The following is a 72,089-nucleotide window of genomic DNA, read 5'->3' on the forward strand; positions in this document are numbered from 1 at the left end:
GTACTGTGTATGTTTTGGAACGGATAAAATGCAGACCGATTTTGTCCACTGAAATAATAACATCAGTCAGACAAGTGACTATTTTTGGTAATTTCCAAATACATTATAAGACAGTGACAGTAACCAGGACAGTGAGTCACCAATCTCAGGTCTATTGTGGTCTCCAGGGTCTGTAAGGTCCACCTCTGAAAGAACAGTGAGTGTACCTGCTTTGTTAGGTACCATGAAGTAATGGTACTAATGTAAGGAATGATGTTCAAAGGGAGAATGTGGATGTGGACAGGGGTCTGGATCAGCACTGATGATGGTCTTATGTACTAAAACACTTGTTCCCTTCACCTTACAAGTGTTTTTCTTGCACTTTTTACCCTCAGCCACTCTGGCCACAGGGTATTGTCATCAGCTGGTTGTCCATCCGTCCGTCTGCCAGTCAGTCTGTGGACAGACAACAATGATAAGGTTTCACTTTCTCACAGCTTTATTGACACATATTCCACATACACACAGGTCCAGATTGAGGTCCATGAGTGTGAGTGTGTGAGTGTGTGTGTGTGTGTATGTGTGTGTGTGTGTATGTGTGCGTGTGTGTGTGTGTGTGTGTGTGTGTGTGTGTGTGTGTGTGTGTGTGGGTGGGTGGGTGGGGGGGTGGGGGGGTTCTGGCACCCCTCGCAAATTGTTTTCGGGGAGCAGCAAGTCAATGAAAAGGTGAGGGTGGCTAACTTTCACTTTCACACAGCTTTATTAACATGTACTCAACATACAAACAGGTCCGTTGCGTTACTTGTAGAATTATGTAGGTACTGAGGTCCAGATTGAGGGGGGGTGGGGGTGGGGGTGGGGGTGGGATTGTGTCCGGCACATCGTCTGTCTGTCCGTCCATCTGTCTGTATATGCAAAAACTTTGGCGTGGACTGAAGACCGAGGGTTTTCAAGTGCGCACATGTTATGTTTATATATACTTCATGGATTTTTGACACATGTGGGCAAGGAACCAAATATGGTAACTTCATTGACCTTAATTTCCTACATGACAAGAAAAAGTTTTGAAAATTTTGACAAAAGTAATAAAGTCTTGTTATGTCCTCCAATAACACACTATGACTGAAATTTAGAATTTCAGAGTATTTCTATGAGTGACCTATAAAGGATTAAATATGTGAAAATTTGCATTTTGAAGGTAAAAATAGCTTAACTCGCCAGTTCCTGTTTGACAGTCTTGAGTTGTCTGTCCCATTTCATGATAGTCATACTTTTAGTGTTGTGTTAGTACATATATACATAATAATATTTGCATTTTTTTTTTTTTTTTAATCAGAGTACAACACCCTAGTACAGTACAAGTACCTCCACTGTACTTAAATACAGTACATAGTAATATAGTAAAAGTGGAGTCCATGGCTGGTCCTTAGAAAATATGCTGACAAATCCAGTTTATCATTCCTTTACTGCTTGTGATAAGGGTTAACTCTGGAGATCCTTCACAAATAAGGGCTGACTTATTAAACATATTATGTAAAGAACAGTAATGTATTATACATAATGCAGTAACAATATGAGACTACAATACTGTATGACCTGGGGAGTTAATCTACACAACATCACGACAAGTTGCTTAGTCAATGAGAGATTTTCAGAATAAATTAACATAAGAATTTCCCCTGAGGACTTTTCTAATCAGAGTATACTATCGTTTTCTGTTCCTGCTTAATGAATCATACGAATTATAGTCATATTATAAATGGCAAGTCTTTGCAGGGCTATTAGTTTGTTTCTTTAGGGGTCTAATAGAAGACATGCTTCATTTAGGGCCCTGTAGTGTCCCGCAGCAACACAGAATGAATTGCATTATTTCCAACAGCTGCCATTTTCCAATGATCTTATCAGGAGTGCACTAACATAATGTGGCAGAGGAAGTTATTATTCCAGACCAGCCGTCTCACTCTCACTCCATAATAGCATTCATCTTTCTGAGCAGGTCTTTTACTTCCAGCTTTTCGTCCTCCTCGCACATTTGCTACACATTCTTTCTTAATTACAAAAGATGGATTCTGTCAGTAGATACATTCCTGGTCAAGATTTATATTCAGCAGGAGTTTGCCTTTAACTTTCATTTTAATGCTAATGCCTTGTGCTTTATTAACTCCCCGGTGTGTAAACCTTGTTTGGTGGAATGTGTGACTGCCTGAATGCAATAACACCTCATTCAATACGTTGATTAAATTTTGGTGCATCTAAAGAGGTGTCTGTAGAGATTTCTGTGGGTGGGACAAACTTTCCTTCATCCTATTACTGGCTCCAGGCGTATTTTTCGTTATTGCGGTAGTGGGTGTTTTTTCGTCGTCTTATTTTTTTGTTCTGATCCGTGAGTCGAGTACATCAGGTAGTCCCGAAGATCGAAAGAGTCGCTCCTCGAAAGCAGATATTCTGTACAGTAGTCCTAGTCATGCAGCACTTATCACTTCTTTGCCCTTCTCACTTGTTTGTCATCACAGGGCAGCAGACAGTTTCATGTTTCCATTTTCTAGACCATTACATTTAAAGAAAAAGTCCTATCGGGTAAAGACACACGACTATTTATTACTTTCTTAGAATGCATCGTAGCTTGAGAGTTACAGAACCGTATTCACACCTCTGCTGAAAACATATTGAAGCGAACTAAAAATGCTCCGAAATGTCAGCGCATGAAAAACCATGAGGCCAAATAAACCATTATGTACTTTCAGTGTATCTAATGCATTATCGGAGCTGTAGAAAAAAAAAACAAAACCCAAAGGTCACTGGGATTTTTAACTTATGAAAGAATATCCTTTAAGTGAAGTTTTAAAAAGAGGTTCATAAACCATTACGACACCTGAGATCTGAGTACATTTAGTCACTGTGGAGCAAGGTTCTAAAAGTTTTGGATTTTTCATTATAGTTTAGTTTCATTTAGTTCTGACTTTTTTTTTTCTAATTCACTTAGTTTTAATTAGTTTTTAGAGCAGGTTTGCTAGTTTTTATTAGTTTTTGTTATTTTCGAAATGCTTAGTTTTAGTTTTTTCCATACAGTATATTTGAATTGTGGGATCTGTGTGTGAAACGACGGCTTACATTGGTTCCCATCACAGATTTAAGGTCCGTGGCCATTATACGGACTTCTGTGAAAGACTGCTCTCACAGATAGGAGGAGGAGCCAGTGGTGATTTCTCATAGACTACAAGGGAAGCTTGGCTTCCCCTAAAATTATGAAAATTAAATAGTCAAATATGTACGGTTGTGTTGACATTTCATTGACTACAAATGTGTTAGAACACGTTCATCTCACAGATGACTTCGTTCAGAATCAGCTTTATCACAAATCAGTGGACTCGATGCTGTTCACTTCTCATACATTCCCGTTGCGCTGTTTTCTCATTCGATCTCTGCTCAGTGCATTTGCCCGTAGACGCTCAGCATCCATGCACTTCAGTGGGACTGAGTGGAACAGTTTTTTTCATTGCCTCAGAACTGGATGGTAATTGGATAAATGCCACAATGTTGTCCCGCCCCCTGACACTCAGCATCTCTGGGGGTGAATGGAGCTATGAGCGGAGCTCGGCCGGGCTGGACGCCGGGCTTTCACGTGCTGATTGGAGGATCAGTCGAAAGGCTGAATCCCGTTTGATTGACAGCTATTTTGAGATCTACTCCTTCACTGACACAATTCAGTTTAATACCATCGCACATTCTGCTGTAAAATTGAGAAAGAAACCACTACGAAATTACTTGTTCATTTCTTGCACTGTAAATAAAACACACTCACTGTACTTCCTTGTTTCAATTTTACATAATTTCAACGTTTTCTTGTTTACTTGGTACGATAAGGTCACTGACCATTTTCTTAAAAAGGAACGGAGGGCCGAATTTATGTTTAAATAACTTGACATTTTTTTGATGTAAGCCGACAATGAGCTTCCCCTCTCTGAGAGACGAGCAGCCACCACTGGGAGAAGCCTATGGTCGCCCAGAGGTGTGTGGCCCGGAAGCACGAGAGAGATGAAATCGATTTGACGATTTCCCTTTTTTAAAAAATCGTCCCATCCATCCATCCATCCATCCAGTCATAGACTTCTAGTCTAGTGTTTACCTCAGTGGTTCCCAACCTTTTTTGGTTCATGACCCCATTTTAACATCACACATTTCTGGTGACCCCAGACATTCAAAACGGAGGAATTTTTTTGGCAAAAATTTATTTGTTTTTGATCATGTAATAGTTTGCTATAGTATGCTGCAAATAAACGTTAATTTTAGATGACATTTAGTCTATATAATGTATATTATTATGGATGGAGGCAGAAAATCCAGGAGTAGATTACTGCACAAAGTGAGAATTTGATTTTCCTTGGTCAGGATATGTACAGTCAGTCCAGCTTGGATTTCCAAGGCTGACAATTAATACTGAACAAACAAGAACTCAAACTATGAATTATGAAAGAGCTGCAGCATCTGAAACCGACCACAACGAACATTTGAAAGATAAACAGTACCACAGTGCTTCAGTTTCAGCTTCACAGTTTGTCATGTCTTTATGGATTGTGATTGTCTCTCTCAACTCACGAACTATTTTTTATTGTTAAGTTTTTATTTTTATTTTTATCAATTACTGGAAATTTCAGGTGACCCCATTTGAATTCCAGGTGACCCCACGTGGGGTCCCGACCCCAAGGTTGAAAAACACTGGTTTACCTGATGGCCTTAGCAATTTCCACTTAAAAACCTGCAAATTCTCATATATCAAAACTGAACACCAGACATCTTCCCATCGAATAAGCATTCCTAAGGTCAGACATTCACATTCAACCCTATTGTGAAGAGAGCAATTTAACAATTTTCAGTAAAACACATAAAAATCCTCTGGTACATCATTATGTTGAGGTAAAGGGAGGAAAAGCTCCAAAGAGGAAATTCAACACAAATTCATGCACAAAGTAGGTCACAGTTGAATTCTGACTTTCACAAGCTGTGGTCAGAAATGACTAGTAGCCACATTTATTTTGTATGGTTAGCAGCGTAGTGTTCTTTTTAAACCGACATTAGCAGGACTCTGCACTCTTCCCATTAGTGACCTCTGGACGAGAGAACAACGTAGGTGAAAATGTGAACTGTGAAACGCAGCTACAGCTGAAAAGAACCAGAGGCATAAAAACTACAAGTTCTGGTGCAGTGTGTGACTCCTACTAGTTGGAGGTTACAGTTCATCTTTGATCTCCTCAGCAAATGAAGTATAATGTGCTTGGGTAACTCAATGCCTTCCTCTGGCAGTCCACATAAATTACCAGGACTCTGAACCAACCTCTTCCTTCTATGTGCTCTGTGTTCTCAGTATGTCAAAATGGGTAAAACTGGCTTTTTTATTCAATAATGCTGCAATTAGAGATAAACTGACCATCTGAACCCTTAGCAAATTACTTCCTAAAATTTGCGCTGTGAAAGTGAAGCTCGACATGAAACAAAAGTAACAATGTTCCATCCTGACTGTAATTATCTGGTAGTAATTCAGACAGTGTTTTTTTTTGATAGAATAGAGGGTTTGCACTGACACAAAGAGTTGGTAAATATGACCAAATAGAGCTTTAACGCACACATTGACTCTAATATGTCCACATGCACCATAAGAAGTGTCCATTTAGAGGGTGTGCTTCATTTAAAGGAGTGATATTTTGCTTTTTAAAATGGAATTATGGATTTTAAAATGGAAAATGGAAGAAGAAAAAAGATTTAAAAATTCCAAAAAAATTGAAATTTAACCAACTTTCCCCAAAATGTTATGACATCTATTGTGCATCACTAGCGATCTATAAACTCAATTTGGTATGAATTCACCCAATAGTTTTGCTGCTACAGATATTTGAAATTTCACCCATTATAAGTAAATGGGGAAAAAATAAAAATAAAAATTCATAAAAAATTTGACCTTTGACCTACTTTTCCCATAAAATAATCAGATCTATTGTGGGTCACTGGCAATCCATGAACCCAATTTAATATGAATTCAACCAATAGTTTTGCTGCTACAGACATTTGAAATTTCACCTATTATAAGTAAATGGGGGATTTTTTTTTTTTTTTTAATTCCTAAAAAATGTTTAACTTTGTCCTACTTTTCCCAAAATGTAATGACATTTATTCCACATCACTAGCAATCTATAAACTCAATTTGGTATGAATTCACCCAATAGTTTTGCTGCTACAGATATTTGAAATTTCACTCATTATAAGTAAATGGGAGAAGAAAAAAAGATTTTAAAAATTCCTAAAAAATTAGAACTTTGACCTACTTTTCCCATAATGTAATCAGATCTATTGTGGGTCACTGGCAATCTATAAACCCAATTTGATATGAATTCAACCAATAGTTTTGCTGCTACAGACATTTGAAATTTTGCCCATTGTAAGCAAATGGGAGAAGAAAAAAAGGTTTGAAAAATTCCTAAAAAATTGAAACTTTGTCCTACTTTTCCCAAAATGTAATGACATCTATTCTGCATCACTAGCGATCTATAAACCCAATTTGGTTTGAATTCACCCAATAGTTTTGCTGCTACAGATATTTGAAATTTCGCCCATTATAAGTAAATGGGGAAAAAAATATTTTAAAAATTCCTAAAAAAAAAATTAACTTCGACCTACTTTTCCAAAAATGTAATGAGATCTATTGTGGGTCACTGGCAATCTATAAACCCAATTTGGTATGAATTCACCCAATAGTTTTGGTACTACAGACATTTTTTTCCATTATAAGTGTAAATGGGAGAAGAAAAAAAGATTTTAAAAATTCCTAAAAAATTGAAACTTTGACCTACTTTTCCAACAATGTAATGAAAACTATTCTGTATAATCACTGGCAACCTATAAACCAAATTGGTATGAATTCACCCTATAGTTTTGCTGCTACAGACATTTGAAATTTCACCCATTATAAGGAAATGGGGAAAAAAAAAAAAGATTTCAAAAATTCCTAAAAAATTTGAACTTTGACCTACTTTTCTCATAATGTAATCAGATCTATTGTGGGTCACTGGCAATCCATAAACTCAATTTGATATGAATTCAACCAATAGTTTTGCTGCTAGAGTGTTAAACACACATATCAAAAAAAACATTTATATTTATGCATTTGGCAGATGCTTTTTTCCAAAGCGACTTACAGGGGAAAAAAAAAAAAAAGAAAAAATACAAGAATAGATTAAAAACATAAAACAGCTGTACAATAAAAACCCTGTCATACAGAAGAATAAAAAGCCAAATAATAGACTAAAATACAAGAATAAATTAAAAGAGACATAAAAGCAGCTGTACACTGAAAAACAGTGAAATAAAAATACCAAGTAAAAACAGAAAAGACATCCATCCATTATCTTCCGCTTATCCGGGGCCGGGTCGCGGGGGTAACAGTCTAACCAGGGATGCCCAGACTTCCCTCTCCCCAGACACCTCCTCCAGCTCTTCCAGGGGGACCCCGAGGCGTTCCCAGGCCAGCCGAGAGACATAGTCTCTCCAACGTGTCCTGGGTCTTCCCCGAGGTCTCCTCCCGGTGGGACATGCCCGGAACACCTCCCCAGGGAGGCGTCCAGGAGGCATCTGAAACAGATGCCTGAGCCACCTCAGCTGGCCCCTCTCGACGCGGAGGAGCAGCGGTTCTACTCCGAGCTCCTCCCTGGTGACTTAGCTCCTCACCCTATCCCTAAGGGTGCGCCGAGCCACCCTGCGGAGGAAACTCATTTCGACCGCTTGTATCCGGGATCTTGTCCTTTCGGTCATGACCCAAAGCTCATGACCACAGGTGAGGGAATAGACATGATAATACAAAACCGGACCAAGAACAGTTCCCCTTGCTTCCCTTTTGGGGGGCGGGGTAAAAAGCCTATTCATGTCTGCAGTAATTATCCAATGTAAAACCGCTACCTATGTACTCACTGTAGTTAACCCAGGATGACAGCATTCTATTGGCAGGTCAGTGAGGTGGATATTCTTATATGAGTTTTATTTGTCCCACCCTTATATTATACTACTGGTATCAAACAGTTTATACCCCATGATGAACTGGTGACATGTCCAGGGTGTACTCCGCCTTCGACCATAAGTAGCTGGGATAGGCTCCAGCGACCCTAGTGAGGATAAAGCGGGTTCAGAAAATGAATGAATGAATGAAAAATGAAAAAAAAAAAAAAAAGATTTCATCATGACTGGCTTTTAAGCTCAGTGAAAGACTTTAAAAATATGGACCAAAACATTAGTTAATAGGCCGAGTTAATCCATTATTCAAAAGTAACAGAGGAATGCCTTATTATAGACTGTTATCAAAGTGTTCCTTTGTGTTGTGTTTCCTACCCCTTGATGTTTACACAGAGAAACAATGCAGCACAACTTCTGTGCAAAACTTGGTCTCTGAGAACATCCATCCTGTCGTGTCAATCAAACTACTGAGCATTTCTACCAGAGACACACTGCCCTACACCCCCGCTACACTCACACACACACACACACACATTATTATACAACACAATGTAGAGGCATGTCACTGGCCTTAGATATGGAATAATAAACTTCACTTCTCCGTCTTGTTTGTGGATCAAAGCATCCACTTGTGGCAAGAATGCAAGGACATTGTCGCCTGATTACTTTAATAATACATGAGAAATCTAATGAACATATTCAGAAAGAGGCACGTCACCCATCTGCGGTGGCGGCGACGACGGCGGTGAGTGTTGATTAAAGTTTGCCTGTTTGGCATTTGAATAATGAACAAGCAAAGCGAAGAAATAGCAGCCATTAACCTTTCATCAAGTTTCCCTTATTCTAAACCTACAGCGTATCAGGACGTTACAAGTCCCGATTCTTATTTTCCACAACATTACCTTATGAGAAAAGATCCCGGCGTCCCCGTCAACAGATATATGATATAGGACTCTTAAGTTACGACCATTTAACTTGATACACACTAAAAAAAAAAAAAAAACTGTAAAAAAACGGTAATATTCCAGCAGCAGGGGGGCCGAAAAATATTGTAAAATAATGGAAAATAACCATCTCATAAAAATACGGTAATTTTCCGTAATTAAAACACAGTTTTTTGCCCTAATTTTACATGAGATTTTTTTTTTTTTTTTAATGTTAAATAAAGAATATTTACATGTATTAAAACAATCAAATTACTTATAAATATATATACAGGGTGGGGAAGCAAAATTTACAATGAACATTTAGTTGTTTTTTCTCAGCAGCCACTACGTCAGTTGTTTTGAAACCAAACATATATTGATGTCATAATCATACCTAACACTATTATCCATACCTTTTCAGAAACTTTTGCCCATATGAGTAATCAGGAAAGCAAACGTCAAAGAGTGTGTGATTTGCTGAATGCACTCGTCACACCAAAGGAGATTTCAAAAATAGTTGGAGTGTCCATAAAGACTGTTTATAATGGAAAGAAGAGAATGACTATGAGCAAAACTATTACGAGAAAGTCTGGAAGATACTATTAAAGAAGAATGGGAGAAGTTGTCACCCGAATATTTGAGGAACACTTGCACAAGTTTCAGGAAGCGTGTGAAGGCAGTTATTGAGAAAGAAGGAGGACACATAGAATAAAAACATTTTCTATTATGTCAATTTTCTTGTGGCAAATAAATTCTCATGACTTTCAATAAACTAACTGGTCATACACTGTCTTTCAATCCCTGCCTCAAAATATTGTAAATTTTGCTTCCCCACCCTGTATATATATAAATAATTTTCAATGAGACTAAGTTGTACAATCCACTGATAAAAACTGTATTTGGACAGTTTATCAGTACTTATACATGTTATACATTCACAAAAATACATTTATTCAACATTTTTGTTGTGAAACCTCCTGTAATTACACAAGATATTTGTCAGTTAACAAACAAGTCTTGTTAAACTTACAAAACAAATACTTCTTTTACGGTTATCAGTAATTTTATCTCCTTTTATTTTTATTTTTTTTTTGTTGCAGTATTAAACTTTAAATTAACAGTTTAATCTCATAAATAGAAAAGAAATATTTGTGAAATTATGACACATTTGCAAATGTATTTTAACTGTATTTTTCTGGAAAAAAAAAAAAAAAAGAACAAATTTCTTTTAAAAAATGGAAATTTTATGGTTATTCAGTTACAGTTTTTTCTTGTTATTTTACATTTGACATGTAAAATCACAGTCTATTTTTGTAATTTCATTGATATTTTCCTGTATCTTAAAAATACAGGAAAATCTGTAAAATAAACAGTGAAAATTCTGTTAAATTACAGACTTTTTTTTACAGTGCAGGTGCCCTTTCCTAACGACACTAGTCAATGTACTTTGTTGCGCAGAGATAAAGCCCTGTGAACATTTTCTGTCTCTGTTTCCTCATGTATACTTGTTGCTTTCATTTTATTCATTTCCTTTCCCTTGTATTGTGTTTGCTGCACTGACGGCTTTCACACCTGATCATTTTATCAACATGCTGCAGTGGGGGATCATTAAAAACAGACACTGTGAGGTTCCCATTCGCTCCAGTTAAGACATGAGGCCCGTGGGCCAAAACTGACCCACCGAAGGGTCTAATACGGGATGAATTTGTGAAATGCAAAAATTACACTGACGATATAAACAATCAAGAATAAGATAGATAGATAGATAGATAGATAGATAGATAGATAGATAGATAGATAGATAGATAGATAGATAGATAGATAGATAGATAGATAGATAGATAGATAGATAGATAGATAGATAGATAGATAGATAGATAGTAGTGATGGGATTTTTGTCTCTTTGAAGGGAGCCGTTCAATCAGGAGCCATTAGCCCACACATTTTATCTAACTATTCTTTCTTACGGTAAGATAATATTTACTGCCGCGCCAATTAAACACCTTTAAAATGTAATGTCAATCATCACATGTAGCCTATTTAGTCATTAAAACATTGGTGTTTCAAAATAATGCAAAAAACATAAAAGAGCCAGTCTTTTGAACGGCTCTTAATACATGACATGAGAGGTGACATTAGGCAAATGCGGGAATTTGACAAAAAACATCACAGTACATCATGTGGACTAGTCTGCAGCCTAAAAATGAAGAAGAAAATAAAATATTTTCTTATGAAATAACATTTTATTCTCCTCAAAACAAGAACAATAAATGTGTGTAAACATACAGAAAAAAATTGCACAAAACACAACAATGATTAATCATGATGATTAATGATTAAATACCTGAACTATAGTGCAATTCACAGAACAAGAACAATAAATGATGCTAAATTGACAGGCTATCGGACACTCCCTCATAAAAAAAAATTTAAAAAAATGAACGGCTCTTTACAAAGACTCGGTTCCCATCGTTCATTTCAAAGAGCCGTTCAAAAGATTCAATTCCTTCGTGAACGTCACATCACAGATAGACAGACAGACAGACAGACAGACAGACAGACAGACAGACAGACAGACAGACAGACAGACAGACAGACAGACAGACAGACAGACAGATAGATAGATAGATAGATAGATAGATAGATAGATAGATAGATAGATAGATAGATAGATAGATAGATAGATAGATAGATAGATGTGTCGTGTCTTTCCTTGTTCCTGGTGTCCTTCTCAGTCCCCATGTTTCTCTACCTTCTTGTATTTCTGTTCCTCTGTTCTTATGTTGATTTCAGTCCCTTTGTTCTTCATTTCTTCAGTCTCATCCTTCAGCTTTTTTGTCATCTAGTCTTTTATCTTTTGGTGTTGTCATTTTGTCTTCCCCCTCTTTCGTTTTCCTGTCTTTTTGTCTTCCCCACACTCCCATGTTTTCCATAACCCTGTCCCAGTCAGAGTCTGTAGCCCGTCTGTTTCCACGCCGTCCACCCAAAAGTCTTCACACCGTTTGCCCGGAGGTCTTAACACTGTCCGGAAGTTTCCAAGGCCAGGTCCCCTGTGCCCCGTTTCCAGATGCTCATGGGGACACTGGACCTATATGATTTGCGCTTTTTTTTTTTTTTGTAATTTCAGATCAGTTTTTTGTAATTTCAGATCAGTTTTTTGTACTTTGAAAGGGTGTCAAGTATTTAATGAACCTGTGAAAGGAAGGAAAAAAAATAATGAAAATGGTCACTTTTTACTACATGTTTCCTTAAGAGTTCCAGAATATGCTACTGTACTAATGCAGCAATAATGTTGAGGAGCTGCACCAAGACATGCTTGTTAACAGAGGGATTGAAAGAAATATCTGATATTTTTATAACTGCCAAGAGTCAAATATGGAAATATGGAATGCTTTATGGATATGGGAACCTGCCTCTGGCAAAAATATCTATACCTTACAGAAAAAACATAGGCTACGGAAATAACTACAAAATGTCTTTGGTGTCCTTTATTATAGCTGACAGTTTATAGTACAGGATCCCAAATGGGTTACAAACGATCAGAGTGAAATAGTTTAAATAACAATAATATGATAAATGAGTTCATTTTTAATTCCAACAGTAGAATAGTGTTCTGTAGAAGAGTTTGTAAATATTGACTTGTATGTGAAATGCAGAGGCCTAACAGAATATGATGCACCGGTGCAGAGTGAACGACCAGACAGTACAGAAAGGAGTTCAACATAATGAAAAACCAAAATAATTCTAAAATTTACAATTTAACAAACCTTCTGCATGCTTTTAAAATATATGAATCAAATTAAATATATCTTTGAGTTGCTAATCTTGCCAATGCTCATTTGTCATTGATTGATTTTTTCAGATATTTATTTTTCTTTGTTTCATAATTTCTTGAATATCAGTGAATTATCTGTTGAAGTTCTACCACAAACTAAAAACAAATAATCTCTTGGAATAACTCAGTTATGCTTTTCAGTTTGGTTGTTTACACAAATGAGTCAAGTTTTCTGTGTAAAACCATCCGTAGTGAAACAGAACAAAGTACGTAACACCAACATAACTACACCATAACATATCATGTCATATATTGAGTTTTTTTCAGTATTTCCACTGTATATACCTTTAAACTTCCTCTGTTACTCTGCTTCTTAGTCAGACATTGTACTTTTCAAAGTTACTGAGTAGTAGTAGTAGTAGTAGCAGTAGCAGTAGTAGTAATAGTAATAGTAGTAGTAGTAGTAGTAGTAGTAGTAGTAGTAGTAGTGCCAGTAGTGGCAGTAGCAGTAGTAGTAGTAATAGTAGTAGTAGCAGTAGTACCAGTAGTGGCAGTAGCAGTAGTAGTAGTAATAGTAGTAGCAGTAGTACCAGTAGTAGTAGTAGCAGTAGTACCAGTAGTGGCAGTAGTAGTAGTAATAGTAGTAGCAGTAGTACCAGTAGTAGTAGTAGCAGTAGTACCAGTAGTGGCAGTAGCAGTAGTAGTAGTTATAGTAGTAGCAGTAGTACCAGTAGTGGCAGTAGCAGTAGTAGTAGTAGTAGTAGCAGTAGTAGCAGTAGTGGCAGTAGCAGTAGTAGTAGTAGTAGCAGTAGTGGCAGTAGCAGTAGTAGTAGTAGTAGTAGTAGCAGTAGTACCAGTAATAGTAGTAGCAGTAGTACCAGTAGTGGCAGTAGCAGTAGTAGTAGCAGTAGTGGCAGTAGCAGTAGTGGCAGTAGTAGTAGTAGTAGTAGTAGTAGTAGTAGTAGTAGTAGTAGTAGTAGTAGCAGTAGTACCAGTAATAGTAGTAGCAGTAGTGGCAGTAGTAGTAGTAGTAGTAGTAGTAGTAGTAGTAGTAGTAGTAGTAGTAGCAGTAGTACCAGTAATAGTAGTAGCAGTAGTGGCAGTAGCAGTAGTAGTAGTAATAGTAGTAGCAGTAGTAGTAGTAATAGTAGTAGCAGTAGTACCAGTAGTAGCAGTAGTACCAGTAGTGGCAGTAGCAGTAGTAGTAGTAGTAGCAGTAGTAGCAGTAGTGGCAGTAGCAGTAGTAGTAGTAATAGTAGTAGCAGTAGTACCAGTAGTGGCAGTAGCAGTAGTAGTAGTAGTAGTAGTAGCAGTAGTACCAGTAGTGGCAGTAGCAGTAGTAGTAGTAGTAGCAGTAGTACCAGTAGTGGCAGTAGTAATAGTAATAGCAGTAACAGTAGTATTCAATTCAATTCAGCTTTATTTCTAGAGCACATTTCATGCACCAGGCAGACTCAATGTACTTCACAACAGGTAACATAAAAACATAAAAAACAAAACAAAACAAAAAAAAACCACAGGGCTTTACAGAGTTGGATATGAAACACAAACAGTCAAATAAACAGTAGACAAAGGGAATGGACTAATTTCCTGGGCATCCCCCGTCCTTAGCCCCTCCTTCTCGGCGAGGAAAAACTCCAAAACCCCAGTGGGAAAACAGAACCACAGTGAAGGACAGATCCACTCCCATGGACAGACAGGCTGGAGATGCACCAGGACTGATGGACGTCCGTTTGCAGATGTAGTTCCAGTCTGTAAAGGTGCAGTAGGGTGGGGGCACATGAGGGGGTCCATCTCAGATCCCGTCGTTATTGGGGACCAGGCGGCTACAACTGAAACAGTAGCCACTCCCCCAGAGAGGAGTGGGGAAAGGGGACAGGGGTGAATAATGATGAAGGTAATAACATTAGAAAATGAATAAACAAGATGAACAAATATGAACAGCTTGAAATGCTTTAAGACTGGGGTGTCAAACTCATTTTAGTTCAGGGGCCACATTCAGCTAAATTTGATCTGCCGTGGGCCGAACCAGTAAAATAATAACATAATAATATATAAATAATGTCAACTCCAAACTTTTCTCTATGTTTCAGAGCGAAAAAAGTACATTTACATTATGAAAAGGTTTACATCTACAAACTATCCTTTCAAACAACATGAATAACATGAACAACCTGAAAAAATAAGTGTAATTTTAACAATATTCTGCCTCAGTTTATCATTTACACACGTACGTTATAACTTACAGATCACAGTGGATCTACAAACACACAAAACATTTAATAACAGACAGAATATTGTTAAAATTGTACTTACTTCTCTTAAGACATTTCAGGTTGTTCATATTTGTTCAGGTTATTCACATTTTTTGCGAAATTATACTTTGTTTGAGTGTAAATACATTAAAATATTTACATTTACAAAGAGAAACATTTGGAGTTGTCATTATTTCTATGTTATTATGATAGTATTTTACTGGTCCTGCCCACTTGAGATTGAACTGGTCTGAATGTGGAACCTGAACTAAAAGGATTGTTAATATCTTAGTGTAATTTTTGCATTTCATAAATTCAACCCAAGGGCCAGACTGGACCCTTTGGTGGGCCGGATTTGGCCCCCGGGCCGCATGTTTGACACCGGTGCTTTAAGAGAAATAAATGCAATTTTACCAATATTCTGTTTTTTTTTCTTTCTTGCACTGTATACATTTTATTAGATCTTTTACAGCGTTTGCACCTTGTTACATCTTTTATATCGTTTTGTTTTGTATCTTTTATGTCATCATGTCTTTTTACAGCAGTAATGCCAGTACTCTTTTTTTTTCGCATCTTTTACAGCATTTGCATCTTGCAGTAGATTTTACATTGTTTGCTTCTTGTTACACCTTTTATAACATTTGTACCTTGTTACATCTTTTACAGTATTTGCATCTTGCATGTTTTATGTTTGTTTGTTTTGCATCTTTTGTCATTTGCGTCTTTTTACATCAGTAATGGCAATAATATTTGTATCTTACATTGTTTGCATCTTGTCGCATCTTTTACAGCATTTGCATCTTGCTGTATCTTTTTTTTTTTTTTATTTATCTTTTTATGAGCAATGTAACAGTACATACAAAGGAGCAGAATTACAGTGCATTCATTATACATTGCCTTTTATATCATTTTTCCCCATACCCAATCCAACCCCAAGGCCCTCCAAAAAGGGGCAACAGCAGAAACAAGAACATCATAACAGTCTCTGAACAGTAGAAAATCAAATAAGTACAAGCAGTATCAAATCTCTGGTGTACAAGAATATTAACTGAGCTAATGGAAATAGAAGAAAATAAAAAAAATAATAAATAATAATAATAATAATAAGTCATGGCTTGCAGATACCTGTGTTTACTTTTAAATATTAGACATTACCTAGATGTATCAAATGTGACAATAACTGGACAATTTTACCAATATCCTACCTGTTACTACATATTTTGTGTATTTATAGATCCACTGTGATCTACAAATGCACGTGTAAATGAGAAGCTGAGGCATCATATTGTTAAAATTGCATTTATATAAGTTCTTTAAATGTTTTTAGGTGATCCATGTTATTCAGATTTTTTAGGTGTCAACATTTTTATGATGTAATTTTTAATGTTATTATTCTGCCGGTCTGGCCTGTTTAAGATCATGTTGGGCTCAATATGGTCCCTGAACTAAACTGACTTTGACACCCCTAATAGGATAAGAATCTGTAGTTTAACATTGAAGTAAACACTGTTTGTGTCCTTCACAGCAATAAGGTGGCAAAACTAGGTGTCTGCTCGCCTTGCAGTGTCTCCAAACTTGATGCTTTCCTTTCAAAAAGAGGCATTTATGTTTTTGTTTTTTTCTAGCAAGAGTTTCACTTACCATTTCATGTGTAATTTTGCGAATGGACATATTTATTCTCCATTCCGGGATGTGGTCTGGTGGCTTGTTTACGATTTCTTTGCAGGAACTAAACCGAAAGTTTTTTTCTGTCATCTCTCCAAACATGTCGACTCTCTCCAGCCCAGTGTCATCCTTGAAGAGGAGTTTTAACGCAGCAAAAGTCTTTAAATAGCTGCAAGTGAAAGCCAAACCGCTTTAAAACATGAGTCAGTACAGCTTCTTAACTCTGCTCTCTTTTAAATAGTTTGTAAAATGATTTGTGATGACTTCAAAACAATACGCAGTGCTTATGTTAATGCTCCATGCACCCATCATTTTGTTGTGACACATCTTTTACCAGTAGTCATGCATTGGCAGATGGTGGCAGCTACTGTGAGTGCATAAAAGCATCTGGGAGTGAGCATTTGTCTTAATTATCCTGAGGAAAACATTAGTATTTATTAAGTCAGAGTGCTTTTACTGGATATATAAGGAAGATGTGTAGCAAGATGAGCAAACTATAATACAGCTTGCAGAAATGATGACAGTGACGCTTGCAATATACTGACAAGCAACACACCAAATCTTCAAGACTCATGACTTTATTTCATCCCAGTGCAGCCATGTGGAAATTTAAAAGATGTCTGGTTAAGCTGCCAAAACGATCTGTCTGGTTTTGTTTTAATGTTCAGCATATGGTCACAAAGAGAAAGTGGGGTAATCAACACCAAAAGGTGCAAACTTCTCCCAACAACTGCACATGCTACCATCTGTGGGATATTTCCTGAAGTGGCTTCAAAAAATGTTTTTTGTCTTTCCTTTTTTTTTTTTTTCTCTTGTTTTTATTTTTTAATACATAGGAAAAAAAGGCTGATTGTTAATAATGTGGCTTTACGTAGCTGTCAGATTTTCCTTTGTAAAAAATAAAATATGATATCAAAGAGAAGTATAGAAGATCAGATTGAGAGAATATGACTGAGTAAAGTTTTAGGAAGTAAAGTAGATATTTGTACAACTGAAAAATTAAAAATTAACCCTTTCATGCATAGTGGTCACTACAGTGGACAGTTATTCTACAGCTGTTCTCTTGTATATTCATGGGTTTGGTTGTTTTAGTTCCATATCAGCCAACACAGTGGACGCTCACGCATCATCCCATACACTGACATTCAGACCATTACTGTCACTGATGTAACTGATACTGTAACGACATAAACCTGATCTGCACTAACATGTTTGAGTGTAAACCACTTGTTTTTTGTTAGACACAAAGGGTTTTTTTTGCATGTTATCTCCATGAAGTGAGTAATAACTAGGACTAGAATATGTTAAAAACATCAGCATTGCAAGTGTTTTTATTTCATTGTTTTCATATTACTTTATTATGGAAAAGGATTAGGGCCACTAGACTTCAAACTCAGAATTCTGACTTTAATCTCAGAATTCTGACTTTAATCTCAGAATTCTGACTTTAATCTCAGAATTCTGACTTTTTTCTATAATAATAATAAAAATATATATATTGGACCTTATTTTAATTTAATGTATTTTTTTTCCAGTGCCCCTAATCCTTTTCTGTACTTTCTGATACTGGGATTCAGGGATGCACCGATATCGATACGAGTATCGGCATCGGCTCCGATACTCAGTGTATGTACTCGTACTCGTAAAAGTAATCCGATACAAATGCTCCGATACCACCTACGGCCGTGTGACATTCACAGTTCAGTGCAGCAGGCACGCGGAGGAGGAATAATGTGTGGGGAGTGTGAAGAGTGTGGAGATTTTCCTAAATAAATGACGGTGATAAAAGTAACGCTGACTGCAAGTAACGTTACAGACACAGACAGATACGGACGGAGCGTTCTGTCCGTCCTCTGCGTACATTCTATCCGTTTTCCAGGTGCTGGCGGATGCATAAACAGAATGAGAATACCAGCAGGTGTTACGGAGCGGTGCGGACCGCCGCCAACAGAAGTGAAAACGAAACTTATCACTCATTTCTATTTTCTCTACCTGCTGAAGCTGAGCTTTTAAACCTTACCAGTGAAAACGCTGCAATATTAGTATCATATTAGCGTTGACTCTGCCGTCTCCATGTTTGTTATTGCTGACTTTCCTCTTCTTCTTTTCAAAAAACTTTACTCTTCTTCGTGGTATTTGTCCAGTATGGTTAATTCAGAGCGGCACCCCCTGGTGGATTAATTGAGAAACACTCATTCCAACACATTAAATGTCAGTAGCAGCACTTTGTTCCAGTCAGACTAATGACAACGACAATAAAACACATTTACAAAAGGAACTAACAACTGGAATGGGATTATTAAGTACTCATATCGGTATTCGGTATCGGCAAGTACTCAAGTGTAAGTACTCGTACTCGATCTGGAAAAAAGTGGTATCAGTGCATCCCTACTGGGATTTAAACACACGTTTCTTTACTTCAAAAATTAAATGCATGGACATTTTTGTAACTCCGTGAAAAAAAAAAAAAAAAAAAAAAAAAAAAAAATCGATCGCATTGTTTGTTTTTTTTCATGTGTAAGGAGGAATAAAAATACTCAAGAAAAAAATCTTTACTAAGGTTCTCATAATTCATGCATGAAAGGGTTAAAGTGCAGATAATGTAAGGTTATGTTTTGCACTTCTACAAAACTCACATTTGATCCATAGACTGTAAATAAAAAGTCAATGGAGCCAATGTGACATCATCACCCGCTGGTTTTTACCCCTCACCCACTTCTGGCTGAAGGGGTATTGTAATTGTTTTGTCGTCTGTCTGTCCATTTGTCTGTCCATTAAACGACATAATGGCATTATGGGAAGAATGCTTTATAGTCAGTAAGTAAAGTTTATTTATGGAGCACTTTTCACAGATAAAAATCACCAAGTGCTGAACATAAAATGGGTGCAATAAAACAACATAAGAATAATTTCATAAAATAAATAAAAAGGATAAATCCATCAACTAAAAGCCTTCCTAAATAAAAACATTCTGAGTTGCTTTTTAAAAGAGTTCACAGAGTCGACCACACGGAGGGACAGGGGCAGGTCATTCCACAGTCTGGGGGCTACAGCCTGAAAGGACAGGTCTCCATGGGTTTTAAATTGAGTCTTTGGGACCTTCAGGAGGCTCTGGCACGAAAACCTAAGGGTGCACCCTGAGGAGCAGGGGCACAACAAGTCAGCAATATAATGGGGGGGTGGGGGGGGGGGGGGGGTGGGGGGGGGGGGGGGGGTGGGGGGTAATGACCATGCAGCGCCTGGAAAGTCAAGACTCAAATTTTAAAATCAATATGAAATTTGCCTGGAAGTCAAAGAGCTGACAAAACAAGGGTGATGTGGGCTGTTGTGGGCATACCTGTCAAACGTCTAGCAGCAGAATTTTGTACCATCTGAAGTCTGTTTAGAGTCGTCTGATTGAAACAAGTGAACACAGAATTGCCGGAGTCAATATGAGACCAGATGAAGGCGTGAATGATCATTTCAAGATCTGATTTTGACAATATTCTCCTTATATTAGAAATATTTCTCAAGTGATAAAAAGTGCAGGTGCAGATATCTGCTTCAAATTTATACTGTGGATGCAAAATAGGTGACCTTTACCTACTTTTTCAAGGTTAAATGATCTTGTGCAGTTATAATATCTGAGTACTTTCAAATATAAAGATGTATGAAATAAGTTTTACACAAAGACAATCTAATCGAAATTATAGGGCAGTAACTTTCAACAGAATCTTACACTATATTTGGACGAGGGGGATTAAAAGTGCAGAAAATTATGCTTAACCCAGGAGGGTGTGTTGCGTCTGTTATCATCTAGACGTTTTGAAGTCAGATTTGACCATATTTGATTAAATAAATAAATAAATAATAATAATACATTTTATTTGTATAGCGCTTTTCATAGAACTCAAAGACACTTTACATACAGCAGATAAAAGCAGAAACCAAACACATTAAAAACAGATAAAAGCAGGCGCAAATATTTACTTTATATATCTATATACATGTATATATTTCAGTGGTTTGTCCCACTTCAGGTCATATTGGGCTGAATGTGGCCCCTGAACTAAAATGAGTTTGACACCCTTCCTTTAAGTCACAGGTGTCAAACATGTGGCCCAGGGGCCAAATCTGGCCCACCAAAGGGTCCAGTCCGGCCTTTGGGATGAATTTCTGAAATGCAAAAATTACACTAAGATATTAACAAACCTTTTAGTTCAGGTTCTATGTTCAGACCAATTCAATCTAAAGTGGGCAGGACCAGTCAAATACTATCATAATAACATAGAAATAATGACAACTCCAAATTTTTCTCTTTCAAAATGTAAATATTTTCATGTATTTACACTAAAACAAAGTATAATTTTCGCAAAAAATGTGAATAACCTGAACAAATATGAACAACCTGAAATGTCTTAAGAGAAGTAAGTACAATTTTAACAATATTCTGTCTGTTATTAAATGTTTTGTGTGTTTGTAGATCCACTGTGATCTGTAAGTTATAATGTACGTGTGTAAATATAAACTGAGGCAGAATATTGTTAAAATTACACTTATTTTTCCAGTTTGTTCATGTTACTCACATTGTTTGAAAGGATAGTTTGGAGATGTAAACCTTTTCATAATGTAAATGTACTTTTTTCGCTCTGAAACAGAAAAGTTTGGAGTTGACATTATTTAGATATTATTATGCTATTATTTTACTGGTTCGGCCCACTTCATTTCAAATTTAGCTGAATGTGGCCCCTGAACTAAAATGAGTTTGACACCCCCGCTTTAAGTAATTACTCGTATTGTAGTCTTATTATTTTTCCTTGCCTTAACTTTCCAAACACTGTATTATGGAAATGTACTGCATGACTGCTGAACCACCATTATGGTATCTTCACATCAGTCAGGTTTGTCTTGTGTTAGACTGTTATTTGGTTTGTTAACGGTTTTTAAGGATGATGCCTTTCAAGGTTCAAAGATTTTTGTTTATTGTCACTAGATGGACTAGAAGCAGTAGAGTTGATAAAATGGGAAGCTGAGTGAAATACACAGATTAGGAAAAAATATAATGTCCCTCATATTGAAATCAAAACTAACAGGTAAGAATGCATTCATAGTAACCTTGTATGTGTCTTTAAAAGGGCTTTACATCATTACTGTATGACTTCATCACATTCACATGACTTGACAAGCACTGGGTCTTTATGGCTTAACCTTAGCTCGACAAAGCATAGGCTCCTCTGTATTGTGGAATTCCTTCTAGAAATAATCATAAGTCTTCAAGTTTTTGTATTGCCTCTGTTGTAAAACATTTGCAGGCATTCCAGATGCTACAACAGCTGGACAAGATTAAAGGATGACAAAGCAAAGTGGACCTGAATGAATCAGACTCTGCCTTTGTGTCAGTATAAACCCTGTAAAACAGAGCAGGTACATTTATTATATATATATATATTTTTTTTAAATTACAGTACTGCAAAACTGTTAAAATTTTGAAGATTTTACCCCAACTGACAGCCATTCCCTTACCTTAAAAATGAATACTTATTTTAATGAATTATTTTATTAACTCATCTTTCTATTTTTATCCTGTATTTGTAAGGTGGCCTTTATTTTTTTCTTGTCGACCCCTCCCCAAGCCATTATCAGAAACCCAGCTTTGACATTTTTTAAAAGTTTTATTATTTACTTTTATTTAACCAGGAAGTCCTACTGAGACTAGAAATCTCTTTTATAAGGGAGACCTGGCCAAGGTTGCAGCCATGCAAAGTCAGAAGTATATAAAACATATACATGATTCACAATGAACAATAAAACATAAGTAGTACACAAAGTGGATGGTCACGTCTTTCAGCCATGTCCCATCACTCATGTATTCCTCTGATGCCTGTAGTGGTCTGATGTGACACAGTGGTCATCTTATTGGACAAACATATTATGCTGTCTGCTGTGAAAGTTGCTGTCATTATGTTTTATGAAGACTCAAATATCTCTATGAATTCCCATTTCCATGCTTTATATCCCCAACCACAATAGTGAGATGAGTCTACATAATGAGTTCAAATTTGCATATGGACACTTTCAATTGCTATTGTTTCTACTCTATAAATTACAGTAGCTTATTTCTGACACTCTCATTTCATTCATACTTTTACCAGCAGAAGATCAATTATAACCACAGTGCATCTGATAGACATACTGTGCTTTTGTAACTCAACTGCTGAATAAGGTTACATAGTGGCTTAGCTATATCATAATTGCACGTTGCTGCATATGAGAGCTATATTTACCATATGTACGTGACACGCCTTCACCCACAGGAATCCCATTTATCTCTTTATACAGTGTAGATGACTCACATTCAATTTAACATTCACTTATATGGAGTGTACTGGAAAAAAAAAACCCATCAGACTATTATTGGCATATCCCTGAGGTGAAAGACAACCATGAGTGTCGGTTCAGTTACATGTTAAAAGAATACACATTATAGTAGCTAAACAATACTCTACTAACACATGATTATTATCATTATTATTATTATTGTTATTATTATTATTATTAGTAGTAGTAGTAGCAGTAGTAGTAGTAGTAGTATCTCTTATTATTATTATTATTAGGCAATGGCTACTGCCACAGTACTGTGGCACAAAATATCTATTCGTCTATTGCCACAGACCAATCAAATGTTAGTATTTGTACTAGAGCCAGTTAGGGATACTGTTGCATGAACTCATTCGCCTGTTTTTTTTTTTTTTTTACTCATTCACCTCTTGTTGCCACAGTACTGTGGTGATATATGGCGTATACTTCAGTGCATTCTTTTGTGCATTTTGTTATCACAGCACTGTGGCAATTGATGGAAGAAATGAAAAATTAGGGACAATATATAATATAGAATAGAGATTATTGTTCTAAATACTCTATATGTTGTTTTATGGTGTTCTTTGCTGTAGAAGCTGGAGAAGGTGGGCAGAGCTACATGCTAGATAGTTGTGTGCAGTGTGACTTATCAGTTCTGTGTCAGTTGAGTGCTGTGGTCCTGTGGAATTCTGTACAATGAAAGTTGTCCCAGGGGTTTATTTATATCAATTTCAGATTTACCTACCGGTGCCCCCCATTTTAAAATCTACTTAATAAAATAAATACTAATAATAAAAACTAACCAGGAATTGAACTCACATTATTTGTATAACAATCCAACACATTACCAAGTGAGCTCAGTGTCTGCTGTGTCACAGTATGACTTATTCATCATATCACCTTGGTACTTCTTGGGATGTACATGACGGTCTAGACATGATATAATGAGGGCGCTGACTGGCTCTCTGGTAATAGACAAACCGATATTTCATGCCACAGTACTGTGTCAATAGTCACTTCGTTATTAATATTATTGTTATTATTATTATAAATATAACCTAGTCATTTAATCCTCTTAAAATATATACTAAGGGGTAGCTACGGCCTAGATGGCTGCAGAGTCGCCTTGTGAAGGGTTGCCAGTTCGATTCCCCAGACTGGTGGTGAGTTGTTGGCTAATGTGCCCTTGAGCAAGGCACTTAACCCCCATTTGCTCCCCGGGTGCCTGATATGGTGATTCCACTGCTCCTCGTCTGCAGTGTGTGATGCATGCATGCATGATCTAGTGCTGGGTTAAAGGCAGAAGACCAGTTTTGGTGTGTGATGCATGTGCATGTTTATGTGTGTGAACCCACCTGACAAATAAATATTCTCAATTCTTAATAAGTGTAAACTTCACTGTTAGGCTAAAGTGGCTAAAGTGCAACAGAAGTGAGTCCAGGGCTGTACAGTATGACTGAACTTCTGAGTTGAAGTAACACATACAGTTGCTAATTCTGGCAGTAAATTGTGATGGTGAAAAGGTTAATTATCTTTAAAACCCTCATAGGACAAATGCAGTCTATGTATTTTACCCATACTAATAAACACAACACCTTGTATTAGCATTAGCAATTAGCACATTCGGAGCAGTGAGCTGTCATTGAATGTGGTCAGGGGTCAACTCCAGATTTTCATCAGTGTTTCCATCAAGGTAACTGACAGGAGAATTAATCTGTATATAACTTTTTTGAAGGTGGGGGAATGCAGTAGAAGTAGAAGTAAACTCATACATTCACATTACTGCACCTTAGTCACTTTCACATCTGTATGTATATAGTGTATATTTATATTTACTTCCATTTTCCTGTTTGTATATATGCAAATCTTGTATTTTTTTTCTGCTTTATTTGTATATTCTATTTATTGCTTTTATCTCTTCACACTTTCTTTTTGCTAGTTTTTTTAAGAGTGTTTTGGGTGCTTCTATGAAACTGGGTTCACTTTGGTACCTGCCACTTTACCAGCTTTTTAGACCCAATAATAAAAGAGAAATGTAGACCTATTTCCCCCCAGGATGTACCTAATGATGACCTCAGATAAATGCAAAAAATTATACTCTTGCTTTGAGCCATCCCAAAATTAATGAATTTTTAATCAAATATTGGGGCCAAAAACAGGACCAAAATTGGAACATGAAAAGCTCCCTAGGTGTCAGTGCGTTTGATCTGGGAAACATGGTTTGAAATGGTCTTATATAGCGTTATAAATTAAGACACTGTGTTAAATGTGAAAATCCTAGTGGTTTTTCTAATCCAGACATGTGGGTGTTTCATGAATCTAAGCCACATTCCAGGTTTCGTGTGTAACCCATCATGTCCACTGGTGTTACAGACGGAACCTGTCCAGTTAAACACATAAATTACAAGTGATTTTGCAACAGCAGTCATTTTTGTGAAACACTCTGCCTTGCATAATTAGCTCAATTCCCAAAATGTACCTGCGAGAGAAGAAAAAAATATTCGAAGAGAATAGTAGCGCATAATTTTCGTGTCCTTTTTACCGTGTTACATGCGGATTTTTGTTTAAAAATAATATAAAAATGTGCTTTCTCTTTAAAATAGTTTCTCTTTTATCTCAGTAAATATTTCTAAAATAGACCCAAAGTGCTTCCAAACTTGCTTCATAACATTAGTCTACATCTGGTTCAAATTTTTAGCCCCTCTGTCCTGTTTATAGGGACCAGTTTCATAGAAGCACCCTTTTGTATGCAGCTGAGCTATTGTGACCAAGTAATTTTCCCCTGTGGATCAATAAAGATTGTCTAAGTCTAAACTCAACTGAGATCGGCCCCACTTGGACTGGGTATCGAATGCAGAACCTTCTACTTGTTAGGCAGACATGCTAACCACCAACACAATAATAACTAGAAGCACTCAGAGATCGCAGACCCCCGCCAAGGCAGATTAGTGCCCCGGATTTGGATGAAAATTTCAGGAAATGTTGATACTGGCACAAGGAACAAATAATTAAATTTTGGTGGTGATCGGGGGTGGGGGGGCCACTGATCTGCCTTGGCGGAGGTCTGCCATGTCTTTTCAGAAAAGCACTCGTAGAGCACAGACCTCCGCCAAGGCAGATCAGTGCCTCCCCCCACCCCCAATCACCACCAAAATTTAATCATTTGTTCCTTGTGCCAGTATCAACATTTCCTGAAATTTTCATCCAAATCCGTCAATAAGTTTTTGAGTTATCTTGCACACAAACAGACAGACTGAAAAACCAACTCCGACAAAAACACAACCTTCTTGGCAGAGGTAATTAGAGGAGTTTTGATGGGTTTGTTGTGTTACTTTTGTCTCATTTGACCATAGAAGCCACAGAAGAAGGCAGACAAATGCAGAAAATCTCCAAAAAGTTTCTATGGTATAACATTATATTACTCAGTCAACTAAGGATCAACTAAGGCCTGATAGTTTAGAAGACATGAGCTTTTTGAGAAGGAAATATGGACAAAATAAAACAACGTCCTTCTACTCATTTTATCGCAAAAAAAAATAATAATGATAATAAAAATTCTGTGCTAGCTCCACTGACCGAGGAGAAGCCAGTCCAATTCATACAAAACAGGAAGGATTCATCTGTACAGTGTGCAAGCCAGACAGAACTGAACAGACTCATTGTTGCAAATATAAGCGTGTCTCTTGCCTTCAGAAGGGTAATTAACAAAATACCCATGATAAATGAGACGTTCAGCTACCATGCAGATCAATATTCTCCGTTAACCTGTACCACTAATTACTTTTCATCACAGTGATAATGTGTAGTAAATAAAATGTGACATCTGTCTTTTCCAATCCTGTGCCACAGTAACACTTACTAGTTAATAACAGTAATAAAATAATAAACATGTTCATTTGCATGCACAGTAATCCTAGTCTGCATAGTCAATGGGCCACGTAACACTGAAATAACACAGAATCCATAAAGTTCTTTAGCTGATGCCAAGGTTATTATCGTTAACGAAAACTAACGAAATGACGAAAACTAGAATTGACAAAACATTTTCATAAACTGAAATAAATATGAACTATAATTAAAAGAAAGAACGATAAGTAACTGGAACTGTATTGTGTGCTTACAAAACTAACTAAAACGTGGTGTGTGTATGTGTGTTTATGTTGTTTTGATTCATGTTTGTAATGTAAAACCTAAATACCAATAAAAATATTGTAAAAACAAATACAAATCATCAAATGCAAATCAAATGATATACAGCCTTACTTTTTTTTTTTTTTTTTTTTTAATAAATTAGAGTCCTTTTCAGATGCTTTTTAAATAATGATAAAGAAGATGTTGACTGAAGTTCAGGTCGTAGATTACTCCAAAGATGTGCTCCATGATATTTTAGAGAATACTGACTGACAGATGTTCGGCAGTACGGAAAATAAAATTAGCTTGAATATCGTGTAGGATAATTGTGAATAACAGAAGACAACATAAAGAAGTTCTGGAAAACTTTGGGAAGGACTTTGGGAGTGAATGTTTCTCTAAATATTTCTTAAGTGATTTATCACCATTTATTGTAATATTATCCTTTTTATTTTGGGACTTTTCAGTGACAATCCTGTATTTTTCAATATTCAGTTTACTGTTCATGTATATACGGTGGCCCAGAGGTGCAAGAGGCCAAAAAATTATCCACTAGATGAAAAAAATGATCTACTACAAGTAAAAAAAAAAAAAAGAGAACAGCCTAAAAAAATTATCTACTAGATGAAAAAAATTATCTACTACAAGAAAAAAAAGAGAACAGCCCAAAAAAATTATCCACTATAAGAAAAAAAAAGAGAACAGCCTAAAAAAATTATTCACTAGATGAAAAAAATTATCTACTACAAGAAAAAAAAGAGAACAGCCCAAAAAAATTATCCACTATAAGAAAAAAAAAGAGAACAGCCTAACAAAATTATCCACTAGATGAAAAAAAAATATCTACTACAAGAAAAAAAAGAGAACAGCCCAAAAAAATTATCCACTATAAGAAAAAAAAAGAGAACAGCCTAAAAAAATTATCCACTAGATGAAAAAAAATTATATACTACAAGAAAAAAAAGAGAACAGCCCCAAAAAATTATCCACTATAAGAAAAAAAAGAGAACAGCCTAAAAAAATGATCCACTACATGAAAAAAATTACCTACTAACAGAAAAAAAAGAGAACAGCCTAAAAAAATTATCCACTAGATGAAAAAAATTATCTACTACAAGAAAAAAAAAAAAGAGAACAGCCCCAAAAAAAGTATCCACTGTAAGAAAAAAAAGAGAGCAGCCTAAAAAAAAATTATCCACTAGATGAAAAAAAAAATCCCCTATAAGAAAAAAAAAGAGACCAGCCAAAAAAATTATTCACTAAAAGAAAAAAAAAGAGAACAGGCAAAAAAAAATTATCTACTAGCCCAAAAAATTATTCACTATAAGAAAAAAAAAAGAACAGGTGAAAAAAATTATCTACTATGAGAAAAAAAAGAGAGCAGCCCAAAAAAATATCCACTATAAGAAAAAAAAAAAACATCATCCACCTTTCAATTACGGGGGCGCTGTTTACCCGAAAGGTGCCTTGCTTAAAATTAAGGCCACCACAAAAATAAAAGGATAGGCTGAAAAATTTTAAGGCTTTCGGCTAATGTGGCTAATGCTAAGGAAGTACCCCACCGGAAGTGGAGGTCGTGCGCTAAAAAATAAAGTTATTTTAAAATATAGATATTTACATTAATATAGTTTGCAAAGCAGTTAAATGATTAAATACGGTTCCAGTGTCTGCTCAAGGTTAGGCATGGGCGTTAAATGGTTAAGGTTAGGGTTAGGGTTAGTTTTCAGTGGTAAATGGCCCTTGTGTGCACTGTGTGAAGGTTCGTTGCTAAGCTAATGCTAACGCGAAAAGTTGACGGCAACTTTGTGTTATTTTATTTTGAGAGGAGGAGAAGAGGAGCTTCCTGTGGAGCTTCACTATCATGGCATTGCCCATTTGTTTGCAGGTAGACCTCTCCTCCTCAACTCAAACGGAGTGTCTTCACTAACACTAGATCAAGAAGGACATTTTGTGGAGATAAAGATGTGTGCTGTGGTACCGCAGTGCCTCGGCACCTGGCAACGAGCTGAGCTGTGGTACCGAGCCATGGTACGCGGTGCCGTGCTGGGGTACCTGGCACCGAGCCGTGGTACCGCGGTGCCACGGCAAGTGGTTGGCACCGAGCCGTGGTACCGCGGTACGTCGCGGCACCAGCCGAGGTGCCACGGCACCTCGCGGAATCAACCGTGGTGCCACGGCACTAGGTGTCGGTGCCGCAATATGCACTCGCTGTCTCTCAACAAATGGGCGATGCCATGATAGTGGAGCTCCACAGGAAGCTCCTCTTCTCCTCCTCTCAAAATAAAATAATTTTAGAACTTCTTGTAACGAATATTCATAAAAAATGATATTGAATGTCAGGCAGTTGAACAATTCAACACCGTAATCACACAATTGTTTATTCGCACTGGTAGTTCACAAAGTTGCCGTCAACTTTTCGCGTTAGCATTAGCTTAGCAACGAACCTTCACACAGTGCACACAAGGGCCATTTACCACTGAAAACTAACCCCAACCATACCCTAACCCTAACCTTAACCATTTAACGCCCATGCCTAACCTTGAGCAGACACTGGAACCGTATTTAATCATTTAACTGCTTTGCAAACTATATTAATGTAAATATCTATATTTTAAAATAACTTTATTTTTTAGCGCACGACCTCCACTTCCGGTGGGGTACTTCCTTAGCATTAGCCACATTAGCCGAAAGCCTTAAAATTTTTCAGCCTATCCTTTTATTTTTTGTGGTGGCCTTAATTTTAAAGCAAGGCACCTTTCGGGAAAACAGCGCCCCCGTAATTGAAAAGGTGGATGATATTTTTTTTTTTCTTATAGTGGATATTTTTTTGGGCTGCTCTCTTTTTTTTCTCATAGTAGATAATTTTTTCACCTGTTCTTTTTTTTTCTTATAGTGAATAATTTTTTGGGCTAGTAGATACTTTTTTTTTGCCTGTTCTCTTTTTTTTCTTTTAGTGGATAATTTTTTTGGCTGGTCTCTTTTCTTTCTTATAGGGGATTTTTTTTTTCATCTAGTGGATAATTTTTTTAGGCTGTTCTCTTTTTTTTTCTTATAGTGGATAATTTTTTTGGGCTGTTCTCTTTTTTTTCTTATAGTGGATAATTTTTTTGGGCTGTTCTCTGTTTTTTCTTGCAGTAGATAATTTTTTTGTCTAGTGGATAATTTTTTTAGGCTGTTCTCCCCTTTTTTTTTCCTTATAGTGGATAATTTTTTTGGGCTGTTCTCTCTTTTTTTTTTGTAGTAGATAATTTTTTTCGTCTAGTGGATAATTTTTTGGCCTGTTGCACCTCTGGGCCACCATATGTATCAGATCAGAGTGAAGTTTAGGGTTATTACAGTAAAAACAGAGAAAACTGAAGAAAAAGTCACTTTTTCAGCAAAGATATCAATAACAATGTAAATACAAGTGTCTCCATCCACTGTCATTAATCCAACTCCATGGGTTTTACTGGTGAATCAATGTTGTAGAAGATCACGGTGTTTCCATGGTAACTACAGAGCCTCTGAACGTCCAAATGGGTCATATCTGATGACTATGAAAAGACAAACTGCATTGTACACCAATTATTTACATATATTGATAGAATTAGGGGATCGACAGGATGGTTTTGGTTAAAGGTAGATGTTTGGGTCTTTGTGGGTGAAATGGGGGTTTATTTTGGGTCCAAGATGAACCCACATTTTTTCTTCAGAAAGATTCATTTTTTGGGGAAAATAATATAATAAACATTAAGACAATGTTTTTTGTTTTTTTTGTCAGGCATGAGTTAATACAGAGATGGATGTGTGATCATATTTGGTAGCATGAGTGCAAAGGTGGAGATGACATTTATAGATGACATCATGAAATGCCTGTGGATATACCAAATTAAAGACTGACAAGACATGTAATATTTTCTCTGAAGAATAGCAAAGCATATCTCTACAAATGTCTATAACCCTGTTATTTTCCATGCTGAAGAGACTGTTCTCAAAAATAGAGGAGGTCATGCAAAGTTTTTAAACCAAAAAAGACTTGTAATGTTATATAAGAGCAATGGAATGGAATGAAGTTATGGTAGTTTTGCATTTGAAAGATATTACCCAGAGGTCATTTCTGTTGAAACTGTACCAAAGATGGTGCGTCTAAAACACAACTAGCTGTGCTGCATAATTAATTGCCAAGTGTTCGTGTATATGTCATCTATGGAACATTTTTACAACCCGTCTTGTGGCATTTTGATATTCAAGTTCAGATGTTGGGAATGCTCTTCTAACTGCGTATTCATTAACTTGTTCTTTATAAAAAACTGTAGATGAGTTTTACAGATATTAATTGTCAATGACGCACTGTTTGTCCACTGATCAGTAGCCCAACTGATGAACTGACAAAGAGCACCTAACTCACACATACAAAAACAAATAAAATAACTTCCTGTGGCTTTAACATTGCACAGGAGAGAACATTTTAACTGATGTTTCACGTGATAAAATTTGTTGCAATACTTTCATTGTACAATATATGGAACAAAGAGAGCATGTCACAGTGACAGCAGGTACTGGCTTTTATAAAATGGTTAAGTAGTCATTACTTGTACATGACAATGTGTCTGTAGATAGAACTTCAGATTCTCTGTACCGGTAACACTGGCATTTCATTAGTGAAAACAGGTCAAAAGAACATGATTCCCTCCGTATATTTTGGCTCAGAGTAGAAACTCTTTGTTCCCTTGGAAACATGCTGATTTTGGGTCTGTATTCCCCTCTGATTCGCTCACATGCCTTTGGCAATTTCTGATAACACTCTCATTGTTTGATAGCATAGAAACACACACACAAGAACACACACAAAAGCAAACACACATACGTAGGTACACTTGCACATACACACAAACATGTGCAGACACACACACAAAAGTCTGCTGTAGGAGGGGGACAAGTGTCAGCTGGAGGCATAGAAAGATAGGCCGCCCCCGCTACACAGTTAATCTTAATGAAAAATGAGTCTGCCTCCAGACTGGGTACTTTGGCTGACATCCATTGATGTTCTGTCCTCAATGTATTTTATATATATATATATATATATATATATATATATATATATATATATATATTCTATGTTGTATATACATTCTTGAGTTTTACAAGTGTGTGATATTGTGTCCATAGTACACATGTACACATGTTGCTGCATGAAGGTGAATGCAGTACGGTCAGAATAGTAATAGTAATGGAAATGCATTTCTGTATTGCTCTACCGATGAAGAAATGCATTCACTGTTTCATCGTTGAAGACTGAATGTAGTAAATATCCAGTACCAGGCAGTTCCTGCTTATCAGACAAATATTATTATTGAATGGAACACACCTTCCATCTTGCAGGAGCTCGCCACAGCAGCCATTTCCCACCACCACCACCTGACTTTCACTGCATATACTCAAGTTTTATTCTGTATATTCAGGTCTATATTCAAATTTCATTCCTATTGTGCATACACACAGAGAAAGCCAGAACCTAACCTGAACAATATCTCCTCTGTCATAACATCATGAAAGACCAGAAAAGGATCTGCAGGACTGAACCAAACAGCAGATCCTTCATTCTCCAATGACACCAGAATATATACCACTGTAGCCAATGACTGACACATTTAACACTTTCACTGCATTTAAGTTCACATTTGATCATTTCTACTGGTGTGGACCAGTCTCCCTGATAGGATCACACCAGATCTAGCAACAAGCTAGGAAGTGGACTTGAGGCAGGAGGCCTTCAGAGTATGATTGTGAAAAATTGTCATGACACTTGGTGGAAGAGTAAGACATGGGCCGAGGACAAAACCATGACATTTTGGGGCAGATACATAAAAAAGGGGTGATGGATGGAAAACTTATGTCACTGTAATAATAGTTGATTTAACCACGTCCTGACAGCATCTGAGAAAAAGGATAAAAAAAACATAATTAGTGGTTTGTTTGTGGTTTAATAATAGACATGAGTGGACAGTTGGCCTGGGCAGTGGACTGTGTTCTCACAGTTCACTTCTAGTTTTAAGTAAGTTACATGATTAATCAGTTGGAACAAGTGTAATTATTCCTGGCACCATAAAACATATTACTGGCAGTTCGTGGAAAATGAACATTTACACTATCTACAGCGTGGTACATTTTACAGGAAAACATGCCAATTTCGATTTCCCTTCAAATCATCTTTTAATTTTGATGGAGTGAGGCTTTTTTGAGCAGTGCTATAAATATTAATGTGGATTACAGTCTGTGGATTTTTTTTTTTGTGCTTTTTTTTTTTAAAGCAGCTGTTCTGTCTGTTGTTCTCAGATAAAGACAATATTTAATGAAGAAAAATATGTTGCATTATGAAGTCAAATTAAGTGAAAATAAACTGGCAACCACTGAACGAGATGTGTTTGGACTACAGGGTAAATACATGCACAGATAGAGGCAGAAGTCCAACCAGATGTGTTGAAGTTTGTTTTTCTGCACTGGTTTTTAATCATGTCTAATTCTTTGTAAATATCACAAAATTAGGAGGAAAGCATACAGTATCGCACAAAATATACATACAGAAAAAGACGTGTAAATAGCAGAGAGGACTAGACACAATTTATCCTCCTGAGACCCAGGAAAGTAAATGTTTTGGCTTTTTTACATTAATTAATTGTCTTGATTGGAAAAAGCTCAATGCAACAGTTTTTCAGATCCAATTTTTTATTTATTTTTAATGGAATGTCCTTTGCAGTGGACAGGATTTTTTTTTTTTGTAAGTAAAGCTGTGAAGCTCTTGTCCCCTACAGAGGACAAAAATACATTGCTGGGTCTCAGGAGGATATAATACCAAACCAGTACCTGGTTAATATCGAGTAAATACCTAACCCTGAACAAAAGTAAAAACTAAATATTTACCGACCAGTTAACGTGTATTTTTAAAAAATATACAAATGTGGCTTTTGTGGCCTATAACACACTGTGACACAGACATGTTTATAACTGTCCTATATCATCTATCCCACAGGTGTCAAACATCGAGCCCGGGGGCCAAATCCAGCCCGCCAAAGGGTCCAATCCTGCCCGTGGGATGATTTATTAAAATGCAAAATTTACACTGAAGATATTAACAATCCATGGTGTCAAAATCCTTTTCATTCAAGTTCCACATACAGACACATACAGTCCAATGAGATTTCAAGTGGGTCAGAACCAGTAAAATATTATCATAATAACCTATAAATAATAACAACCTTAAATTTTCTCTTTATTTGGTATAAAAAAGTATAATTACATGAAAATGTTTACAATGCCAAACTATACTTTTACAAAAAAAAAAAAATGTGAATAACCTGAACAAACAGAAATGTCTTAAGAAAAGTAAATGCAATTTTACCAATATTCTGCCTGTTACTAAATGTTTTCTGCGATCGTAATGCACATATGTAAATGATAAACTGATAAAACGAGGCATAATATTGTTAAAATTACACTTGTTTTTCTTAAGACAATTCAAATTGTTCATGTTAGTCAGATTTTTAAGGAAACTTTGCAGACGTAAACCTGATCATAATGGAATTTTACTTTTTTCACTGTGATCATGTTACTGGTTTGGCCCACTTGAGGTAAAATTGGGCTGAATGTGGACCCTGAACTAAAACGAGTTTGACACCCCTGAACTATCCTTTCATTTATTATTTAAATCATTTGGAAACAGAATAGTACTTGCTGTACTTATGCACATTCTCAATCGCCCCCAATCTGGCACTTGTGTGCCCCCATACCATCACAGATAGAACTGTACGCGATACATATACTGCAAGTTGGCTCTTAACGTCTGGATATGTTTTATTCTTATTTATTTATTTAATTATTTATGGGTCAAAACACGGTATTCGAAAGCTCTCTGACGGGACATTTTAGAGACAATATGACAGATTAGTGTTGCTAAATGATCCACATTTTAACTTTTAAATTCATTTTTGCTTTAGTTGGACCATAAGGGATTATCCAAAACAAGAAGCTACTTTATATTGAAATAAATGTTGGAATGGCAATCAATTACAGTTCTTTCTCTGATGGGAAATTACTGTGTTTTGACTGTTATTTATTTTAATTTTTAAACTTGGACTCATCCACTGTCTTTCCCTCCATCTGAGATAAGTTCAGTATTGATATAGTGCCTTCAGCTGTGCCTAATGCAGTTTCAGGTACTGTGGAAGATCAAGTGATGGCAGTTTTCCAAAGTTCTCTGGAGCCCCGTATTCATCACAGTAGTAGTGTAACATAGTTATAACAGCACTATTAAATCCTGATAAATTGGGAGGTAGCACCCCCTTGTGTTGCAGGATCTTTTGTTAAATAGAAGTTTATTGATTTGAATTATATTGTTATTTTTGTAATTATTTTGCTTATTCTTTTAATTTAAGTGTGTTACCTGACATTGTTTTAGTTGTAGTCCTGTGTTTTGCTGGTCCTCCGCCCTCTTCTTCGTTGGTTTATGTCCGGTCTTTTTCATTTACTTCCAGGGGTACCCCAATATAAAGTTGGGGTCCTCCCCTTCCTCTTCCCTTTTGAAATGTCTTGTTGCGGGAAGAGGTAGGCCATCTGTTTTAATCTATTGTCATCGTGCATTATTACGTGATTTTATGTTCTTTTTTTTTTAGCATTTAATTTTATCTATATTGTTGTCTGTGTGCTGTTCGAGTGGATGATGTGTCCGTACTGATGATTGTGTATGTTTGATGGGTGAATGGAGTGCATGTGTTGAGAGCATGCTAATCGGTGTCTTTTCATTATAGTTTGGGGCTGGACCGTAGTCGGACTGACTAGTTTGATTTCAATTTTGTCAGGAAATAAACGGAGTGTGAGCGTCCATTGCTCCTCCAATCTCCACGTCGTGTCCTGTGGGTCCATCTCGCATCACAACACAAAGAAACACAACGTAGAGAAATACTGCCGGTCACAGTAGGACAGTTCAAAGTTCATACACATTCAGTGGTTTCCAACCTTGTCCTTTACACACTGAGATTTCCTCAGATTTCTTGAGTCTTTTTCCACAGTAATATGTACCATAGTTGGTGGAAGACTGAAACTCTTTCTAATTTTATATTGAGAAATCGCTGTTGAGAAAAGTCATGAACCCCGTTGCACAGGTTAATTCTATGGCCAAATTAATATAGATATTTTTCCAAATAAACATTTATCTCTATGCTGGGGCCTCTTGTGTTCACACAAATGGTGTTTTAGGTCACTGAAAAGATAGATTTTTTTTGGTTTTTTTCTCTAAGATGGTGCTCAAAATTTATATGAATGTGTGGACAGGGAAAACAAAGAGAATAGAAAACAATGGCAACACCTCCATTTCATTCATGTCTGTTGGTATTTTGTGTAACAGGTGTATAAGTCAGTGTATTACCTGTAGTAAACTGTAGTCAGCACAGTCACATTTGGAGACATGGACACATGTAGCGGAATTGTGGTGAAATTTCTATACTATAATTTTTATGAATGAGGTGTATTTTAAGGATCGTTGAAACGTATTCTAGTCATAAGCAGCAGAAAATTTTATAGATACTTTCATAATGTAATTTGACCTTTTTCAGTTTTTACTGGTCCAGCCCACTTCAGATCATATTGAGCTAAATGTGGCCCCTGGACTTAAATAACTTTGAAGCCCCTGGTCTATAGACTATATGAACAGAAATCTATGAACTCCTTTATTTTCTTATTTATGATTACACTAAAATTAGATTTGAAGTGCTCGGACTTTCTTACGTGCTTTAATTATTTGCAAAACGACTAAATCTCAGGCATGTTTTCAGCTTCTGGCGGTTTTAATCGATTGTTTCTGCAACCCTGGAAAAGTAGATGCTTGTGAACCAATAAAACAAAAAAAAAAGCCCAACATTATTACCTCGTGGAATATTGGTACTCATAGAACAAGAACTGGGAGCAGAATTCTTTTAGAGACTTTATTGAAATGCTTTGAAGCAGAACAGAAGGAAAGAATGATGCATGCGAATTGAGTCTGCAGGCTCAAAGGGAAAACTATAGAAGAAGAGCAGTTACTGAGCTGCTGGAATTAATGGTAATTTGAAGTCTCATATTTTACATCCAAGGAGGTGATTTTAATGACTACACAACAAGTGATATATGTTGTTGATGACAATTAGCCCGTTTTTTTTTTTTTTTTAGTGTCAGCGTATACAGTATGTTAAGAGAAAATAATGATAAAAGGGTGATCCAACTCCACTCTAGGTAACTGCTAACAACTGTTCTCCAGATGTTTAGTCTGTGCACATCCTTAATTGGATGGTACCTGATTAAAATCACAGGCTTTATGGTGAGAAGATTTGACGCCAGCCTTTGTTGACGAGCCATTTGAAATTTTATCAGGCTTTTGTACAAAGATCCTCAGTCTATCAAAACACTCGTCGCGCTCTCTCATCACGTTATCAGAACCGCTCTGAATTACGCCACCTTTCAAGTCATCAAACAACCGTGTATGGGCCTTGAATTTCAGCCTATATTTCTTGCGTGTGTGTGTTTTTTTCTGTTGCGTGTGTGCGAGTGTGTAGTAAAAGTTGCAGGTCTGAAGCAATTATATGCCACAGACGAGTCTTTTGTTAAACCGCGACAAACCAATTTCCTGATTCTATGGCAGCCAAGTGACTCATCACTTTACTTATTCAGGCTCCTTAGCATACAAGTAACACATAGGGGTCTTTGAAATCCGCAATATTCCTTATCTAAATAAATCAATAACCGTCATCTGCACGCACCTCACGAGATCACTTGAATACTCACTTTATGCACCCGTCACTCTTTTCAAATTGCGGGTGATCAAAATACTGAGGCGAACCAGCTTTTATACTGCAAAGGACTGTTGTTAGGTGAAGTAAATTGAAAGGTTCCATTAAACAGAGGGCGCCTCATCAGGTCTGAATAATAATGACATTGGTGCCCATCTCATAATAAGTCTTGGCTTTATGTGGCAGACAGTTTGAGCGACCTGGGCTGAAATTGAATTTGGTTCATTTCCTTTGGCTGTCTAATTCTTTTGTGCTCTTCTCCTCTGCTTGGCATTGATTGTTACTCAAGATACTAGCTGCATCTAGACTGGCTTCCATCTGTAGGCGCAAACACACACACACACACACACCTGTACTTGCTGAAAGGCGTCGGAGGCATCAACTTCTACTGGCCTGCCTCCATAATTCCTAAAAAAAAAAAAAAAAAAAGACATTTCAATGGAAATGAGACGCTGGTAAAAGTGAAAGTTATGCACATGCAGGTCTGTCCAAGTTCTTGCCAGGTGCATGATGGGAATCAGTCGAGATTATGAATGTGAATACAGGGACAAAAGAGGCATCAAACAGTCATGGCAACAGAAGATCTCTATCTGATTAACCCATAAAGACCCAAACATCCACTGGCGACCAAGAACATCTACTGATCTAAACTGTTTAGAACCTATTGATCCACTAATCCTATCAATACATGTAAATAATTGATGTAAAATACAGTTTGTCGTTTTTTCATGGTTATCAGATATGACCCATTTGGACGTTCAGAGGCTCTGTAGTGAACGTGGAAACACCGTCATCTTCTACAACATTGATTCACCAGTAAAACCCATGGAGTTTAATCAATGACAGTGGACGGACACACTTGTTTTATCTTCAGTTAATGATATATTTTGCCGAAATAGTCATTGTTTTCTTCAGTTTTCTCTATTTTTGATGTAATAACCCTCAACTTTCCTCTGAGCTTTTATGAACATCTATATGATTGTAGTAAACGTAGAAACATGGAAACACCGTCATCTTCAACAACATTGATTCACCAGTAAAACCCCTGGAGTTGGATCAATGACAGCGGATGGAGACACTTGATTAGCACATTTCTGCTTCGAAGAGGCTTCATTAAAAGGACTACAGTTACAAAAAAGCAGAAAATAAAGTAATTCTGTGAAGCCTCTTTGGAATATAAGAGTCAAAACTATATGACAATAATACATTGCACAACGTTATTAACCCATAACGACACAAACATCCACTAATGACCAACATCATTTAAACTCTTTAATACCTGCTGATCCACTAATCCTATCAATACATTTGAATAATTGGTGTAAAATACAGTTTGTCGTCTTTTCATGGTCATCAGATATGACCCATTTGGACGTTCAGAGGCTCCGTAGTGAACGTGGAAATACTGTTATCTTCTGCAACACTGATTCACCAGTAAAACCCATGGAAATGGATCAATGACAATGGATGGAGACACTTGTTTTATGTTCAGTTAATGACAGATTTTGCCGAAAGTCACTTTGTTCAGTTTTCTCTGTTTTGATATAATAACCTTTAAATTTACTTAGTTTTTGTGAATATCAAAATTACATATAGGACATTAAATACAAGAAAGTACATGATTTACATTGAACAATACAAAATATTGAGAGTAATTTTACTGGACAAGTCACTTTTTCTTCAGTTTTCTCTATTTTTATGTAATAACCCTCAACTTTCCTCTGAGCTTTTACAAACATTTATTTGATCGTAGTAAACGTAGAAATATGGAAACACCGTCATCTTCTACAACATTGATTCACCACTAAAACCTGTGGAGTTTGGTAAATGACAGTGGATGGAGACACTTGTTTGCATGTTCAGTTATTGATATCTTTGTAGAAAAACTCATTTTTTATTCAGTTTTCTCTGTTTTGATATTATATCCTTTGAATTAATTCTGACTTCTCATGAACATCTGAATTAAATAAAGGAACATACATGATTTACAGTGAAAAATGCAAAATATAGAGGATAATATTATAATAAATGGTGATAAATCACTTAACAAAGGCTAAACCTAGAGAAAAATTCATTTGGGAACTGACACAAAAGTAGCACTGGGTCTTTATAGGTTAACAGTTTATTTAATTAAGTTAAAACAAAGAATAAACCACACCCACTAGTGTCTATTTAGTTTTTTTTTTTCCTTCAGCAAATTCTAATCCTTTCACTGGGCATATGGTGGAGTCAGAAACACTGTAGTTGTCATTGTTTCAATTTTGGACCCAAAGAGTATGTATTTTAGCTAATTAGTAAGTGTTGGGTTTAGTTCAGCCTCTGACCATCAGTCACGGCATTTTTTTGTCCAAGCTCTGGGCCCCTTTTAGTGCCAGTAATCCTTTCCCTTTTTATTCCAGACAGCTGCTTTGGCATTTGCCCCCAGATTAGCACTAATGTCAATAATGATCGCACTGTGCAGAAAAACATCCAAGATGGTCTGGCCAAGTCTTTAGTAGCACTTTGTTTAACATGTCTCAGAGGGTGGGAAAAATCCATAATTGGAGAGAACAATTGACCTGGATGTTCTAAGCTAGTGATTATACAGTAAAGTCTATGCAAGGTGGAGGGAAGCATTAGGATTTACAATTTCTACCACTTATATTAGTCCCAAAGGTTTTATGGATCCAGTTTGTCTAAATAGTTTTTGAGGTGCATCAATGCAAACTTTTACCCAAGAGTCATAATTTAAAGGTCCCGTATTATGCAAATCTCACTTTGTGACAGTTTTCTTATAGTAGTGTGTGTTGCAGTAGCCTTATGAGGTTGGAATTTGAAAACTGTCTGTTTCCTCCCTGCCTTGCTACACCACAGTTTGTCAAAATGCCTGCTCAAACGGCCGAGTTTGAGTTGGCTCCGTTTATGACGACATAAGCGGATTTAACTCCTCCCCCTGACTGTGCCCCCACCCTGGCAAAGCGAGCCCCGCCCTGGCAAAGTACCTCTTGGACAACAAACATGGCGAAGGCGAGACACGCAAGTTGTGGTGTTGTTGGCTGCACACACCAACACCATAGTTTATTTTTGCTCCCCACTTCCGAGCCTCTCCGTAAAAAGTGTCTGGATTCTATCTGTGATGGTCATGGACCAAACAACATTCCCAAACGCTTGTATGTGTGTGCCCGGCATTTCACGGACGAGTGTTTTTTTAACATGGGCCCATACAGCTGCGGCTTAGCACAAAGACTCCGAATCCAGAAGGACGCAGTACCAACGCTTCGTGACCCAAGTACAACTGTGGGAGATGTAAGTTCTTCTCATTTTTTTGTATCTTTACTGCATAACCCTACATTACGGATAAGCTGGTGGGTGTTGATGTGTACGTCTAACGTTAGCATGGCAGCTAACATAGCTCGGTTACTGCTGCTAACGTTTGCGTCCCCGTTAACATGCAAGAGCTGATAATATCCAGAGACATTCAACAGAACTCCTTTGAACACGGGCCTTTTGTGGTTGGCATCAGTACAGTTAGCATCAAGCTTGTTAGTAGCTGCCTGCATTAGTGGCGGCAGGCGTCTTTCCGTGTCAGGTCCACGAACCCGACACAACACCGCCGTTTTCCGTCGGGGCTCAATCACGCCTCAAGGCAAAGAAAGCCAGTGTTTGGAGAGACGTTCTGTCTGAGACATGTGTATTGTAGACGAGAGAGCCATGGCTTCAGTCAACATTAGCGCGTAGTACCGCTAGCGGAAGCCGCGTCCTCTCCCAGAGAGGGGAGGGGGAGTGGGCGTGGACAGATGCGTTCATTTGCATACCCGGAAGCAGGCCCAGAAACAGACTGTTCTGAGGAGGGCTGGTGAGAGGGACTTTTTCGACCGCTGAAACTCCGAACAAAGGATGATTTTGGGGCGAACAAACATAAATACTATGTTTTTGGGCTTCTGAGACCTATATGATGTAACTGAAAAATAGCATAATACGGGACCTTTAAGTCACACATACCCACACTTCTCTGAATATATGTTGTCGATGAGTCACTAAGCATAGTCATGTGACATCTTTTACATGACTAAACTTACATTTATCAAAAGGATTTCATTATATATAAATCTTAGGTCATGCTTTATACTGTATTTGTATTTTATGCTCTTTGCCTAATAATAATAACAGTTGTAGTAGTAGTAGTAGTATATGTGAGGTTTTAAGTTAATTGTAAATGTGAGAATTTCCTATTACAGTTCTTAAACTTTCAATTAGACTTCATCAAATCAATGTCCAAAATTTTATGCAGTAATAGAAGCCAAATCTTTGAAAACTCAACACATGTAGGCCACTAGCAATAGAAGGAGTAGTACTAGTTGTTGTCGTTGTTGTGATGAGTTGTTGAAGTAGAGGCTGTTTTATTAACAGTAGTTTTTGCAGTAATAGTTGTTGTTACATTTATGCATTTGGTGGATGCTTTTTTCCAAAGCGACGTACAGAGGAAAAACCAAAATAAAAGAATAAAATACAAGAAAATTTATAGACATAAAGCAGCTGTACAATTAAAAACAGTGCCGTTCAGGAGAATAAAAATGCAAAATGATAGACTAAAATACAAGAATAGATTAAAAAGACATAAAAACAGCTGTACAATTAAAAACAGTGACATAAAAATACCAAGTAAAACAACAGAATAAACATAATAATACATTTAAAATGGAATGTTTAAAGTGCTAGGACAGGAGGTGTTCTCTGAAGAGCAGGGTCTTCAAGAGCTTCTTGAAGATATGTAGGGATGCCCCTGTTCTGGCAGTGCTTGGTAGATCGTTCCACCAACGTGGAACAACTCATTGTTGTAATACTTGCAGGAAAACACAGCTTCTATAAACTAAAGTGATAGTATTTAGTGTGACCTCCCTTTGCATTTAACATGTCTTTAACCCTTTTTTTTTTTGGACAATATGAGATTTATCGCATTTATGTCCTGATGCTTTATACTAGGTTTCAATCAACATGTTGCAGTAGTAGTAGCAGTAGTAGTAGTAGTAGTAGTAGTAGTAGTGGTAGTAGTGGTGGTGGTAGTAGTGGTGGTAGTAGTAGTACCAGTAGTAGGAGTATATGCAATATTTAAGTTATTCATAAATGTCAAGATCTGCATTTAAACAGTTCTCAAACTTTGATATTGGGATATTAGACTATTTTACATTATTTCAAAAAGACTATCAAATGAGTGTCCAATATTATATGCAATGATAGAATCCAAATCCTTGAAAACTCAATCAATGTAGGCCACTGGTAACATTACAGTATTATTAGTAGCATTTTTTGCAGTAATACTTGTTTGTTGTAATACTTGTAGGGAAAAAAACAGCTTCTATAAACTAAAGTGGTGGTATTTAGTGTGACCTCCGTTTGTCTTTAACCCTTTTCTTCAGACAAAATGAGATTTATTGCATTAACTTCCTGATGCTTTATACTAGGTTTCATTCAACATGTTGCAGTAGTAGTAGTAGTAGCATATGTGATGTTTAAGTTAATCATAAATGTCAAGATCTGTAATTAAACAGTTCTCAAACTTTGATATTGGGATGTTGGACTATTTTACATTATTTCAATTAGATTTTATCAAATCAGTGTCCAATATTATATGCAACGATAGAATCCAAATCCTCAAAATCTCAATCAATTCACCAGTATTATTATTATTATTATCATTATTATAAGTAGTAGTAGTAGTAGTACAGAGGTGATTTCTCATAGACTGCAAGGGAAGCTCGGCTTCCCCTAAAATTACGAACATTAAATGGTTAAATATGTACGGTTGTGTTGACATTTCATTGACTACAAATGTGTTAGAACACGTTCATCTCACAGGCGAGTTCGTTCAGAATCAGCTTTATCACAAATCAATGGACTCGATGCTGTTCACTTCTCATACATTCCCGCTGCGCTGTTTTCTCATACAATCTATGGTCAGTGCATTTGCCCGTAGACACTCAGCGTCCATGCACTTCAATGGGACTGAGTGGAAAAGTTTTTTTCATTGCCTCAAAACTGGACAGTAATTGGATAAATGCCACGATGTTGTCCTGCCCCCGGACGCTCAGCATCTCTGGGGGTGAATGGAGCTGTGGGTGGAGCTTGGCTGGGCTGGACGCTGGGCTTCCACATACTGATTGGAGGATCAGTCGAAAGGCTGAATCCCATTTGATTGACAGCTATTTTCAGATCTACTCCTTCACTTGACACAGTTCAGTTTAATACTGTTGCACATTCTGCTGTGAAATCGAGAGAGAAACCACTACGAAATTACTTGTCCATTTCTTGCACTGTAAATAAAACACACTCATTGGACTTCCTTGTTTCAATTTAACATAATTTCAACGTTTTCTTGTTTAGTTGGTACGATAAAGTCACTGACCATTTTCTTAAAAGAAACGGAGGGCCGAATTTATGTTTAAATAACTTGACTTTTTTTTTTATTTTTTTTTTATGTAAGCCGACAATGAGCTTCCCCTCTCTGAAAGACAAGCAGCCACCACTGTAGCAGTAGTAGTAGTAGTAGTAGTAGTAGTAGTAGTAGCAGTAGTAGTAGTAGTAGTAGTAGTAGTAGCAGTAGTAGTAGTAGTAGTAGTAGTAGTGGTAGAGGTAGTTGTTGTCATTGTGGGTTGTTGTAGTAGTAGCTGTTATTGAATTAGTAGTAACATTTTTACTGTATACTGCTTTTTTTTTTTTTTTTTTTGCACTAATAGTTGTTTGTTGTTGTAGTACTTGTAGGAGTAGTACTAGTATTAACCCTAACCCTCCCTATAAATTGTCACAAACATTTCAATGTGAATTAATTCATCCTCTTGCATCAAATTCAAGGTCCAGATCCCATTATGTTAATGCCAGTAAATATAATTCCATTTCAAATGCATTTGATGCCATTTTTGTGGCAGAATCATAAGCCTTTCAGTATGAAACTTAATTACAAAATCAGTAAGTTGGCAGAAGATTTATTTTAATTCCAGCTTTGAAACCTTGAAAATGATCCTTCAATAAATGAATAAACGTTTGCTTAAAAACAGCCACACTAATATTTGTAATGAAAGCTTCCTACACTGCTTTTATTCCAAATTCTTATCATTTATTGATGTGGCAGGCGCTGAAAAGGAGAGGTGGCGAATTCACACATTAATTGGGTCATACCTGAAGTGCGCTGGAGGAATTTGTAGTGAAATCCCATACTCCTGAGAGTGTGTGCTAAGTTCAGATAAGCCTCCACTGCATGGATTCTCCATCTTATCTTGAGCCAGCAATAGGACTGTGAGATTGAATAATCTGGGGGAAGGTTGGAGAGCAATAGTTCAGGCATCCATAGGCTCTTAAATGCAATTTGACAATGCTTCCACACTCTAATATGTGTGGCAAGTTCCCCGAGTGTAAGTAGAGGAAGCCAAAAGGAGGAGGGGGAGGCTCCTTGACATTCGTACTAACAAGGATATAAAACAACTGCGAACTGTGCAGAGCAATGTCAAAGTCAATGTCACAGGCCCCGTTTGTCCATTTAACGCTTTAGTAGCTATGATATTCATGAGCCCTCAGCCCAAACATGTGGATTAGGGAAATAAATCTGTTCATTTTTAGCTAATTTGCATAAACGTTTAAAAAAGTGGCAACGAATGTCCTCTTTGAGATGGTACATGTTTGCTTAAGGCGAGAAAAATTAACATTTTCTACATTATTATTATGTTTGTTGTTGGACAGTGTTTATTTACTTGACTGACAGGCATGCAATATTCAGAGTCATTTACAGTCCAAAGATGTTACTCACTAATTTGTTTTTAATACCAGAAACATTGATAAAAACCTGTTGGGAGCCCAGTTATTGTAGTGTTGAAATTTTCATTAGTTTTTAGATTGACAAGCACACATCTATTTGTGTTTGATGATGAACACTTTTAGTTTGTGTTTACTTACTTGACTTAGTGTTATTTTCAGTTTTTTTGAGAATTATGGGTAAAACCTTGGTTTACAGAAGCGGAGAAGCACAGAATGACAAAAGAGATGACATGAAATGTGGACCATTAAAACTGAGGAAAATGAAAACAAAAGTGATTTTACCTGTAATTCTATTCGATTTTTTTCAGTTACACATACAGATACATATCAATTTTATCTATTCCCAGGGAGAAATTCATTTCTGATTGGCTCAAGAAAATAAAAGACATTTAAAAAAATAAAAATAAAATTCAATTTATATGAGGTTAGATTTCTTTAGGTCTTTATTTTCCATTAATTCTGATGATAAATAGAGAATAAATTCATTATCATTCATATCAAGATCATTGAAGTCTGTCAAGTAAATGCGTTTAAAAAAACCTATTCAGCTCTAACCCCATTTCTCTGAAAAGGACATTCCCAAAATTCCCCAAAAAGGTATACATGGAAGCATCTCTGTTGTGTTGTGCTCATGTTTTGTGCTTTTTGTGCAGTTTTTTTGCCAAATTCCTCATTTTCAGCATTTCAGCACCTCCTCTCTGGACAGCGACACTGCTTTGTTGAGCAGCAGTAGATAATACCTGTAATACCTAACATCACCATAACCTTCAAATTTAGACGTATATTAAAAAATTAATGAACTAAATAAAATAAAATGCATTTAAATCTTATTATTAATTTTCCAAAGCCACTCGGAGCTGCAGCAGAGGGATGAGAGAGCCAAAAGAGCCGCCCTATAGGATATATAACAATAGGGTTGACAGGATGAAACTAGGTACTACTACTATAGGTGTCCTCCAGTATTTTTCTTTTTATTGGCTGCATCTCAGACAACATGCTGAGCTTTTGTTGGTATAAGTTCACTATAAGGCAGGTGTGAAAATGGAGTGTTTTTGGGGGGCTGGAACAGATTAATGGCATTTCAATGCATTGCAATGGGGAAAACTGATTTGGTATATGGGCAAATTGAGTTACGAGCTTGGTCAGGGAACGAATTAAACTCGTAAGTCAAGGTACCACTGCATATGTAAATATATATGAGATTTATTGCATTATTATTATTATTTATTGCATTTCTTTGCTGATGTTTTAGACCAGGTTAATTCAACACATCAGATGTTTCTAATTGTTTGCACTGCCTCTTGTCATGGGGTCAAAGGTCACAATAAATAGTGACTTTAACCTTTCAAAATTTAGTTGTTTTTGTGTTACATTTTAATCCTGCAAAAACAGCCAAAGTAAATATGGCCCAGACTTTTGCACAGGTCTGTATTTTTTTTTTTACATTATATTTTAAATGTTGATGTGATTCAAGTGAAAATCGACTGTTCTTCATAATTGTCCTTTTTCAAGACCACTAGAGAATACAACCTGCCGGAAGAACGAAGAAAAAAAAAAAAAAAACAGCCCTGTTTACTGAAATGTAAAGATTAGAGAGTAAGAGGCTATGAAGTGTTGAGCGGAGGAGCAGAAATTGAACTTCGCTGCCATAGCACCAGTCAATCAGATAAATAACGGTATAATCGAGTTTTGCTCCTCACATGCATAATTCATCTTACATTTAACTTTATATGTTTTTTTTTTTCTCCCAGAGTGACTTTGCTGCTTAGGATGAATTGTTGTGGATTTAAGAACATGATAGGAATTAATTTTCCTTCTGTCAAAAATGCTACAGGTTTGAGCCCACAGGGATATTACGGCAGCCAGCGTTGGATTTCAGAGCACAGATCAGTCTTTCATCCTCCCTTTGAACCCAGATTGCATCTATACTTCACAAAGCAAAATGGATTATTCCTAACAAGGATCAAGGTTATAAATGTATTACTCTAAGAAGGAGCGTTTAATAACATTTAAGGAAATATACCGCAGTCCAAACACAATCAGTATTATTCTTCGGGGATGCTTTTTTGAATTCTAAAATAGCCTTTGGTTCAATAGCTGTAATGCAAAATGCACGTCATAGTTCATCCTAATCCTGTTTGTGACATAAGGTTGCATTTAGGGTTTGCCCTTTATTTATTTCCCTCACACCTCTGGTAATCAATGATTATTTCGAAGACACTACGATGACATTCTGTTTTTGTTTACATTTTACACAACATCCCACCTTTTTTGGAATGGAAAATTAAGTTTTTTTTAAATAATAGAAATAGGTACTAATGTAACTGGTGGTGTCGGACTCTGCGTTGTGTTTTTTAAGAACGAGACCCGCACGTATGACTTTGGAGGCAGTCTCCCTTTATTGTTTTGTCATTCCTGACAAAAGTGGAATAAACACAAAAACCTCCGGTCAGTGATCCTTGTAAAACATGCCCCTACACCAGTGGTTTCCAATCTTTTTTGGCTCGTGACCCCATTTTAACGTCACAAATTTCTGGTGACCCCAGACATTCAATTAAGCAATTTCTTTGCTAAAATTAGTTAGTTTTTGATCATGTAATAGTTTGCTATACTATGTTGCAAATAAACATTAATTTTAGATGACATTTAGGCTATATAAAGTATATTATTATGGATTTGAATAAACAGTACCACTGTGCTTCAGTTTCAGCTTCACAGTTTGTCATGTCTATTACGTATTGGGATTGTCTCTCTCAACTCACCATATATTTTTTATTAGCAAGTGTTTTTTTTTTTTTGTTTTTTAAAATTTTTATCAATTACTAGAAATTTCAGGCAACCCCACACGGGGTCCCGACCCCAAGGTTGAAAAACACTGCCCTACACAAACCAAATGAGACAGAAATGTGTTTCTGTACATCATAAGCACCTCAGAGTTTGAACAAGCCAGTTCATCTAAAAATTAAATTAGCAGAGGCTAAACCAAACATTTCCCCCGACTGCACACCTGCTTACCTCTCCAATAGAGATCCGGAACAAAAGGGAAGAGGTAAAGGCGCAAAAACTGTAGTTATAGCGGACAGTGTCACACTGTAAATTACTCGTTGGGGAACAGACTCAAATTAAAAGTTCCACATACTGACTCAGAGGCCCATAATGTCAGGTACTCAATATGGCGGCACACACAGTTGCAGCAGCTCAGTGTTCTCTCAGTTGGTGCTGTGTGTTTGTTTCTGTAATTATTTATTTATTATTGTGGTGTTTGCACATGTTGTTTTTATTATGCACTGATTGACACTTTTTTAATTTTGTTGTACATGTTACATTACAATGACAATAAAGACTATTCTATTCTATTCTATACTGTAAAAAAGTCTAATTTAACAGAATTTTCACTGTTTATTTTGCAGATTTTTCCTGTATTTGTAAGATACAGGAAAATATCAATGAAATAACAAAAATAGACTGTGATTTTACATGTCAAATGTAAAATAACATGAAAAAACCGTAACTGTGAATATCCATAAAATTTCCATTTTTTAAAAGAATTTTTTTCTTTTTTCACAGACAAATACAGTTAAAATACATTTGCAAATGTATCATAATTTCACAAATATTTGTTTTCTATTCATGAGATTAAACTGTTAATCTAAAGTTTAATACTGAAAAATAAATAAATAAAACAAGATAAAATTACTGACAATTAACCGTAAAAGAAGTATTTGTTCTTTAAGTTTAACCTGGCTTCTTTGTTAATTGACAAATACCTTGTGTAATTATTACAACAAAAATGCTGAATAAATGTATTTTTGTGAATGTATAACATGTATAAGCACTGATAAACTGTCCAAATACAGTTTTTAATCAGTGGATTGTACAACTTAGTCTCATTGAAAATTATTTATATAGATATATATTTACAGGTAATTTGATTGTTTTAATACATATAAATATTCTTTATTAAACATTAAAAAGTAAAAAAAAAAAAAAAAAAAAAAAAAAAAGCAAAATCTCATGTAAAGTTAGGGCAAAAAACTGTATTTTAATCATGGAAAATTACCGTATTTTTATGAGATGGTTATTATCTGTTATTTTACAATATTTTTTCGGCACCCCTGCTGCCAGAATATTACTTTTTTTTTTTACAGTGTATTCTATTCTATTAACCAAAACACATGAAAATAAAATTAACAGATTTTGTGTAATTATAACAACAAACGATACACAACAATACACACCCACACTGCTGCGAATTAATTGACCCTGTTACACTAACTCATTTTTCCTTCAGTGGACAGTTGTAGATCTGAAGTCAACAGTAAATCATGGAAACCAAGATGGTTCAAGAGCAGCCATCTTGGTTGCTAGGGAAATATACCGCAGTCCAAACACAATCAGTATTATTCTTCAGGGATGCTTTTTTGAATTCTAAAATAGCCTTTGGTTCAATAGCTGTAATGCAAAATGCACTTCATATTTCATCCTAATCCTATTTGTGACATAAGGTTGCATTTAGGGTTTGCCCTTTATTTATTTCCCTCACACCTCTGGTAATCAATGATTATTTCGAAGATGCTCCGATGCTGATGGATGACACATCACAACCAGTCTGATACCACTGATATATTGAACCAGTGGGAGGTGCAGGAGAGTCACCTGGGTGGAGAAAAATAGAGTGTTTTCTTGCGGCTCCACAGTCCTTGGCAGGTGCAGAGGCAGCTCACTCTCAACTCCACGGACCACCTGCTGCCAAATCTGATTTAGTGCAGGGAAATATTTTCTCCCTGAGACCCTGCCTTCAGTTTAGAAGGCCAGGCCACATGTTGTGAAACGAAGTAGGCCGCCAAACTAAACGGGTTGTCATTTGCCCACACTGCGTAGCTATTGATTTACTGCTCCGTGCTGCTGGTTTCCTGGAGGGGACTGCAAGCTAAAAAAAAAAATAAATAAAAAAAAAAAAATTCCTGCATGCTCCATCAAAAGAAAGGTTCCTGAGGCCAGACTTCCCATGAGGCTCGGCTGCCAGTGTCTGGTACCATCAGGGGTTGAATCGCGGATCGCTTAATACACAAGTGATGACATTCAATGAACATGTGTAATTACATATAAAGGCTCTGGGTTAACAGAAGGGATGTACGTTCACAATGGAAACGACTGTCAATTAGAATATTTATAGTGAATAAAAAATGATTCAGAAGCCCTAACTGTTGTTTCTGATACTATATTGAAAAACAATATTACAAATGTGCATCACCGACAATGAGGTCAACACACATCTCGCTTCATTACCAGAAATCAGATACATTAAATAGCAATATGATACTATAATATGGTCCGAACTGACACAATATGATTGAACACAAATTGATTTGATGCGATGTGATAAGATGCAGAAGGAATATGACGCTGCGCAAATCTACAGATAATAAAGAAACAAAAAAAAAAGGTTTTATTTTACAGCTGCTAAATGGATGTTCATTGATCCTGTGACTGACAATAAATATCTATTCTGTTCTATTCTATTATGTTCTATTCTATTCTATTCTATTCTATTCTAATCAATTGTGTTCTATTCTATTCTGTTCTATTCTATTTGATTATGTTCTATTCTAATCGATTATGTTCTATTTTATTCTGTTCTATTCTATTCTATTCTGTTCTATTCTAATCGATCCTGTTCTATTCTATTCTGTTCTATTCTATTCTAATCGGTTATGTTCTTTTCTATTCTATTCTAATCAGTTATGTTCCATTCTATTCTGTTCTATTTTAGCCGATTATGTTCTATTCTATTCTGTTCTATTCTAATTGATTATGTTCTATTCTATTCTGTTCTAATCTAATCTATTTGGTTCTATTCTGTTGTAATCTATTCTGTTCTATTCTAATCTGTTCTTTTTTTATTCTTATCTATTTGGTTCTATTCTTTTCTGATTCTAATTCTAATCTACTCTGTTCTATTCTAATCTATTTGTCTGAATTCTATTCTATTCCATTCTATTTATTTATCTCTTGTGCTGGTGCTCACTACCCCATTAATTCTTCTTCTTTTTGACTTTGCCCTTTCACAAACTTTTTCCACGAAAAACCCTCTGACAAGAATAAAAAATAAAACCAGGTCTGGGTCTCACCTTAGACCACTTCTTCTTTCCCCTTCTGTCCCCAGTTATACATTTATATCTCTCCTCAAATTTTCGGGCAGCCTAAAGCTTTTCTCATTCCTGTGAGAGCTGCTCTCCAACAGCAGTGCAGATGAGAAGGAGAAAGTAGAAAGAGGAGGGAGGAATCTGTGATTGTAAATTGCTGATTGGATTTCCAAATAATTGAAGGGATAGGGTCCACGATTAAAATCATCTTAACACTCAGTTATGGTGTAAAATGGATAATATGATGATCTGAGGTTAATGGCTACATGAACAACAGGAAATAAACATGGGTTTGAATAGTCAGGTTGATTAAAAAGGCTTTGAACATGTTTTCCAACAGGATAGGCTTCATCTATTATTATTATTATTATATCAGTTAACCATGTTTTCTACAGTACTGTCCTAAAAAAAAAAAAAAAAGAAAAAAGAAATTAACATCCTGTTTTAGTTTTGAAACTTAATTGCATCATAATGTAGACCAGTGGCGCATTTACCGACCAGCACCCTCGATGCCAACCCCCGTTCGAAAAATGTGTGTGGGGGGGTGCATTCTTTTCACTCCTGCTGGGATTTGACCCCCTGTTTCCCCACACAAAAGTCAGTTGTGTTACTTATCTATGCAGCCGCTTGAGCTGTTCAGCTGCTAATGTATGTATATATATTATATATGTGTATGCAAAATTTGTATGTCACTCAATAATTTATAAATGAACTACATATAAAACAAATCAGTGTTTTTCAACCTTGGGGTCAGGACCCCAAGTGGGGTCACCTGGAATTCAAATGGGGTCACCTGAAATTTCTAGTAGCTAATTGATAAAAATAAAAAAAATAAATAAAAACTAACCAATAAAAAATATATGATGAGTTGAGAGAGACAATCCCAATCCATAAAAGACATGACAAACTGTGAAGGTGAAACTGAAGCACTGTGGTACTTCCTCCCTTCACCTCAACATAATGATGTACTAGAGGATTTTGATGTGTTTTACTGAAAATTGTTAAATTGTGCCCTTCACAATAGGGCTGAATGTGAATGTCTGACTGTAGGGAGGTTTATTCGATGGGAAGATGTCTGGTTTTAAGCTATAATATATGAGAATTTGCGGGTTTTTTAAGTGGAAATCACTAAGGCCATCAGGTAAACCATTGTTTTTCAACCTTGAGGTTGGGACCCCACGTGGGGTCACCTAGAATTCAAATGGGGCCGCCTGAAATTTCCAGTAATTGATAAAAATGAAAATAAAAACTTACTAATTAAAAATATTTAGTGAGTTGAGAGAGACAATCCCAATCCACCAAAGACATGACAAACTGTGAGTCTGAAACTGAAGCACTGTAGTACTGTTGATCTTTCAAATGTTCATTGTGGTCGGTTTCAGATGCTGCAGCTCTTTCATAATTCATAGTTTGAGTTATTGTTTGTTCAATATTAATTGTCAGCCTTGTAAATACAAGCTGGACTGACTGTACATATCCTGACCAAGAAAATAAAATTGTCACTTTGTGCAGGAATCTACACCTGGCTTTTCTGCCTCCATCCATAATAATATACATTACATAGACTAAATGTTGTCTAAAATTAACATTTATTTGCAACATAGTACAGCAAACTAATACATGATCAAACACAAATTAATTTTAGCAAAAAAAAAAGAAAAAGTTTCTGTTTTGAAAGTCTGGGGTCACTAGAAATTTGTAATGTTAAAATGGGGTCACGAGCCAAAAAAGGTTGGAAACCACTGATATAGATTCTATAAATCTGCTGGTATTTATGTTTTAATAGAATATTTACTACAAGTGTTATCAAATAGTTTAAATATAGGGCGACCGTGGTTCAGGAGGTAGAGTGGGTTGTCCAATAACTGAAAGGTTCAGGGTTCAAATCCCCCCTCATATGCTGTTGTGTTCTTGGGCAAGACACTTCACCCTCCTTGCCTCCAGTGCTGCTACTCACACTGGTGTATGAATGCGTATGACTGTTTGGCAGTGGTAGGAGGGACCATAGGCGACTGGCAGCCACACTTCTGTCAGTTTGTCCCAGGGCAGCTGTGGATACATATGTAGTTTACCACCACCAGAGGGAGAATGTGTGAATGAATAATGGATCCTCCGTACGTGCTTTGAGTATGCGTTCATAGAAAAGTGCTATATAAATCTAATTTAATATTAAATTGTTGCGCCCCTTTGCTCTTCAGGCTTTGACAGGGGTAGCTAACCTGGGTCCTTGTTAAACATGTGATCTCTTACAATATTAGTGTTTATTTAAACTATGGTTTTATTTTATTTTCTGTACTATTTTTAGGGAAATGTAACTTAATATTCCTTTTTAAAGCATTTACCCAATAAATGAACTGTTTTATAAACACTGTAAGCACTTTAACCACACTGTATACACTTTAAATCTTCCACCTACAATGCAAAAACACACACACAATTTATATAAAAATTCAACTATTTACTGTGATTAATATTCAATTAACAAACAAAAAAAATCATAGCTTTCACATCCAAATGTCTTTTTAGCTTATGTATGCTGTTGTCATCATGCAGCGTCTGTCGTCGTCGTCGTCTGTCGTCCGTTACAAAAATTTCAATCGTCTTCTTCTCCAAAACTACAATTCCGATTGACTTCAAACTTGGTATACAGCTTCTTTATGATGATGTCAACAAGAGTTAGTGAAATTATTTGGATCCGGATCTGATTCTGGATTTGATGTGACTTTGAAAAAATTCCCCATTATAAGAGATAGGAAGTGGATCGATGCAATAACTCAGTAAATATTAATGATATCCAGTGTAAATTTCTACAGTCCAGCCCTGATGGGGAGATGACCAAAACATAATGGCCACATGCTGATCAGGACTTTCTTCTGGATCCAGGAACTTACGAAAAATTTAACATGGGCTCTTATGGGGAAAAAATTTCAATTGTCTTTCTCTCCAAAACTACAGTTCTGATTGACTTCAAACTTGGTATACAGCTTCTTTATGATGATGTCAACACAAGGTATTGAAATTACTTCGATCCAGATCTGATTCTGGTTTTGGTGTGACTTTGAAAATTTTTCCCATTGTAAGTGATAGGAAGTGGATTGATCCAATAAATCAGTAAGTATCAATGATATCAAATCGGAATTTACATTTTTTACAGATCTGATTGGAATATAACCAAAACATGAGCTATTTCTGTAATATAATAAATACACATAACTGGGTGATAATAAATGGCATCTGGATACATTTTCCAAAGCTTTTAATTTGGCCGGTAAGCTACAGGGCCATTGGTCATGTGTTGTTTTATTTTTTTTTCAAAAACCAGCAATAATAACTTAAATAAGACACTCAAATGTTCACAGTTGCAGGCCTGTGTGTTGCTCGGGTACGCTGCAGCCTAAAACCAAATGGCCTCTTCACCTCACAGGGCAATACATTTTTTTTTTTTTTTTTTTTTAAAAAGGTACCTGTATCACAAGCTCCGGAGAAACGTTAATCCGTACGGTCCAGGGAAAAAGGAAATCCAGAATCCGGTAAACAGCAATCCTCCACTCCGTGGCAATCGTCCGTGATGTCCGTCTCCTCCAGTGCTGCTGTGGGCTCAGTCTGTCCTCTGGGTCTCCATGCTATCCGCAGTTAGCTGTTAGCTGTTGGCTCACCTGCTAGCTCAGTCCGTCCACAGCTAGCCACATGCAGCTAACTAACCGAGTTCGCCGTCTATGTTTTTTTAACGTAGGACTTCTAGCCCAAGTACTGTTAAAACACAGCCTCTCACCATTAAAGTCACTTTTAGTGATCTGTCCGACCACTTTCATGAACTAAAACTGGTGTTCTTTTCTTATTGAATACACTGTCCGGATCATCCCATGTTCTCACTCACGCACGCGCCCGTCCTCTTCACCAGGTGTCTCTCTCCTCTCCTTCCTGCTACTTCTGACTTTATTTTGATAATTATTTTATTTATTTTATTCAATTGTATTTTATTTTATTTTGTGATGTTCTTTATTAATATTGCTCTCTTAAGTTTGAAAATGTTGCTCAGTCTGGAGAAAATAAGAATTTTTGTATGAAAATGGTGGAAATGTTTAACCAGAGTTTGATTAATAAAGTTGTAAAAAAAAAAAAAAAAAAAAAAAAATCCTCTCCTTCCTACTTCCTGTTTCCTGTTACCCTTGACCCCGAACTACATTCTCCAAGCCTATACTACACATAACGTAAAATATACATTTTCATTACTTTTTAACAAAACATAAAACATTTGCACAACTTTTCCCTATTATTAATATTATTATTTTTAACTATTTTAACAAACACTTTGCATTTAACATCCTGTAAACAATACAATGCATGGACTCACAACAAATTACATACCTTTTCACAAAGACATGAGCTTTTTAATACTACCACACTGAAACTGTTTTAATTTTTAACCCTATGTATTCCACTTATGAACTTATGGTATTTATGCTATTTATTATTTTAACTTTTTAACACACACCCATCACCTTATTTCCATCGGGCTACAAAATGATAATAAATACATATACATGTTAATGCAATACCTATCATGTTGTTTATCATTTTGAATTATTTGGAATGCAACAGAATTCAATGCCATAACTGAGGACAACCTTATTAAAGGGGTGATATTTGCTTTTTTAAATGGAATTATGCATTTTAAAACATTCCCCTGTGGTCTCCATAAACTGTAAATGCTATGCCTGGGTCTGAATTCTTCATTAATTCAACTCCACAGGTCCATCTTCAACCCTCTTTCTGAGTAATTTTTAACTCCTTGACACACAAAAAGGACTCAAATGCACGACTCACAAAAACTGAAGGTTTTAACAAAAATTATTTTAATAATGAAAAAAGTGATTAACAAAAGGCGCTCTCAAGGAGGATATATCAAACTAAAAACAATCTCTACAATGAACAAAAAACACTTTCAGAAAAACTTGAAACAAAAACATGGAATACACCTGGTTAGCCGCTCAACGTGAACACCATGATGGAATCAGACGAAGTGGCACAAGATAAAAGGAGACAGGACTATTTCTACATGAGGCAGGGGAACACAGGTGACAACAATCAGGGGTGGGGCTAACAATCACGCTGGTGGGAAAACACACAAAGGCAGGGTCTGAAGCAAGAGCGAACAGATGTGTACAAAATAAAACAGGAAGTGCAAGACAGGACAAAATGTGAAATTCTAACTTATCATAAAGTGACTAATCAAACAAAGAAAAAACACTGAAAACCAAAGACGAGACATGAAACACTAAACATTAATAAGATTAACAAATCTGACGAGACATGACAGGAATGACACCAGAAAGGTCGTTCTGAGTGCTGGTCCTTTAAAGGTGGGGTGTGAGATGTTTTCCTGGAGCATTTTTTACTATATTGCTTAAAATCCCCTTCGCACCCCGATTACAACTAATTAATTAAATGCTCTAACACAAAAATAAAAAAAATCCAGTCACCTGTGGAACGGACAGGACTGAAAAAACACCATCCAATCATTTTGAGCGCCCACTCAAAATGATTGATGTCTATCAAACTCAGCTGCCATTTGTCCCTCCCCCCTATATGTGTACCCCTCTCCGTGCATGAATCGTGCGTTCTCAGAGGTTTGGAGCACTTGTACAGGAAGCGAACCCAGAGCCACAGCTTGGCTATATTAGTTATATTAGGATGGAAAGTTCATTGGCAAACTGTTCTCTATCGTATGAGAATATCTCTCCACTACATATAGAATATATGTTATGGGATTTACTGACATCCCCGCAGCTGACGTGAAAACTTCTTTAAGACACACCACACCCACCGTGGCTTCCCCTGCGCCCTATAAATAGACCCAGCTGCGCAGGGAACAGCTGATTCTCTGATTTTCACTGCAGATCAGACAACGTGAGTGCGAAAAAGAGGGAGACGAACGGTGACTTTTTGTGCGATCCACATACCTTCGGGTAGAGAGCTGGTCTGTGTTAGACTCCTCTCAAGGTGAAAAGTTGCCTTTTTTTGCTCCTTGTATTTCTTTGGAGAAGTTGAGCTGAGGGTACTGAGCGTACAGCTGGTCTGAGGAAGCGACAAAGTCGCGGGTACAGCCAGCGTCCTCTCTCATATCTCCTCCTTTTTTCTTTTAGCGTGGGGAAGTTGTCCATTAGGAGGATTGTGCCGTATAGGTACAGCTGGCCGGAGATGCGACAAGTCGCGGGCACGGCCAGCATTTTCCTCCTTTCTTGCCTTTTAAAAAAAAAAAAAAAAAAGTCGCTTCCTTGTATATTGTGTGTTGTGTCGGCAGTGGCACAACAGCGTCCAAAAGAAATAGCTTCTCTCCCCATAAAGCCCCATTCCGTGAGTCTATTCTTGAAAAAAGGGGAAGACTCACGAGGAAACAAACTTGAAGCTAACACACTTAGCAAACAAAACGCCATAAACTTTTCCGGGTCACGTGACGGTGACGTCACCGCAATGACGAGCCGGGAAAGTCCATTGTGCATGGGCTGTGGGGGGAGGATCCCCATAGACGATCCCCATGACATATGTGTTTATTGCTTGGGAGAGGAGCATGCATTGGCAGCAAGGGAGGATCCTGCTGCATGTATGAGTTGCTTTTGCATGTCAGCAAGGCAAAGGGAAGCACGTTGCCGGTTGTTTCATAGACAAGGCACAATACGGGAGACCCCTACTATAGGCCTACAGGCTGCCAAGCGGTTCAAGCCTATGGCTGTAGAAACTGGACAGGCTGGTATGGGCCCCAGTGCCGGCCCCCTGACTGTGTATACAGTGGGGGGGGTGCGGTCTGTGTCCAGGTCTGGCCCAGCCGGGGTGGTACATTCTCCCCCAGGGCCCTCAGATGAGGAACGCCCCGCATCCCCATTTATAGATGTGGAGGGGGATGATGACGATGTTAACCTGTTTCCTTCAGAAGAGGAAGATAGGTTCGCTGCGGACCAGCAAGAGGAGGGGGAGCTCGATGAGAAGCGGTCTCCCCTCCTTCAAGGTCTTATTAGTAGAGCAGCAGCGGCTCTGGGGGTGGAAATGCCACCTATACAAGGGCTGGGCCCATCACGTTTTGATGATGATAAAGGGGGGTCTCAACCTTCAACGCGCTTCTTGGTGCCCCTCCTCTCAGACTTTGAGGAGGTGGTCAGGAAGCAGTTTAGAACCCCACGGGCAATGGGTCACTGGTCCGGGCTCTGTAGGGCCATGACTGCAGTTCACACTCCAGAGAGGATCGGCTGTGGGCCGCTACCCTCTGTGGATGCACCATTGGCGGCTCTGGTAGCTCCCTCACAGTCGGTTCTGGGGAAAGGGAAGAGCCAGAGCAAGAACTGCAAGGTGATGGACAGTTTGCTGGAAAAGATGCATGGGGCTATGGCAGTCCAGACAAAACTGGCCAACACGGCGGCCATATTGTCCCTGTATCAGCGGCACTTAGCCCAGCAGCTTTCAGAGGAGTCTGGGGGGCAGCTCATAGAGGAACTCCAACAGGTCTCCTCACTTCTCCCCAAGCTTCTGAGAGAGCAAGGGGAGGCTGCTGGCAAGGCCATGTCAGGTTTCTGGCAAGCACGCCGCCATCTGTGGTTGTCGCAGTCCCAGTTGCAGCCTGACGACAGGGCTTGTCTACTCAGGCTGCCTGTAGAACCGACAGCTATGTTTGGGCCACAGGCGACGGTAATGATCCAGCAGGCGCAGGAGGCTCGTCGTGCGGCTCGAGAAATGTCAAATGCCATGAGGCAGGCCACGGGCTGGCAAGAGGTGCGTCGGCCACAGCAGGTGCACCGACAACAGCATCAAGCTAGTCAGGCCCAGTCGGATCTGAGGATCCAGCTGGAGGCAGGGCGACGCAGCAGGAGAGGACAAAGAGGGCGTGGGGGCAAAGCTCCCCAGGGCCCCAAGTCTCGGTCCTGACGCCATTTTTCCCACTTTCCGCCCAAACCCTCAGGGGCCTCAGGTGGCATGGGAGTCCCTGGGGGTGGACCCCTGGGTTGTTTCAACAATGACTCGGGGGTATCGTCTTCAGTTTTTGAGCGCCCCCCCTGTGACTTCAGTACCTGCTTTTACCATCGTGGCAGATCACCAATACAGAGAGATCTTGCGCTCAGAGGTGTCCAGTCTCCTGGCCAAGAGGGCCATCAGAGAAGTGGGGCACGAAGACAGGCGGATGGGGTTCTATTCGCGTTATTTTCTGACCCCAAAACGCGACGGGACACTCCGGCCCATTTTGGACCTCAGGGGCCTGAACAAGTTTCTACGGCCCCTGAAGTGCAAGATGTTGTCCATACCGCGGGTGAAGCAAGCAGTCCTTGTGGGAGACTGGTTCGCAACAGTCGACCTCAAGGACGCGTATTTCCAAATTCCAATATGGGAGGGCCACAGAAGATTCCTCAGGTTTGCCTTCGACGGCAAAATCTTCGAATTCTGTGTCCTCCCCTTTGGGATATCGCTGGCTCCCCGCACATTTACCAGATGCATGGATGCGACCCTAGGCCCTCTGCGGCGGCAGGGTCTCAGAATACTGAATTACCTGGACGATTGGCTTATATGCGCTCAGACAGAGGAGCAATGTCATTGCCATGTCCAGATGTTGTTGATGCACATCCAGTATCTGGGTCTGCGCATCAACGACAAAAAGTGCAATCTGCAGCCATCTCAGGCCACCCAGTTCCTCGGTATGTGGCTGGATACCAGGACTGGGTTGGTGGCATTGACTCCGGCCAGACAGGATTCCCTCAGGGAATGTCTGGAGCTCTTTTACCTGGGGGCCAGGGTCACTTGGAAGCTGTGTCTTCGCCTGTTAGGCCTCATGGCCGCTGCTGTTCAGGTGGTGCCACTAGCTCTCCTGCACATGCGGCCAGTACAGAGGTGCCTATACGGCTTGGGGCTCTGCCCTCAGAGGCATCGACGGGCGTCGGTGCTTGTTACCGGGAGGTTGTGCACAGCTCTCAGGTGGTGGAAGGTCTCAGAGAACTTGGCGAGAGGCAGCAGGCTGGGTCCTGTGCTGCGGCGTCAGGTGATCTCGGTGGATGCATCCCTCGAAGGTTGGGGTGCTGTCCACGAAGGCAGAGGGACCAGTGGACGTTGGGGAGCCCTGTGGCAGGGCCGCCATATCAACGCCTTGGAGCTGAGGGCAATCCACCTGGCCCTGGTGCATTTCCTCCCAGTATTACAGGGCTGCCACGTGCTTGTAAGAACCGACAGCACCACGGCAGCTGCGTACATCAACAGACAGGGAGGCACAGGCTCTCTGCGCCTGAGCAGGATAGCGCACAGACTGTGGACGTGGGCATACAAGCAGTTCCTGTCACTCAGGGCAATGCATGTGCCTGGTGTGGTAAATGTGGCGGCGGACCTCCTTTCCAGGAGGGGACCGCATCCAGGGAACTGGAGGCTCCATCCAGCAGTGGTGGAGGAGATCTGGCACCACTTTGGAAGAGCGGTGGCCGACCTGTTTGCCTCGAAGGAGAATGCTCACTGCCCACTGTATTACTCCATCGAGAGAGACTCGCCTCCCCTGGGCTGCAATGCCATGGCGCACCAGTGGCCTCAGGGGCTGCTCTATGCTTTTCCCCCGTTCAGCCTCCTGCCGAACCTGCTGCAGAGGATCAGTCAGGAGGAAGTTCAGGTGGTTCTGGTGGCACCGGATTGGCCACACATGACATGGTTCTCATGGGTGACACCGCTGTTGCACGGGACACCATGGAAGCTCCCGGTTCGCCGGGACTTGCTGAGCCAGGCGCAGGGGACGCTGTTCCACCCGTTTCCACAGGGGCTGGATCTATGGGCCTGGCCACTGAGAGGGCCGGCTTATTAGAAATGGGGCTATCTGGTTCAGTGGTTCATACCCTGCAGAATGCTCGGGCTCCATCGACTAGGGCAGCATACTCCTATCGGTGGGAGCTGTTTGTGTCATGGTGCAAGGCCAACCAGGCCGACGCAATGTCATGTTCGGCTCCGGAGGTACTCAAATACCTGCAAGGTCTCCTTGAGTCAGGTAAATCTAGCTCCACCCTGAGGGGTGTAGTAGCAGCCATAAAAGCCTCTCGTGTTGGTGCGGCTAAGCTTACAGCACAGGATGCTAGCCTCGTAGCACAATTCCTCAAGGGGGCACAGAGGCTGGCGCCACGCCATAGGCCGACCATCCCGACATGGGACCTGAGCAGGGTCCTGTCAGCTTTGGGACAGGTGCCCTTTGAGCCCCTGGGAACTGTGAGCCTTCAGTGGCTGTCACTCAAGCTGGCTTTCCTCCTTGCAATTACATCTGCTAAGAGGATAGGGGAACTGCATGCTCTCTCTGTGCAGGAGAGTTGCTGCCGCTTCCTTCCTGAGGATGCAGGGGTTATCCTCCGTCCGAACCCGGCATTCTTACCTAAGGTGCTCACTGATTTTCACATAAATCAATCAGTGGAACTGCGAGCCCTTAGGCCTTCCCAGGGGGCAGGCGGGGGTCCACAATGGTCAGCGCTGTGCCCGGTTAGGGCACTCAAGATTTACATTCAACGGACAGCTGCATTCAGGAAGACCGATCAGCTGTTCGTCTGTTTCCAGCCTCAGCGTCGGGGGGAGCCGGTGTCTAAGGCTAGGCTTTCTCACTGGGTGGTGGAGGCTATCCACCGAGCATACAGTGAGACAGGTGAGCCGGCGCCGGAGGGAGTGAAAGCGCACTCTACACGAGGCGTATCCACCTCCTGGGCCTTGTGGCGGGGAGCTGCCCTCTCGGACGTATGTGCAGCAGCCACATGGGCTACGCCACATGCTTTTGCCAGATTTTATAGTTTGAATGTGGCCACCCGTACCTCCTTTGGGGAGCGTGTGCTGGGGGCCATGTCAACCTAAACACTGATTCACTGTGCCCCTGGCCAGTAGACCTCGGGCCTGGCCAGGGTGATGTCAAGATCCAAGTCAGTGGCCTTGCAGAGTGTGGGCCATCTGAGTGACCTCTTCCTTGTACCCAGCCCTTGCGTCTGACAGGGTTGGGTATGCAAGGATCACGTACAGCTGGTGGTGGGCACATAGCGTCTTGCGGTGTCGCCACCTTATAGGCGTACGTATTGTATATAGTTCTGTGGTGATTTTGTACACACTGTAAATAATGTGCACTCGGGGTGGTGACGTCTCATTCGATACTACCTCATGGGGTTGCTATTGGAGCGGTGTCTGCTCTGTCTCCTTGGGACCCTCACGGGGTGTCTTACAGAGCCCATAACATATATTCTATATGTAGTGGAGAGATATTCTCATACGATAGAGAACGTTGGGTTACAGTGTAACCCTGGTTCTCTGAGAATAGAGAATATCTCTCCACATCGAGGCCGCTCGGGACCCGTTCAAATCAGAGTGAATCAGCTGTTCCCTGCGCAGCTGGGTCTATTTATAGGGCGCAGGGGAAGCCACGGTGGGCGTGGTGTGTCTTAAAGAAGTTTTCACGTCAGCTGCGGGGATGTCAGTAAATCCCATAACATATATTCTATATGTAGTGGAGAGATATTCTCTATTCTCAGAGAACCAGGGTTACACTGTAACCCAACGTTTTGTCACTGACATAAATCAGTAGGAAATGTAACGTTAGTCACATAGGTATGAACTGGGGCTGTTCTGTAAGAGCGGGGGGGTTGGAGGAGACTGAATAAGGTATGCATGGATACGCGAGCCGGAGCCTCAGCCTGAGCTGGAGCCTGAGCCGGCGAATTGTTGCTGTGCAGCGCTCATGAACCCTCGGGAACAAGCATTGCGCGTTCCAGTACTCTGGAGGCGTGGCTTCGGAGGGACGTCTGTGGAAAGGGGTTTGGACTTTTGAATTGAGTATTTTCAAAATGTAGCTTGCTCGAACCATTTTGCTAAGATCTTGGACCCTACCTTTAAATGCAAATGAGCCACTTCCTGCCCCACCCCCTCCAGGTTGTTGGCTGTACTCGTGTGTCCTGTTTAACCAACAACTGAACATTTTAGGTAATCGTCTTGAAGTTTGGACATATTTTCAATTTTTACTACAACCGCTGCTGCTGATAGACAACTATGGCATACTTGGAGAAATATTCATCAGAAGTCTTGACCTTATATGTGCAAATGTTGTAATGTAATTACTTATAAAATGTAAAAAATTACACAGGAATTAAAACAGGTTGTACAAATCCACTCGATTTTTGCCAAAATGAATATAAAGTTAGCTTTGCAGCACCTGGAGGGTTCAGATTCAAACTTTTTGAACAATTAGGGTCCAAAAACACAAATAATTGTACCAAAGACTAATAAAAGTAGGTTTAGCTAAATATGACTCCTTTAAATCAACTCTTTGCTTTAGATCCAAAAGTGGCCACATCAGTGAGGTTCCATTGTATTCATTTTATTAGTGAATGTTCATCAAAAAATACAGTTTTTAGTAGGGTTGAAGAATTTATAATGTTAATTTTGCCCCATCATCTCCTGCACCCCCCACCCCTCTTCATTTTTTTCTGGATCTGCCACTGTACACCGATAAAAAATAGATAGAAACAATGATGTACACACCAATATTTTCTGCTAGATTTCTCTTCACATGGCATGAAACATGAGACAAAATGAGACTTTGACAACAGGCGGTTAAGTCAACATGACGACTGTGTTGTTGTTGGTGTGTCTAGTGGAGTTATCAACTCCCCTGGTCATGTTTCATGCAGTTCATGTTTCATGACATTCTGTTTTTGTTTACATTTTACACAACATCCCACCTTTTTTGGAATGGGAAATTAAGTTGTTTTTTTTTTTTAATATTAGAAATAGGTACTAATGTAATCGGTGATGTCGGACTTGTTGTGTTTTTTAAGGATGAGACCCGCACGTACGACTTTGGAGGCAGTCTCCGTTTATTGTTTTTTCATTCCTGACAAAAATGGAATAGACACAAAAACCTCTGGTCAGTGACCCCCTTAAAACATACCCCTACATCAGTGGTTCCCAACCTTTTTTGGCTCGTGACCTCATTTTAACATCACAAATTTCTGGTGACCCCAGACATACAAAACTGAGAAATGTCTTTGCTAAAATTAATTTGTTTTGATCATGTAATAGTTTACTGTGCTATGTTGCAAATAAACGTTAATTTTAGATGACATTCAGGCTACATAATGTATATTATTATGGATTTGAAAGATAAACAGTACCACTGTGCTTCAGTTTCACCTTCACAGTTTGTCATGTCTTTTATGGATTGGGATTCTCTCTCTCAGTTCACCATATATTTTTTATTGGTAAGTGATTTTTTTTTTTTTTTAATCAATTACTAGAAATTTCACGCGACCCCACAAGGGGTCCCGACCCCAAGGTTGAAAAACACTGCCCTACACAAACCAAATGATACAGAAATGTGTTTCAGTACATCATAAGCACTTCATACAGTTTGAACTAGCTGGTTCATTTAAAATAATTATAAGTTATAGTTATAAAATGTAAAAAATTAAGCAGGAATTAAAACAGGTTGTACAAATCCACTCGATTTTGGCCAGAATGAATATAAAGATAGCTTTGCAGCACCTGGAGGGTTCAAATTCAAACTATTTGAACTATTGGGTCCAAATACACAAATAAATGTATGAAAGACTAATAAAAGTGGGTTTAGCTAAATATGACTCCTTTAAATCAACTCTTTGCGTTAGATCCAAAAGTGGCCACATTAGTGAGGTTCCATTGTATTCATTTTATTAGTGAATGTTCATCAAAAATTACAGTTTTAAGTGGTTTGAAGCATTTATAATGTTAATTTTGCCCCATCATCTCCTGCACCCCCCACCCCTCTTCATTTTTTTCTGGATCCGCCACTGTACACTGATAAAAAATAGATAGAAACAATGATGTACACACCAATATTTTCTGCTAGATTTCTCTTCACATGGCATGAAACAGAAGACAAAAAAGACATGGCCCCTGACAACAGGCGGTTAAGTCAACATGACGACTGTGTTGTTGTTGTTGTGTCTAGTGGAGTTATCAACTCCCCTGGTCATGTTTCATGCTGTTGAGATTATTTTAGAAACTATACCTAGACACTTGTGTAGACAGAGGTTGTTTGGATTTTAAAAGGAAAACACAGATTTAGCATCACAGTTGTGGGTTGGATTGTGGACGGATCACATTCCCACCAGAGAATGCTTGGAAGTGTACCAAGACCACCTCCCCTAAACGGTTCCGGTTCAGTTATTTTGGTCTACATCCAAGTCTAAGTGTGAATACAGTATCCACACCTGCCCAAAAGTATGGTTACGTAAGTCTGTGAGTAGAACATTGAGCTTGATTCTGATTCAACTGAGCACAATTCTGCTGTGGTGAAGACCCTAAAGCTGAATAGGACAATACTATAGTACTAACGGAGGGGTGTCAAATGTGCAGAGAAATATTCAAGAAATGTTTTGTGAAAGAGAGGGAGGCTATGATTTACGAGGAAAATTAAATTTAAAGATTCATAAAGTACGCACTACATTAAAAAGTTTCTGTATTGCCATCTGTGAAGTAAAACTGTGGAACAAATTGTGTGTGGAGATAAAAACAAATCTCAAACATCATTCAGTGTAAAAAAAGATATAAAGAATTGATTCTTGTGAGGTACAGTATTTAATAATGACAATGAGGGCTGTTTGTTTATGGATAATGCTGAATTGATAAATCTGCTGTAATTATTGAAGAAAATTTTTTGAATTATTGAGTCTGTTTGCATGACTGTACTGCTGTGATCATATTGCTGTGTATAATTCAGTTACAGTATTATGTATTTGTTGTGGTTGAATGCTAAAATTAGGAAAAATGTATTGTTTGGCTGTTGTATTAAGTTAGTGATAAAGGTGTAAAAGCACTTGAGGGGTAGGATTAAATAAGTTTATACTTCTTCCTACTCCTTTTCGACCATGCAAAATTCAGACTTGCACATATTTGAAGATAGATTCTGTTCATTTAAAAGTTATTTTGTTTTTGTTTAGGTCTTAATTTGCTTCATTTTGTTGTATTTTTTCTTTGCATGTTCGAAATAAATACATTAAATAAATAAATAAAGTGCAAAACTTACATTGAAGATATGAACAAACATAGTGACAGTCAGTTGGAGAATGAGGTGATCTCAAGTAAAATAATAACATAACTAGTGCGTTGACATGTGAGGATTCACGGATTCTACATGTGGTAGTTTTTATGCTGTTGTGTATTCATGCATGCTGTACCGCATTTGTCCAGCAGTCACCGCCAAAGTGTTCTGGCCATTGGCTATTGTATTCCAAAATTACTAATATCTCCCAAAATATTAGTCCTATCAACTTGCCGTTTTTGCTACTGTCTTCCTTGACCAAAGATACATAAGTATGCCAAACGGCAGCCATCAGCTCTTTCTGGATTTTTTGTGAATCCCCGGACACACACACGTACACACACTGAGGCCATTTGGCTTTTATAATATAGGTAGCCTATAAATAATGACAACTCCAAATTTTCCTCTTGGATTAATGTGAAAAATATAATATAACATAATGAAAACATTTACATTTACAAACTATCATTTATTTATTTATTTTCCTTTCTTTGACCAGGAAGTCCCATTGAAATTAGAAATCTATTTTGTAAGGGAGACCTGGCCAAAGTAGCAGCCATACAAAGTCAAAATTATATAAAACACACACGATACACAATGAACAATAAAACACAATAAAAAATTATTGAACTCCAGAAAAACTGTGACATTTCTCCTTCACTGCATTTTCCATGATAATTTTAAAACCACTGACAAAGATGAATGTTTGTAATTTAATTTTTGTTTATTTATTTATTTTTAAGATTATTCCATGACCATTGCGTATGGTAGGGATTTATTTTAACAATAAAATGTGAATAACCTGAACAAATATGAACAACCTGAAATGTTTAAAGAAAATTAAGCACAATTTTAACAATATTCTGCCTGTTACTGAATGTTTTGTGGTTTTGTAGATCCACTGCGATCCATAAACTGTGTTAATAATAAGCTGAGACAGTGTTGAAATTGTTCTTATTTTAAGGTTCAAGGTGCTTTATTATTTCCTAGGGCCAATTTTTTGCACAGCCAGCAGTACACACATTAAAAAACAAACAACAGATATGGTACAAAAACACAAATCACACTCTTTTCACTATTCAGGAACCTGATAGCAGCAGAAATACAAGAGTTCTTGTGTCAATTTGTCCTGCTACGTGGTAGAGTGTGGTAAATTGAGACCTTGCAGTGTTGAAATTGGTCTTATTTTTGTTCCAAAGTCCAGAATTTTAACAATATTCTGCCTGTTACCAAATGTGTTGTGCATTTGTAGATCTGATCTGTAAGGCGCAAGTATAAATACATGCATAATACAATAAGTTGAGGTATAATATTGTTAAAATTCTGGACTTAGAACTAAAATAAGAGCAATTTTAACACTACAACGTCTCATTTTATTATTGACGTAACTTACAGATGACAGTGGATTTCTCAAGAAATTTAACTTTTTTCAGGTTATTCACATTTTTTTTGTGAAAGGATAGCATGTAAATGTAAATATTTTGATAACTTAATATTATCTTTTGCACCAAAACAAAGAGAAAAAATTGGAGTTGTCATAATTTATAGGCTATTATGCTATTATTTTACTGGTCTGATCCACTTGAGATCAAATTGAGCTGAATGTGGCATCCCCGTGCTAAAGCAATTCTTTAATCAACTGAAAAAAAATAAATAAATAAAAAAAATCCCAGTCTCTTAGGCAGTATTATCTGCTTAACACATAAAGACCTAAACAGTCCAGACCAAAACCATCTACTGATCTAAAATGTTTAATACATGTTGATCCACTAATCCTATCAATATTGGTGTAAAATACAGTTTGTCGTCTTTTCATGGTCATCAGATATGATCCATTTGGACGTTCAGAGGCTCCGTAGTTACCGTGGAAACACCGTCATCTTCTACAACATTGATTCATCAGTAAAACCCATGGAGTTGGATCAATGACAGTGGATGAAGACATTTGTTTATATGTTCAATTGTTGATATTTTACTGAAAAAGTCACTTTTTCTTCAGTTTTCTCTGTTTCTGATATAATAACCTTCAACTTTAATCTGAGCTTTTATGACCATCTAATAATAATAATAATAATAATAATAATAATAATAATAATAAATTTCATTTATAAAGCACCTTTCATTCAATAGAATTTCAATGTGCTACAGACAAAAAGGAAGACTGTGGAGCCAATCTGGAGCCATAAGTATTGTACTGTATATGAAAAAATTTAATTTGAAACTGAAAATTTAAGTTTTGATCTTGAATTTTGAAAAATACAACAATGTGTTCAAATTAAAAATAAGTGTATGAAAATATTAAAATATATACAGTATGAAAGTGAAAAATGAAAATAAATAATTTATTCAAAACAAGTACCAAAGTGAATCATATTACATTTAACCTGAAAAACCTTTTCATACACTTATTTTTAATTTGAATACATTGTTGTATTTTTCAAAATTCAAAATCAAAACTTTAATTTTCAGTTTCAAATTAACTTTTTTCATATACAAAACTTATGGTCCCAGATTGGCTCCATAGACTTCCTTTTTCTCAGTAGCACATTGAAATTCTGTTGAATGAAAAGTGCTTTATCAATGCAATTTAACATTATCATTATTATTATTATTAGATGTTCATAAAAGCTCAGATTAAAGTTGAAGGTTATTATATCTTAGCGCTCCAACAATAAAATAAATAAAATACAACCTGATCCGTGAATTAAATCAAGGAAAATACCTGATTTTCACAACAAAAAAATAAAAATTAAAAAAATTAAAACAGAGGACAACATTGCAATAAATGTTAATAAATTACTTCAGAAAGGTTAAATATACAGATAAAAACCCATGGTAGAAGCCATCAGATTCAGCTCTATGTCAAACATGTTCTGAACACCTTCCATACATGTCTTGGGGTGGAAGTAAAACCCTCGCCCACTCCACAGACTTCAGTCCAGCTCCAACCTTTTCACTGCGAGGCGACTGAGCATGAACTACTGAACAACTGCACCGCTGCCGTTCAGCTAAACCCTGATCTAATCTGTCTGACACGGTCTCAATTTGAAGACCCAGCATTATATAGACCCTCCTCGCCAGACATCGTCACGATCGCTTCACATTCAGACGATAGACATCACATTAAATGACGACGTGAACCAGACCACCCTCCCACCTGTGAGCTCCTGACTGACCCTTTTATAATAGTTAGACACAAAGAAACATGAGTGTATGCCAGTCTTTTTCATTTATATGCACATAGAAAACACCACTTCACATGAAAAAACATGAAGGTAATTTAGAATTGAATTAATTTTTGTCGCATTAGATTGTCTGTTTACCTTTGTGAACTCTATTAAGTGTTTATTCAGACAGCAGCCAGAGGTTTGAATGTGGAGTGGAGGATTTTATTAAACCAGCGATCTACTGTAAATGCAGCGTCATCAATTAAAAAACTGTCTTTTTAACCCATAAAGACCCAGTGCTACTTTTGTGTCGGTTCCCACATGAATTTCGCTCTCTATTTTAACCGTTCTTAAATGATTTATCACCATTTACTATACACTACAAACAAAAACTTAAGGATATTTCTTTCTTTTTTTTTTTTGTCATTTTTGCTATTTGTAAATAAAATCATTGCTGGTCATTAAAAAAAAATGAGTTTCAATTCACACGCAAAAAAAGTAAAAAGCACTATGCAAGAAACCCAACTGAAAAAAATAGCCCAAAAATTAAAAATATCCTTAACTTTTTGTTTGTAGTGTATGTGTTTTATGTTTTTTTATCAGTTAAAATCATGTATTTTCCTATATTTAATTCACATGTAATTCATCATGTAGATGTGCATAAAAGCTCAGATTAAATTCAATGGTTATTATATCAAAATACTGAAAACTGAAGAAAAAAGTGACTTTTTCAACAAAATATAATTAACTGAACATAAACCCACTGTCTCCATCCACTGTCACTGATCCAACTCCATGGGTTTTACTGGTGAGTCAATGTTGTAGAAGATGACGGTGTTTCCACGGTAACTACGGAGCCTCTGAACATCCAAATGGGTCATATCTGATGACCGTGAAAAAACAACAAACTGTATTTTACAATAATTATTTGGATGTATTGATACGATTAGTGCCTCAACTGGTATTAAACATTTTAGATCAGTAGATTCAGAAAGTTTATTCGTCACATACATGATCATACAACATGCAGTGAAATGTATTGTGTGTCTCTCCTCCGGATACGTGCACACAACCAAACAACAAAAGGACAACAGTATAAAAGAAAAAAAAAAAAAAAAAAAACAAGTAGGCAAGTACACAATAAACTAAAAAGTATATGAATATGAATATAACTATAAAGTGTATTATATGTGCTTAGTGTGTAATGTGCAGTTGTAAGAATAAAGAGAAGTGTTTGTTGAGGATGGCCTGAGGAAAGAAGCTCCTCCTCATCCTCTCAGCGTCAGCCTTCAGGCAGAGGTAGCGTCTCCCTGAAGGCAGCAGTGAAAACAGTTTATTGCCGGGGTGAGTGCCTCCCTCAGGATTTTGGTGGCCCTGGTTCAGCAGCGTCTGGCGTATGGGTGCTTCTATGAAACTGGTCCCTAAAAACAGGACAGAGGGGCTAAAAACTCAAACCAGATGTAGACTAATGTTATGAAGCAAGTTTAGAAGCACTTTGGGTCTATTTTAAAAACAAATATTACTGAAATAAAACCCATTTTTACATTATTTTATACAAAATCCGCATGTAACACGGTAAAAAAGGACACAAAAATTACGCGCTACTATCTTTTCAAATATCTTTTTAATCTCTCACAGGTACATTCTGGGAACTGAACAAATTATGCAAGGCACAGTTTTTCACAAAAATAGCCACTGTTGCAAAACCACTCATGATTTATATGTGTTTAAACCTTTCATGCATGAATTATGAGAACCTTAGTCAATATTTTTTTCTTGACTGTTTTTATTCCTTGTTGGGCATGAAAAAAATAATGCAACTGAAATTTTTTATGACCCTATTTTTCATGGAGTTACAAAAATGTCCACTCAGCTGGACACCATGCATTTGATTTTTGAAGCAAAGAAACATGTATTTAAAACCCATGATCAGAAAGTGATAAACTGTGTGAAAACCATGAAATAAAAACATTTTTAAAGCCACTAATGCCGTTTTATCACATTTTATCATACTCTAATACTAGTTGTGACTCAATTCATGGAGGTAATATGCAAAAAAAACCAAACTTTTTGATTAAGAA

The 72,089-nt window shown here is 37.7% G+C and overlaps 1 long non-coding RNA gene across 1 annotated transcript; it reads right to left on the bottom strand.

The window, feature by feature from the left end:
* Positions 1 to 27,415: 27,415 nt before the first annotated feature.
* LOC115436449 (uncharacterized) lies at positions 27,416 to 47,963 on the bottom strand. The gene is made up of 3 exons (XR_003937818.1): positions 47,874 to 47,963; positions 29,557 to 29,562; positions 27,416 to 27,428 (listed from the first exon to the last, which is right to left on the bottom strand). It is a non-coding gene; the product is annotated as an uncharacterized LOC115436449 (long non-coding RNA).
* Positions 47,964 to 72,089: the final 24,126 nt, after the last annotated feature.

Source organism: Sphaeramia orbicularis, chromosome 16, assembly GCF_902148855.1.
Source record: "Sphaeramia orbicularis chromosome 16, fSphaOr1.1, whole genome shotgun sequence".
Classification (NCBI taxonomy): Eukaryota; Metazoa; Chordata; class Actinopteri; order Kurtiformes; family Apogonidae; genus Sphaeramia; species Sphaeramia orbicularis.